The sequence below is a fragment of the Arachis hypogaea genome, chromosome 6, assembly GCF_003086295.3.
Source record: "Arachis hypogaea cultivar Tifrunner chromosome 6, arahy.Tifrunner.gnm2.J5K5, whole genome shotgun sequence".
Taxonomy (NCBI): Eukaryota; Viridiplantae; Streptophyta; class Magnoliopsida; order Fabales; family Fabaceae; genus Arachis; species Arachis hypogaea.
Window position 1 is genome coordinate 89,288,881 of NC_092041.1, and position 72,089 is coordinate 89,360,969.

General features: G+C 35.7%; 1 protein-coding gene and 2 non-coding genes across 3 annotated transcripts; 2 read left to right on the forward strand and 1 right to left on the reverse strand.

Moving 5' to 3' along the window:
- Window positions 1–9,353: 9,353 nt before the first annotated feature.
- LOC112700612 (small nucleolar RNA R71) lies at window positions 9,354–9,461 on the forward strand. The gene has a single exon (XR_003153519.1). It is a non-coding gene; the product is annotated as a small nucleolar RNA R71 (small nucleolar RNA).
- A 29,318-nt stretch (window positions 9,462–38,779) lies between these two features.
- Window positions 38,780–38,886, forward strand: LOC112699603 (small nucleolar RNA R71). The gene has a single exon (XR_003152548.1). It is a non-coding gene; the product is annotated as a small nucleolar RNA R71 (small nucleolar RNA).
- A 3,519-nt stretch (window positions 38,887–42,405) lies between these two features.
- LOC112696880 (peroxidase 44) lies at window positions 42,406–44,229 on the reverse strand. The gene is made up of 2 exons (XM_025749812.3): window positions 43,944–44,229; window positions 42,406–43,385 (listed from the first exon to the last, which is right to left on the reverse strand). Exons 1-2 carry the CDS (start codon window positions 44,142–44,144, stop codon window positions 42,636–42,638), a joined length of 951 nt encoding a protein of 316 aa, XP_025605597.1. The 5' UTR covers window positions 44,145–44,229; the 3' UTR covers window positions 42,406–42,635.
- Between the last annotated feature and the right edge of the window lie 27,860 nt (window positions 44,230–72,089).

Here is a 72,089-nt window from a genome sequence, read left to right on the forward strand (position 1 = left end):
CAAGGTTGGAACAATCAAAGATGGAAGAGCCACAAGGATTTAATCAACCCTCTTGGCAACAACCTCCACCAGCATACTATGACCAAGAGCCCTTCCAAGAGGCATACCAAGATAATGGATATGGTGAACACCCTCTTGATTATCAACAACCATCACCATATGCCTATGGACCCCCTCCGCAACATAACCCTCATCCCTACTCACAAACCCCTTTTCACCATTCACCTTTATATGACCCTAACCCTTATCCACCATACCAACCACCATATGAACCATACTTAGAACCACTACCTCAATATACACCATCTCTATATCCTTATCAAGAGGAACCACCTCCGTGTTATGAGCCCCTTTTCCCAACAAATGAACCCTCCTATCCACCCCAAACCTCCATGGAGGACACACGTACCTCTCTCATTGGTCTCACCTCTGAACTCCAAAATCTTATATCTCGTAGGGTCCAATCCTCTACCTCGAATACTCAACCCTCACGCTCTAGTGCACTTCCTTTCCAAACATATAATAATGATCTCTCCATCCCATCACCACCCTCCATGGAAGAGCACCCACTTCTATCAATCCAAGAGTAAGATGATCCCAATTACAATATGGACATGGAACAAGAGAGAAGGATCGTCTTAGGGATGCAATCGCAATGGATCGGTTACACACGGCCTTATTTCTAAAGGAGCAAGAGGAGGCCCAAATTTTGGAGGTAGGAGAGACCCTTGAAGATGAAGGAGTAGTTGAAGGGAGTTGTCATAGAAAGAAAATCATCAAGGAGGAGTACAATTTTATGCTAAAACAACTGGACGAAGCCGCAATAGTTAAAGAGGAAGTGGTTGAGAACTTAGGAGATGCGGAACCTCCCATGCCCTTGGTAAGCAATGAAAAAGAGATTGAATTGGAAGAAAGCTACCAAGAGGAAGAGGTTGATATTGAAGAAGCTTGCAAAGAGGTGGAAGTTATCCAGTGGGAACACAAGGGAATGGAACTTGCAAGATCACTAGAAATACCTCTCTCAAAGGCATCACCATTCATTCCTTCATTCAAGTGGGTAAATCTTTCATCTCTAAGCTTAATTAGCCCACTTGAATATGCTTTGCTTGAGACGGATGGGTAGCTTAGAGCTCTTTGTGGCTTTAAGAGTAAGAGAGAGATGGTTAGTGGTAGGAAACGTCATGCAAGGTTCAATATGGTTGCATGCTCCAAAGTGAAGTACAAAGGTTGGTACAATGCTCGAATGAATGGGTCTAGAAAGCTGTTTGGATGCCTTAGTGAGAATTCCAATTGCTTACCACCCGAGTGGAAAAATGGTGATACACTTCAAGACGGGTGTAGATACAAGATTTGGGATCCGGGCATAAATGAGGATCGACTTTGGGAGCTCAAAGCTTGTGAAGAACTCCATCAAAGCTTCGGGAATGTATCTGGAATTGATAGAGATTGTTGGAAGTCCAAGCGTTGGTGGAAGTTTCAGGATGAGTTCAAGCACAAGCCACCATGACAAGGAGCTCACCAAATGTCCAACTTAAGGACAATAACTAAAAGTGCTAGGTGGGAGACAACCCATCATGGTATGATCGTTCCTTTCTCTTTTCTTAGATCTATTTAGTTACTTTTCTCATTATTACTGCATATAGTCTGCATTTGCATCTGCATACTAAAAAAAAAGTGGCAGAAAGTTGCGTGGGAGCAGTGCAGAAAGTGTGCTAATCGCACAAGCATCATCACTTGTACGCGTACTCCACGCGTACACGTCACTTGGGATTTTGGCACTTCACGCGTACGCGTCAATGACGCGCACGCGTGACCCAGCCAAATCGACGTCAAAAGTGTTTTGGCCAAAAGTTATGCTGGCTTGGTGCTAGCACTGTGCCCAAGGCACAAAATGTATCACGCGTACGCGACCCTGACGCATGCTCGTCGTTTTCAAAATCTGCACTTCCACGCGTGCGTGTGCTAGTCACGCACGCGTCGTATGCGAGATTTGCCCGCATGCCAGAATGCAAAGAGAGTTGTGCGTACGCCAGGATGCCCTCGCGCACTTAGAACAACCTAAGGGCACGCGTACGCGTGCACGACGCTTCCGCGTCGCCCTCCCAATTACGCGCCCCACGCGCACGCGTCAGTTACCATATCCCTGCGCCGCCCAATTTCTTATCTTATCTTTCCAATCCTAATTTCTTTCTTTCTTCCCTCTTCTTCCCCTCTTCTTACTTTTTACCTCCTACTTCTTTCTTCCTCATTTCCTACTTTCTTCTCCTCCCCTCTCATCCTTATTCCCTTTCTATTCTTCTATTTTTTATATTTGCATACTCGCATTCATGGCATCATAACTTCATTGATTCTTCTCCCTTTCTTTTCTATATTTGTTATTTTCACATTGGTGTTACAAAAATTTCTTACTCAACTGTTGCATATTTCCTACATTATTTTAGGTGCCTCTTGACTTGTTTGCTATTTAGTTGACATGCCCTGTGCTTCTATTATTTTTCTCACTTACATGTTGTAGCTACCATGTAGTTGAGAACCTTATTATTTGGCACTGGCCCACATATGTTTTATTTCTTTTTATATCTTTGCTTGTGGGTTATTTCCCTTCCTTTTTCTCTTCTTTCAGGATGGCCACCAAGAGGGAAAAGAAAAAATTTCTAACTGAAGCAATAAACAAGTCTGCTGTATGATCTTTGGAGAAAGGCATTAGTGGAGAAACCCGTCCACTTGCACATCTTTGCATGCACCGAGGACGGTGCAATCTTTAAGTGTGGGGAGGTCGATACTGATCTCCGTGGGTTAGTCACTTTCTTCTCAACACCAATTTTTATTTCTCTTTGTTAGTTCATTGCTGCATTTTCATGATTAATTGCATATTTGTTTGATTTTGTGCATATTTTACCACAACTTGGTTGAAGTAATAATTTCTTTTTCAAGAAACCTTTTTTTAGAGCATTTCACTAAATTGAATTAAAATTTTTGTTAAACTTGTTTGAAGAAATTTTATTTTGGAACATGGTTTAGACCTCGAACACACAAAATCAGTGAGATTTTGAGCCTTTTTGATTGGTTGCATTTTACCAACTAATATTTTGTTTTGGTGTGTATTGTTCTCTCTAAAATTGTGATCTATATCTTGCTTGATTCTATATTTCCATGGCTTAATGTATGCAAATACTTATATGATTGAGGCCTTGTTTCACTTAGCTTACATACCCATACAGCCTTACCCTTTCATTATCCTTTGCAAACCAAAGTTGAGCCTCTTTTCCCATTTGTTCTTTACTTTAGCACATCATTAACTCTAAGCAAAAAACAATAATGTCCTTAATTTGAATCCTTGGTTAGCTTAGACTAGTGAGAGTGTTCATGATTTAAGTGTGGGGAAAGTGGGTTTGAAAACGTTTGGTTTGGAAATTGAGTATGTTAGACTTTTTTGTGAAAATGTGAAAAAATTTTGAGCATATATCCTTGCATGCAATACTTTAATCATATGCATTGAGAAAAACAAAAGAAAAAATAATAAAAAAATATGCAGAAAAAGAAAAGAAAAAGAGCAAATAATAAAAAGGAGACAAAATGCCCCAAAGTAAATGGTAATAGCAATGCATTAGTACTGTACTCAAATTCAAGATGCATGAATATGTGGAAAACAATAGTTAATGCGTAGTTAGATTTTGCATTTTAATTACATGGATTGCTGGTGCACGAAATTGTGATACACAATGGTGCCAACAACTTGGTACGCACAATTGTAATCTCAACTTTTTTTCACAACTTCGCATAACTAACCAGCAAGTGCACTGGGTCGTCCAAGTAATAAACCTTACATGAGTAAGGGTCGATCCCACAGAGATTGTCGGCTTGAAGCAAGCTATGGTCACCTTGTAAATCTCAGTCAGGCAGATTCAAATGGGTTATGGAGTTTTCATAATTAAAAGATAAATAAAACATAAAATAAGGATAGAGATACTTATATAATTCATTGGTGGGAATTTCAGATAAGCGTATGGAGATGCTTCATCCCTCTTGAATCTTTACTTTCCTACTGCCTTCATCCAATCCTTCATACTCCTTTCCATGGCAAGTTGTATGTTGGGCATCACCGTTGTCAATGGCTACTTCCTGTTCTCTCAGTGAAAATGGTCCAAATGCGCTGTCACTGCACGGCTAATCATCTGTCGGTTCTCGATCATGTTGGAATAGAATCCAGTGATCCTTTTGCGTCTGTCACTATGCCCAACACTCGCGAGTTTGAAGCTCGTCACAGTCATCCCTTCCCAGATCCTACTCGAAATACCACAGACAAGGTTTAGACTTTTCGGATCTCAGGAATGGCCGCCAATAATTCTTGCTTATACCATGAAGACTCCAATCTTTTGGAATGGAGGCTAAGAGATACACGCTCAATCTTAAGTAGAACGGAAATGGTTGTCAGTCACGCATTCATAAGTGAGAATGATGATGATTGTCACGGATCATCACATTCATCTGGTTGAAGTGCGAGTGAATATCTTAGAACAAGAATAAGCTTGAATTGAATAGAAAATAGTAGTACTTGCATTAAAACTCGAGGTACAGCAGAGCTCCACACCTTAATATATGGTGTGTAAAAACTCCACCGTTGAAAATACATAAGTGCAAATAGGGTAGGCATGGCCGAATGGCCAGCTTTCCAAAACATGAACAATGGTCCCAAGATTCCAAGACGAAAATACAATGGTAAAAGGTCCTATTTATAATGAAACTAGATACTAGGGTTTACAGAAATAGGTAAATGATGCAGAAATCCACTTCCGGGCCCACTTGGTGTGTTCTTGGACTGAGTATTGAGCTTTACACATGTAGAGGTCTTCCTTGGAGTTAAACACTAGCTTTGGTACCAGTTTGGGCGTTTAACTCCAACTTTTATGCCAGTTTTGGCGTTTTGACGTCAGAAAAGAGCAGAGAGCTGGCGTTAGTCATCAAAAATCGTGCAAATTATGAACTATTAGATATTTCTGGAAAGCCCTGGATGTCTGCTTTACAATGCAATTGAGAGCGCGCCATTTGGAGTTCTGTAGCTCCAGAAAATCCACTTCGAGTGCAGGGAGGTCAGAATCCAACAGCATCTGCAGTCCTTTGTCAGCCTCTGAATTAGATTTTTGCTCAAGTCCCTCAATTTCAGCAAAAAAATACCTAAAATCACAAAAAATACACAAACTCATAGTAAAGTCCAAAAATGTGAATTTTGCTTAAAAACTAATAAAAACATCCCAAAAAGTAGCTAGATCCTACTAAAAACTACCTAAAACAATGCCAAAAGCGTATAAATTATTCGCTCATCACAACACCAAACCTAAATTATTGCTTGTCCCCAAGAAACTAAAAACAAAATAGGATAAAAAGAAGAGAATATACAATGAATCCCACAGTATCAATCAAACTTAGTTCTAATTAGATGAGCGGGGTTTGTAGCTTTTTGCTTCTGAACAGTTTTGGCATCTCACTTTTTCCTTTGAAATTCAGAATAATTGGCATCTATAGGAACTTAGAATTTTAGATAGTGTTATTGATTTTCCTAGTTCAGTACGTTGATTGTTGAAAACAGCTACTTTATGAGTTTTGGCCGTGACCCTAAGCACTTTATTTTCCAGTATTACCACCGGTTACATAAATGCCACAGACATATAACTGGGTGAACCTTTTCAGATTGTGACTCAGCTTTGCTAAAGTCCCCAGTTAGAGGTGTCCAGAGTTCTTAAGAACACTCTTTTGCTTTGGATCACGACTTTAACCACTCAATCTCAAGCTTTTCACTTAGACCTTCATGACACAAGCACATGGTTAGGGACAACTTGATTTAGCCGCTTAGGCCTAGATTTTATTTCCTTGGGCCCTCCTATCCATTAATGCTCAAAGTCTTGGATCCTTTTTACCCTTGCCTTTTGGTTTAAAGGGCTATTGGCTTTTTCTGCTTGCTTTTTCTTTTTCTTTTCTCTCTCTCTTTTTTTTCACCATTTCTTCTTTTCTCTTTTTTTTTGCAAGCTTTCTCATTCATTGCTTTTTCTTGCTTCAAGAATCAATTTCATGATTTTTTTCAGATTACCAATAACATTTCTCTTTGTTCATATTTCTTTCAAGAGCCAACACTTTTAACATTCATAAACAACAAGATCAAAAATATGCACTGTTCAAGCATTCATTCAGAGAACAAAAAGTATTGCCACCACATCAAAATAATTAAACTAGTTTCAAGACAAAATTTAAAATCCAAGTACTTCTTGTTCTTTTGTAGTTAAGCACATTTTTCATTTAAGAGAGGTGAAGGATTCATGGAGTTATTCATAGCTTTAAGACATAGACACTAGAAACTAATGATCATGTAATGAAGACACAAACATAGATAGAACATACAGCATAAAGCTGAAAAACAGAAAAATAAATAGACAAGGAGATTAAGGAATGAGTCCACCTTAGTGATAGAGGCGTCTTCCTCCTCTTGAAGAACTAATGGTGCTCTTGAGCTCCTCTATGTCTCTTCCTTGCCTTTGTTGCTCCATCCTTAGTGATTTTGGTGCTCCTATCCTTAGTTGCTCCTAATAGTTATGTGGAGGAAAATGTATCCCTTGAGGTATCTCAGAGATTTCTTGATGAGGAATTTCTTCATGCTCTTATTGAGGTCTATGAGTGGGCTCTCTTATTGTGCAGTCAAATGCTCTACTATTGAGCTATAGACCCTTGAGATGAATCTCTCTATCTTCCATGTCGGAGGTGGAAGCTTTTGCCTTCCCTTTCCTCTTTTTAGAGGTTTCTCCGGCCTTAGGTGCCATAAATGGTTATGAAAAAAAAAGCAATGCTTTTACCACACCAAACTTAAAATATTTGCTCATCCCCGAGCAAAAGAAGAAAGAAAGATGTAGAAGAAGAAGAAAATGGAGGAGATAGAGGGTGTATAGGGTTCGGCCAAGAGGGGAAGAAGGTGTTTGTGATGTGTGAAAATGAAGGGGTGAAGGGGGGTATTTATAGGGAGAGTGGCCAAATGGTTTGGGTGGGAAATGGTTTTGAATTTCGAAGGTGGGTGGGGTTTTTGGGGGAGAGTTAAGGAAGTGATTGGTGAAGGGTATTTGGGGAAGAGATATGGAGGTAATTGGTGAAGGGAATTTAGGGAAGAGTGTTGTAGAAAGGTGTGAAGAGGAGAGAGAGTGAGTTGAGGTTGGTGGGGATCCTGTGGGGTCCACAGATCCTGAAGGGTCAAGGAATTCTTCATCCCTGCTCCAATTGGGCATTCAAAACGCCTTAGAGTGCAATTCTGGCGTTTAAATGCCAGTTTGCTGCCCTGTTTTGGCGTTTAAACGCCAGTTTTCCTTCCTATTTTGGCATCTAAACGCCAGTTTGTTGCCCTGTTCTGGAATTTAAATGCCAGTCTGGTGTCCTATTCTGGTATTTAAATGCCCAGAAATGTGCCAGATTAGGCGTTCAAACGCCCATTTTGCTACCCTTACTGGCGTTTAAACGCCAGTAAGTTCTTCCTCCAGGGTGTGCTGTTTTCAATGCTGTTTTTTATTTTTTTCTTTATTTTGTAATTGTCTTTGTGACTTCACATGATCATCAACCTAAAAGAAAACAAAATAATATAGATTAAAATAAAATTGGGTTGCCTCCCAATAAGCGCTTCTTTAATGTCAATAGCTTGACAGTGAGCTCTTATGGAGTCTCACAGATGATCAGAGTATGGTTGAGATCCCTCAACACCAAACTTAGAGTTTGGTTGTGACCTCCCAACACCAAACTTAGAATTTGAATGTGGGGGCTCTGTTTGACTCTGTATTGGGAGAAGCTTTTCATGCTTACTCTTCATGGTTACAGATGGAGAACCTTGAGTCTTTACTACAAGGCATTCTTCATTCACATGAAGGATCAACTATCCTCTGTCAACATCAATCACAGCTCTTGCTATGGCTAGGAAGGGTCTTCCAAGGATGATAGATTCATCCTCATCCCTCCTAGTGTCTAGGATTATGAAATCAGCAGGGAAGTAAAGGCCTTCAACTTTCACTAGCACATCCTCTACTAGTCTATAAGCCTTTTTCATAGATTTATCTGCCATCTCCAATGAGAATTTGGTAGCCTGTACCTCATAGATCCCCAGTTTCTCCATTACAGAGAGTGGCATCATGTTTATCCCTGACCCCAGGTCACACAGAGCTTTTTCAAAGGTCATGGTGCCTATGGTACATGGTATTAAGAATTTACTAGGATCATGTTTCTTTTGAGGTAAATTTTGCTGAACCAATATATTCAGTTCATTGGTGAGAAAGGGAGGCTCTTCCTCCCAAGTCTCATTACCAAACAGCTTGGCATTCAGCTTCATGATTGCTCCTAAATATTGGGCAACTTGCCCTTCAACAATGTCTTCATCCTCTTCAGAAGATGAATAGTTATTAGAGGTCATGAATGGTAAGAGGAGGTCCAAGAGAATCTCTATGGTCTCTGTATGAGCCTTAGATTCCTTTGGTTCCTCATTAGGGTATTCCTTATTGACCATTGGACATTTCCTGAGGTCTTCCTCATTGGGATTCACATTCTCCTCCTTCTTTTAAGGTTTCGGCCATGTTGATTATATCAATGGCCTTGCACTCTCCTTTGGGATTCTCTTTTGTATTGCTTGGGAGAGTGCTAGGAGGAGTTTCAATAACCCTTTTACTCAGCTGGACCACTTGTGCCTCCAAATTTCTAATGGAGGATCTTGTTTCAGTCATGAAACTAAGAGTGGCCTTAGATAGATCAGAGACTATATTTGTTAAGCTAGAAGGATTCTGCTCAGAATGCTCTGTCTATTGTTGAGATGATGATAGGAAAGGTTTGCTATTGCTAAACTTGTTTCTTCCACCATTGTTATTATTGAAGCCTTGCTTCTGTTGATCCTTCCATGAAAAATTTGGATGATTTTTCCATGAAGGATTATAGGTGTTTCCAAAGACTTCACCCATGTAATTTATATCTGCCATTGCAGGGTTCTCAGGATCATAAGCTTCTTCTTCAGAAGATGCTTCTTTAGTACTGTTGGATGCATTTTGCAATCCATTCAGACTCTGAGAGATCATATTGACTTGTTGGATCAATATTTTATTCTGAGCCAGTATGGCATTCAGAGCATCAATTTCAAGAACTTCTCTCTTTTGAGGCATCCCATTACTCACAGGATTCCTCTCAGAGGTATACATGAACTGGTTATTTGCAACCATTTCAATAAGTTCCTAAGCTTCTGGAGGCATTTTCTTTAGGTAAATGGATCCACCTGCAGAATGGTCTAGTGACATCTTGAAAAATTCAGACAGACCATCATAGAATATATCTAATGTGGTCCATTATGAAAGCATGTCAGAAGGACACTTTTTGTTCAGTTGCTTGTATCTTTCCCAAGCTTCATAGAGGGACTCACCATCTTTTTGTCTAAAGGTCTGAACATCCACTCTAAGCTTGCTCAGCTTTTAAGGAGGAAAGAACTTGGCTAAGAAAGTCGTGACCAGCTTATCCCAAGAGTCCAGGCTATCTCTGGGTTGTGAGTCCAACCATATTCTAGCTCTGTCTCTTATAGCAAAAGGGAAAAGCATAAGCTTGTAGACTTCAGGATCAACTCCATTGGCCTTAATAGTATCACAGATCTGCAAGAACTCAGTTAAAAATTGATAAGGGTCTTCTGATAGATGGAAGTCCATGAAACTTGCAATTTTGTTGCAGTAGAGAAACTAATTGAGGCTTTAGCTCAAAATTGTTTACTCCTATGGCAGGGATTGAGATGCTTCTTCCATAGAAGTTGGAAGTTGGTGTAGTAAAATCACCAAACATCTTCCTTGCATTGTTGTTTGGTTTGGCCATAATTATTTCTTTTGCTGCTTCCTTTTCGAAAATCCCAGTGAGGTCCTCTTCAGAGTTTTGTGCTTTAGCTACTCTTAGCTTCCTCTTCAGAGTCCTTTCAGGTTCAGGATCAGCTTCAACAAGTATGCCTTTATCTTTGTTTCTGCTCATATGAAAGAGAAGAAAACAAAGAAAATATGGAATCTTCTATGTCACAGTATAGAGATTCCTTGAGGTGTCAGAGGAAAACAAGGATGGAAGGATGAGGTAGGTAAGGAAGAATTCGAACACACAAAGAGAGATGGAGTTCGAATTAACAATGGAGGAGGGATGTTAGTGTTTAAATAGAAAAAGATAAGAGAAGGGGAAGAATTTTTGAAGATAAAAAGAATAAAATTTAAAATAAATTTTTGAAAAATTGGTTATGGTTTTGAAAAAGATAAGAAATAGTAAAACAAACAAAAAGTCAATTAGTTAGTTGAAAAAGATTTGAAAATCAATTTTGAGAAGATAAGAAGTTAGAAAAGATTTTGAAATTGATTTTGAAAAAGATATGATTTGAAAAAGATATGTTTGAAAAGATATGATTGAAATTTATTTTGAAAAAGATTTGAAAAGGAAATTAAAAAGATTTGATTTTTTTTTGAAAAAGATATGTTTGAAAAGATATGATTTTGAAAAAGATATGATTGAAAATATTTGATTTGAAAAAGATTTGATTTGAAAAAAAATATGAAGATTTGAAAAAGATTTTATTTGAAAACAAAATTCCTCTCCTTGTGTCATCCTGGCGTTAAACGCCCAAGAGCTGCATGTTTTGGGCATTTAACGCCCAATTGCTGCATGGTTTGGCCGTTGAAACGCCCAGCCAGGTACCCTGACTGGCGTTTAAACGCCAGTTTTTCTTCTTCACTGGGCGTTTTGAATGCCCAATTTTTTCTCTATAACTCCTCTACTTTATGTTCTTGGATCTTCTTTTAGCTAAATCCTTTATTCAAGAAGATATGTTTTCAATTTTGAAAAATAAAAAAATGAGTCAAAACATATAATTCTTGGATCAAAACACAAGACATATGCAAGAACATTATGAACGTCAAGATGAACACCAAGAACAATCTTGAAGATCAAGATGAATATCAAGAACTCAGTTTTCTTAATGAAAGAAAACATGGAGGACACCAAACTTAGAACTTTTCTCATGTTTGGGCCATATGAATGCAAGAATGCATATGTAGAACATCATGCAGTGCAAATCAATAAATCATGAAGATCAAACAAGGCAATTCATCAAGAACGACTCGAAGATCATCAAGAACACAATGCATGTGTTTCGAAAATTGCAAGACAATTAAAATCATGTAATTGACACCAAACTTAAAATTTGGCCCTAGATTCAAACAAGAACCATGAAATGTTTTTTAGTTCTTATGATTTTATGAATTTTTTTGGATTTTTTGAAAATAATTTTGGAAAAATGAAAAAGAAGAAAAATTTTTGAAAGATTTTTGAAAACTTTTTGAAAATAAAATAATGGTTAAAAAAAGAAGAAAATTACCTAATCTGAGCAACAATATGAACCATCAGTTGTCCAAACTCGAACAATCCCCGGCAACGGCGCCAAAAACATGGTGCACAAAATTGTGATACACAATGGCGCCAACAACTTGGTACGTACAATTGTAATCTCAACTCTTTTTCACAACTTCGCACAACTAACCAGCAAGTGCACTGGGTCGTCCAAGTAATAAACCTTACGTGAGTAAAGGTCGATCCCACGGAGATTGTCGGCTTGAAGCAAGCTATGGTCACCTTGTAAATCTCAGTCATGCGGATTTAAATGGTTTATGGAGTTTTCATAATTAAAAGATAAATAAAACATAAAATAAGGATAGAGATACTTGTGTAATTCTTTGGTGGAAATTTCAGATAAGCGTATGGAGATGCTTCATCCTTCTTGAATCTCTGCTTTCCTACTGCCTTCATCCAATCCTTCATACTCCTTTTCATGGCAAGCTGTATGTTGGGCATCACTGTTGTCAATGGCTACTTTCCGTCCTCTCAGTGAAGATGGTCCAAATGCGTTGTCACCGCACGGCTAATCATCTGTCGGTTCTCGATCATGTTGAAATAGAATCCAGTCCTTTTGCGTCTGTCACTACGCTCAACACTCGCGAGTTTGAAGCTCATCACAGTCATCCCTTCCCAGATCCTACTTGGAATACCACAGACAAGGTTTAGACTTTCCGGATCTCAGGAATGGCCACCAATAATTCTAGCTTATACCACAAAGACTCCGATCTTTTGGAATGGAGGCTAAGAGATACACGTTCAATCTTAAGTAGAACGGAAGTGGTTGTCAGTCACGCGCTCATAGGTGAGAATGATGATGAGTGTCACAGAACATCACATTCATCAGGTTGAAGTGTGAGTGAATATCTTAGAACAAGAATAAGCTTGAATTGAATAGAAAATAGTAGTACTTGCATTAAAACTCGAGGTACAGCAGAGCTCCACACCTTAATCTATGGTGTGTAGAAACTCCACCGTTGAAAATACATAAGTGCAAATAGGGTAGGCATGGCCGAATGGCCAGCCTCCCAAAACGTGAACAATGGTCCTAGGATTCCAAGATGAAAATACAATAGTAAAGGTCCTATTTATAATGAAACTAGCTACTAAGGTTTACAAAAATAGGTAAATGATGCAGAAATCCACTTCCGGGCCCACTTGGTGTGTGCTTGGGCTGAGCATTGAGCTTTACACGTGTAGAGGTCTTCCTTGGAGTTAAACACCAGCTTTGGCCAGTTTGGGCGTTTAACTCCAACTTTTATGCCAGTTCTGGCGTTTTGACGCCAGAAAAGGGCAGAGAGCTGGCATTTTGACGCCATTTTACATCATCAAAACTCGCACAAAGTATAAACTATTAGATATTGCTGGAAAGCCCTGGATGTCTACTTTCCATAGCAATTGAGATCTTGCTATTTTGAGTTCTGTAGTTCCAAAAAATTCACTTTGAATGCAGAGAGGTCAAAATCCAACAGCATCTGCAGTCTTTTGTCAGCATCTGAATCAGATTTTTGCTTAGGTCCCTCAATTTCAGCCAGAAAATACCTGAAATCACAGAAAAATACACAAACTCTTAGTAAAGTCCAGAAATGTGAATTTTGCTTAAAAACTAATAAAAACATCCCAAAAAGTAGCTATATCCTACTAAAAACTACCTAAAAACAATGCCAAAAAGCGTATAAATTATCTGCTCATCAATTGTCTTAAGTTGAGTGAGAAGTTGAGGTTAATTAAGGATTCAGATTTTTTTCCACTTGACCAAATACAATCCGACCTTGACCCCATTACAACCCTTAAAAGACCTCTTGATTTGTGTATTTGTGCATTAAATTTTTGTTGATTGGTAGACGAAGAGAAAGTCTTAGAAAGCAAGATTAGTAGAGAATTTAGAGAATCTAACCTTAAAAACTTGAGCGATTAGAGTGTATACACTTCCAGTGAGGGTTCGATACTCGATACTTTATTCTCGGCTTTCATGAGCTATTTTCTTCTGCAAGTTTATTTATACTTCATTTTATGATTTGAATTAGTGAAATCTAGTTCATATTTGTTCTTGGAGAATTTGATTTACCTTTAACCAAGTAGGTAGAAGCATTTTGCATCTAGCTGCATTCATACAGATAGGTTGCATCTCATACTTTCTACCATTCCTTTCACTCTTATAGCTTCTCTTGAGCTTAGTATGAGAACATGCTAATGTTTAAGTGTGGGGAGATTTGATGCACCACTATTTCGTGGCACATCTTGTGCTTAATTGAGTGGATTTTCTCCACTAATTCACACTTATTCATTGAAATTGCATGTTTCACATTTTCCTTCCTGATTTTGTGCTATGATTGAAAACATGTTTCCTTGGTCTTAATTTAGCTAATTTTAATCCTTTCTCGTTACCATTCGATGCCTTGATATGTGTGTTAATTGTTTTCAGAGATTACAGGATAGGAATGGCGTAGAGGATGGAAAGGAAGCATGCAAAAGTGGAATGAATACAAGAAATTGAAGGAATTGCTGAGCTGTCCAGCCTGACCTCTTCGCATTCAATCGATCATAACTTGAGCTACAGAGGTTCAAATGAGGCGGTTCCAGTTGTGTTGGAAAGCTAACATCCGGGGCTTCGCAACGATATATAATTTTTTATTGTTGTCTTGCTGTTAGGCGACTCTCACGCGTGAAGCACGCGTACGCGTGGATTATGCCGGAGACAAGTGACGCGTACGCGTGACAGAGCCACGTGCTGGACGTATCAGAAATCATTGGGGGCAATTTCTGGGTTGTTTTTGACCCAGTTTTCAGCCCAGAAAACACATATTAGAGGCTGCAGAGTGACATAATCATGAATTCATTCAACAACTTCTCATTCACACAATTTTAGGTTTTAGATGTAGTTTTTAGAGAGAGAGGCTCTCTCCTCTCTCTAGGTTTTAGGATTTAGGATTTCTCTTCTACTTTTATTAATTACTCATTGTTATTATTCTAGTTTGTGAACTTTTGATGTTAGATTTAATTTCCATATTAATGCAATTGATTGTTTGGATTTTATTATCTCTTATTGCTTTTCTATGTTTTTATGTTATGCCCTCCAAATACTTGACAAAATGCTTAGATGGATGTTAGAGTACGATTTTATGTTCTTGGCTTTGTTGAGTAATTGGTAACACTTGAGTTATTAAACTCCATGTTGATTGATAATTGAAAGTTGCTAATTGATTTGGATTCCACTAAAGCTAGTCTTTCCTCAGGAGTTGACTAGGACTTGAGGAATCAAATTGATTAGTCCACTTGACTTTTCTTCATTCGTTGAGGGTTAACTAAGTGGGAGCAATGAAAAATTTTCATCATGATTGATAAGGATACTAGGATAGGATTTTTCAGTTCTCATACCTTGCCAAAGGTTTTTCCAGTCATTTGATTTTCATTACCATTTACTATTCTTGAGTGAGGTTTAAATACTTCAGTTATTATTTATTAGGGGTTTGTACTTGTGACAAACAATCTTTTGTACATAAAGATTTTAGTTGGTTTAGAAGCTATACTTTCAACGAGCCTTTATTTGTGAATTCTAGACCACACTTAAGTCCGTTCGTCAAGCACCCCTTCGGATCTAATTACCCAAGCCCTATCTTTGGACAATTAACACCACAGACACATAACTAGGCTCTTTAACCATTGATGTTTAGAGCGTTGCAACTTTGCTTTTCTTTTTTATCTTTTTTCATTGTTCTTCCTTTTTTTTGCTGTTTCTTTTTCCTCTTTTTCTTTTTCTTTTCAATTCAAGCCAAGGATCTTCTTTTTCTTTGTTTAGAGATCTCATAATACTTTTCTAAGCCTCTTCTCTTAAAGAATCATTCTTCCCCTTCCTCCAAGATTATTAACCTTTAACAACAGTCCATGGAATATAATCAGACGGTTATGGACCACCACTTTTCACAAGAGGATTGTATTTATTAGATTCAACATTGTTTCCATTATAAAACTCTTTTTCATGAGGTTTAGAGGGCTCAGGAGACAAGTTTACTAACAAGTATGGATAATGCAAATAACAGAGATATGCATGATGTACAAGTAGAAGATTGAAAGGAAAAAAGAAAAAAGAAAAACTAACCACCATAAGCCACATTACTTTCTTAACTCCTTTCCCTTATTGCTCTATTCATCTTCACCCTTGGTCTTTAATTGAAACACCAAACTTAGAGTTTGGCCTATTACTGATTGGTGAACACCAAACTTAAGGTTTGGTCACATATCAAACAATGAAGAGCATGGAGGGGTATAAAATGCTAAGTATGTGTGGCATTAGGCACTTGCATGCATGAATGAATATTTTAGCAAAATTTTTGTTATTTTTATTTTTTCTTTGTATTTTATTTTTGAAATATGATGCGTGAATAAGGAAGACAATAAAAAGCTAAACATGACCTAATAGTAAGATTATGCATGCAGAGTACTAAACATGATTATTAAAATGAAAATGCATGCAGAGGAAAAAAAAGGGAGATCAGAAGAATAATGCAATGACCAACCAAATCAAATAGAAGAAAATAAGAATGACTAACCATGGTTGGGTTGCCTCCCAACACGCGCTCTTTTATCATCACTAGCTTAATGTTGCTTCCCCTAGGTTGGGGCTTAGGAAGCTTGAGGAGCTTCACGGCACAGCTCATTGCCATCCACTTTAATGCATGTATCCCTTATCCTTATGTCAATTCTCTTCTTGATGCATGTTTCCAACTCTTCTATCAAAGTCCAAGCTTCCTCTGCTATTTGTTTCTTTAATGAGCCTCCAGCCCATCCATCAAGAATTGCCTTGTAGTCCATGGAGACACCATCATAAAAGAACAAGACTTGGAATCCCTTGGGTATGTCATGCTACAGATTTTTCTGGAGTATCTTCTTTTATCTTTCCTAAGAGTTAGGAAGTCTTTCACCATCTTGTTGAATAAAGTCTATGACATTCTTCCATGTTTGCCCTTGTGACCTTCTTTTCTATGAGGTCTTCATTGTTTTCTAGCTCCATGGGTTGATGACCTTTAAGAATGTTCGTAAGTAATCCCCTTCAATGGTTTCTTTCACTAATACATCAATTAGGTCAATTTTCATACAATTCTGTATCTTACTCGGATATTGCATGGTCTTAAAAACATTGAAGCTCAATTGCACATCATGGACCCTTAGTGTCTGTTCTCCCTTTTGAACATCTATGAGTGCACGTCTAGTGGCTAGGAAAGGTCTCCCTAGAATGATAGGAGCATCATCACTCTCCTCTATTTCAAGAACAACAAAATCTGCAGGGAATATAAAATCTACTACTTTAACTAGCAAATTCTCCACAACTCCATGAGGGAGCTTTATTGACCTGTTAGTTAGTTGGAGAGATATTCTTATGGGTTTGACTTCCTCTATTTACATCTTCTTCATCATGGACAGTGGCATTAAGTTGATGCTCGCTCCTATGTCACATAATGCTTTCCCAATAGTGATGTCTCCAATAGTATATAGGATTTGAAAACTCCCTGAATCCTTCAAGATCTGAGGTAGCTTCCTTTGAATAATGGTACTATATTCCTTGGCGAGGACTATAGTTTCATCTTCTTTAAGAGTCTTCTTCTTAGTTAGCAACTCTTTCATGAATTTTGCATAAAGAGGAATTTGTTTCAAGACCTCTGTAAATGGGATGTTAATTTGTAACTTCTTGAACACCTCTAGAAACTTGGAATATTGTTGTTGTTGACCCTCCTTTTGCAACCTTTGTAGGAATGAAATTCTAGGAGCATATGTCCTCTACTTGGTGACTTCTCTTGGGACGTGAGGTGGGGGAGTGTGAATTTCTTCTTCTTGGTGCTTATTTTCATCTCCTTTGCTTTTTGCGGGTTCCTTGCCAACCACCTTTCTACTCCTTAGATTAATGGCCTTGAATTTCTCTTTAGGATTTGGGGACTTTTCTGCCATTTGATTTTCTATTTGCCCCACTTGCACTTCCAAATTTCTTATTGAAGCCTCCTGATTCTTGAAATTTGACCTTGTCTCCACCATAAACTCCTTAGTTTGTTGAACAAATTTGGATGTTAACTTAGTCAAATTTTCCAAGGCAGCTTCAACAAAAGACTTTTGGTGCCTTTGTGGTTGTGTTGAAGATGCTCCTTGTTAGTATAGAGTATTAAAGTTCCTCTGTCATTGATTTTTTCACCCAAAATTTGGAAGGTTCCTCCAACCTGGATTTTATGTTTTTTCGAAGGGATTATTTTGTGGATTCCTCCTTGAGAAGTTTCCCATGTAATTTACCTGCTCTCGAAAAGTTTGGTCATTTTTTATTAATTCACATTCTTCATCTTGATGGCCTCCTCCACACATGTTACATGTAATGGCTTGTGCCCTCACAGCTGAGACTTGCATGCTATCCATTTGCTTAGTAAGTGAACAAGTTGTTGAGACATGGCTTTGTTCTGAGCCAATAGAGTATCTAAAGTGTCTAGCTCTATGACCCATTTCTTCATTGTCCTCTCATTACCACACATATAATGGTTATTAGCCATTGTCTCTATTAATTCTAAAGCCTCTTCGGGTGTCTTCCGGTGTAAGGATCCTCAAACTGAGGAATGAATTAAAGTTCTTGAGGCTTGAGACACTTGACGAACGGAACTCTCGCGCGGTCTAGAATTTTCACAATTAAGCTCTCGTTGCAAGTATAGCTTCTAGACCGACAATAATTCCTTTCATGCAAAAGTTTTGGTTGTCACAAGTAACAAACCCCTAATAAAATTGATAACCGAAGTATTTAAATCTCGGGTCGTCTCTCAAGGAATTGCAGGAAAGTGTTCTTATTATTGGTTATGAGTTGTGTAAATTGGAGGTTTGAGGATGAGAAATGAGAAGAGTAAATTGTAGAGAAAATAGAATAATAACAATAAAAATTCTTGGCAATGTATGAGAATTGGAAGTCCCATCCTAGTTATCCTTATCAATTGTGATGAGAATTATCCGTTGCTCCCACTTGGTCAACCTCTAACTATGAAGGTAACTCAAGTGGATAAATCAATATGAATCCTCAAGTCCTAGTCAACTCCCAAGGAAAGACTAGAGTTAGTGGAATTCAAATCAACTAGCAAACATAACAATTATCCATCAACAAAGGAGTTTAATAACTCAAGTGTCACCAATTACTCAACCAAAGTCAAAAGGAGAAAAATCTGCTCTAGATCCCTCTCAAGCATTTTATCAAACACTTGGAAGGCACAACACAAAAGCATAGAAAAGCAATAGGAGATAATAACATCCAATCTCAAATATCAGTAACATAGATCAAAAGAGAGCAATCTTGAATATGAAAAACCTCAAATTATATTAAAATAGAGAATCCAATCACAAAAGGGATGTATAGATCAAAGTATTAAAGTCAATAAGAGTTGGAGAGAATTAAGTCAAGGAACATTAAACCTGGGATTGAGAAGAGATAATCCTAAATCCTAAAGAAATTCTAAATCCTAAACCCTAAGAGAGAGGAGAGAGCATCTCTCTCTAAAACTACATCTAAAACCTAAAATTATGTGAATGTGATGTATGAATGTCGTCCTCCATTTTGTCTCACTTCCAGCCTCTAATCTGTGTTTTCTGGGCCTAGAACTGGGCTAAAAGAGCCCAGAAATCACTGGGAGTGATTTCTGCAACTTCTGCACGTGGCGCACATCACGCGTGCACGTGGGTCACGCGTGCGCGTATTGGCAAAATCCCTTATCACGCGTACGCGTCAGTCACGCGTACGCGTCGCTCCTCTTTTGCGCTGGTCACTCGTACGCGTCATCTACGCCTACGCATCACGTTCCACTGGTCAGCTTCATTATTCCTTTGTGTTCCTTCCATTTTTGCAAGTTTTCTTTCCATTTTCCAAGCCATTCTTGCCCTATAAAGCCTGAAACACTTTAACACACAGATCATGGCATCAAATGGTATATAGAGGAGTTAAAATTTGACAATTTAATAGCTTTGGGAGCGAGTTTTCAATCATAGCATGAAATCAGGATGGCAACGTAGAATATGTGAATTTTATGAATAAGTGTAGGAATAATCTGATAAATTCCACTCAATTTAGCACAAAATAAATCATAAAATAGTGGTTTATCAACCTCCCCACACTTAAACATTAGCATGTCTTCATGCTAAACTCAAGAGAAGCTATTAAGGAGTGAAGGCAAAATGGTAGGATGCATGAAATGCAATGCAGTCTATCTAGATGTGAGCTGCCTATATGCATCATGATATTCTAATTACTATTTCTCTATATATATATATATATATATATATATATATATATATATATATATATATATATATAAGTAGACACATGGTCAGAATGAGTCAAATTCCCAAGAAATCATATATGTACAATTAAAGGCTAATTCATATCAAAACATTTTCACAATTGAGTTGAGTTGATCAAAAGGGTTCACAACTTGCAAGACAAGCAATGGTAAAATGTGGATATAATGGAATGAGCAGTTGAGCCCTCACTGGATTTGTATATGCATTCTAATCACTCAAGTGTTTGGGGTTAAACATCTCAAATCTCCTCTAATCGTGCTTTCTAAAACTTGTTCTTCATCTAATCAATCAACAGAAATTTAGTGTATAAATGCAAACATCATGAGGTCTTTTCAAGGTTGTAATGGGGCTAAGGTAAGGGGTGAGGATATATGTATGGACAAGTGAGCTATAATATGAATCTTTGGCTAACTCAGGCTTTTACCTAACATACATATACTCTATTTTATATGTGAAATTATTCTTAGCTACCCATAATTCCCAATCTTTCATAATTCACATACTCATGTATTGTACATCTTTTTATTTTCACCATGTATGCATTATCTTTTGTTAATTTTAATACTGGGGTTATTTTATCCCCTACTTATTGAAGTTAAAACTCTCTCTTTTTTTGCAATATACGAAAATCAATGCATATGGTATTTCTGGTTTTATATGAGTAGGCATCCCAAAATCCAAAAAACTTGTCAATAGAATTCAACATCCTCTTATCAACCCAAGTTCTCACAGTTTTTCCACACTTAGTTGACACACAATCTCTACCTTAAGCTAACCAAAGATTCAATGGGATAAATAATTTTGTTTTTCTGCTTAAGGCTAGTAATGTGGTAAAATACAGAACAAATGGGGATTAAAAGGCTCAAGGTGGCAAACAAGGGTGATTACAGTGGTAGGCTAATTGGGATAAGTGAGCTAATAATAATAATGGCCTCAATCATATGCAAGCATAAAAATACACTAAATAATGGACATATAGAATGAAACAAATTATAGATTATAATCATAGAGAAGAAAATACACAAGAATAAAATATTATGGTTAAATAATGTAACCATGTAATTAAGATCAAAACTCACGGGTTGTGTGTTCTTAGCTCATGTCCATGTTCCACTACCTAAACCTGTCATGCAAGCTACTAAGAAGTTTCAACTTCATTCAATGTGAGTCAATATATGATTGCCTGGTTTAAAAAGAGGGTATATTTCTTGAAAATTTATCAATTGACCAACATCTATTATTATATATATACTAAATGAGATGTTTGTGAATATGAAAAACTAAAATATTTTAGTTTATCCCTATTTTCAATCAAACCAACTGCTCATATGTAAAGGGGTAAACTAAGCTCAATGATCTACATTTTTTTTCATATCACAACTAGTGCAATTCAAGCTAAATATCCAAGATATATATATATATATATATATATATATATATATATATATATATATATATATATATATATATAGCTCAAAGTGAAAAATACAACAAAGTCAAGATAAATAAGAGTACAATAGAGTAGAGATGTCCAAATACCAAGAGAAAAATAAAATAAAATAAAGAAAAATAGGATAAAAAGAGAAAAGAGGTCTGAAATAGTTCACCAAAAGTATAATCAATGCCAGAGATGGCGACCTCCCCACACTTATATAATAGCATCGTCCTCGATGCTCAATCAGGTCAGATGGGAAGAGTCCTTAGCTCCGGAAGGCTCTGCTGTGGGCTCTATAGGTGCTGGTGACTGGACTGGTGCCGGAGGCTCTGTGATCTGTACAGGCTGAGACTCCTCCTGCTGGAACTCTGCCTGGGTCTCTGCCTCCTCGTCCTCGGTCTGGTCATGCTCCTCCTCAGAATGCTCGGATGGGGTGTTAGGCTCGGATGGTGTGTAAGGCTCGGAGGGGATGTCAATGTGTCCGGACCTGATCATCAGCTTCAGATGCTCATAGCGTCGCCATCTCATAACGCCACCGATTGTGGTGCTCCATCTGATCCAGCCAATCAAAGAGGCGGTGCACCAGGTGGTAGATAGGCTGAAAAGCTTGTGGTGGTGCTACGGGAGTAGATGGGGCTGTAGATGCTGAAGGTGCTGCTGAAGATGTGGTGGCGTCTGTAGGGGCAGTAATGGCAGGGACTCTGTGACCTAGAGAACCGAACCGCTTGTCGTGTAGTATAATCTTTTTGCAGTCAGCAGCCGGTGGCTTCTCATCCTCAAGCTTCCAAGGTACCTCAGCTCGGCGAGCCAGCTGGGTAATCAGATATGAAAATGAGAGGGTGCCTCAGACATGTACTCGGGCCATATACTGTCTAATGAACCGTGGAAGGTATAGTTGCTTTCCTTCCATATAACACCAGATAAGGATAATCATGGCAGCTGGCACCTCAGACTCAAGAGTACTGGGCATCACATAATTGCTCAGGATTTGCTGCCACAGTCTAGCCTCATCGTTGAGATAGATGATCTTTATACCTCTAGGAGTTATTGTAGACTTTTCCATAGCCCAGGGAGCAGCAGGATCAGTTGCTATAGTGCATCTGACAGCATCCCAATCAAAGCTCATGAACCTGATAGACTCCTCAGCCTGCTGATAACTATCTTTATCAGCTGGTTTAGGCTGAAAGTTGAGGATATCCTTAATCGCTTCCTCATTCACCAAAATTTGCTTCCCTCTAAGCTGAACAGCATCAAGGGTCGTCTTATAGTAATTGCAGTAGAATTCATGGACCCAAGATGATTTTACTTCAGTCAGATTTCTTTCCAAAAACACCCAACCCCGCTGTTTGATTTGCTCCTCAGTGTACTATTTTAATTCATCAGGGATTCTGAGGGTCCTTTCCAAATGTAGATGCCTCTTTTCTACAAAGGTCGGAAATTTGAGCTCACAATAACGGTTTGCAAACTTGATTGGGTCATTGGCTTGTACAGCCTGATCGGCCTTCTCTTGGGGGTGAAGTTCTTCTCTTTCCAAGAGTCATTAGAAAGGATATCTATCAGAGAAGCCGATGACCGGCCCCTTTTTCTCTTACCAGTAGTAGCCTTAGCCTTACCCTTTCCCTGTGGATCAGACATCCTGAAAATAGAAATTTCAGGATACAGTTTATTAGGATGAAGCAAGGAAACAGAGGAACAGATAATATGCAAGCATCATATGCAGTGGATAGGTAAAAGAGGAATAAAAGCCAAAGCAAGAAGTGAGTCATGTATATAAAGCAGATTGTTGATGATTAATCATGTAAATCAAGAGGCATAAAAGGGAAATTGATCATCAATAATGCATATCAAATGAAAAGGGAATCCAAAGGAAAGGGAATGCTAGCCCTAGCAACTCATGAAGTGGCTGTGGTGTAAACCAAATAAATCACAATTTAAAAAAAGCACCAAAGTCAATTCGTGAGTGGAAGATATGGAAAATAGGATTCAAGAAAAGTGGACAACATTCTGGCAATGAAATGGATGTTCTCGAAAAATCAAACAAGCAGCAAAACTCATACGAAATTCAGTAATTTGGCAAATAGCATGAAAAACCTAATTGACTCAGAATTCCGTCAATTAGTGCTAATAATGACGAATGAACATAAGAGGGAACCAAAATGAAGCGGAAGCTGACCAATTGACCCAGGAATTGACCTTGGTCTGAATTAAAAGAAGTTTCCAGTCAAGAAGTGCCAAGGTTAATTTCGCAGGTGCAAGTTCAATTAAAATAGATTTTCCAAAAATTTTGGCAGCATGCCGGCTAAAAATTGGACGTTCTCGAGTAAAAAATAGTAGCAGAAAGATCATGCATATGAACCAGATAGCATCGAATAAGCAAATAATCAATTAATTCATGTGGTTTAGGCATCATCAAGCAGAAAAACACAAATTGATTCAGCAAGGCAGCAGGAAAACAATGTATGTGAATCAGAATTCATCATTGCAGCAACAAGATGTATACAGAGCAACAACACAAATCATTCAGCAAAGCAATATGAAATCAACTAATTCAGAAAACAGGAACGGCGCAATTATCAGACCTAAATCTACTAACCACATCCTAGCTACCTAACCACCTAAAATCCACTATGAACATGCATCTCTAACTAACCTAAGTTGAACAGAATACAACTTAAACGAACTAACTTGAATGAACAGAAGTAGATATTGAAAGCAGAGACCGAAGTAGTGAGACCTAGGAGGCTCAGTAGCGGAATAGGGAAGGAAAGGGGATTGGTGTCACTGAAAGTGGTGGCAGCGCGGCGGCTCTACAGCGGCGATGGGAGGCGTGGCTGGTTCGGTGAATCAGGGGGGTTGAGAGGGTAGAAAGGAAAGAGGGAAGGGGGAGAGGGCGAAGGTGAAGGAGAATAAGAAGGAAGAGAAGTGGGCAATGGTCGGCGACGGTGGTGGCACGGCGGCGGCGAGGGCTGCGGTGGTGGTTAGGGCAACGGGAAGAGTGGAGAGGAGAGGAAAGAGAAGAAGAAGAGGGAATGGGGGTGGGGTAGGGGTGATCGGCGGCAGGGCCGGGTCGTCTGGGGGGCGGCGATGAGCGGCGGGGTGGTGGTGACGCTGGGCAGTGATGGGGGAGAAGGGGGGTTAACGGCGTTGGAGGGAAAGAGAGGGAGTAAGTGACGCGAGGGGTCTCGCGAAAGGGTTTTGAAGAAATTAAATTCACGTGTGCGCGTGGATCACTCGTGCGCGTGGTAAAGGCAAAAATTGTATTGGTGCGAACGTGTGAAGAGAGATAAATGAAGGTCGACTGAAATGGTGCTGAACGCACAGTTCCAGCGTCATTTTCGCACAACCCTCTGCCTGCTCTGAAGGGAACATAATTTTTTGTGTGACACGTGTGCGTCCCGCACACCTACGCGTGCTATGCTAATAATGGAGGTGACGCGTACGCGTTAGGGATGCGTACGCGTGGCTTGAATTGTGCTTCTAGCACACCAGCTGCACGATTCCATCATAACTTTCTGGTCATTGGATGGAAGCGTCGAATTGTGTTTGACGCCCACGCGTGGCTGACGCGCACGCGTGGCCACAACTTTTTTTTATGCAGTATGCAGAATGCAATGCAGGCAATGATGCATAAGTTATGATTTCTAAATTATGATGAGTAAGCATAAAGTAAAACAAAACTAGTGGTGAAAAAGGGACGATCATACCATGGTGGGTTGTCTCCCACCTAGCATTTTTAGTTATTGTCGTTAAGTTGGACATTGGATGATCTCCCTGTCATGGCGGCTTATACTTGAACTCATCCAGGAATCTCCACCAACTTTTGTACTTCCAGCAACCTCCGGGGCCCAAATCAGACGCAAAAAGTTCTCAAGCAAATTGAAGAAAGTAACACGACCCCAAGAGTGTGGAATGCCAGATTAAATTCCGGGATCCCAAACCTTGCTTTTGCACCCATCTTTGAATTGATCTTCATTATTCCAACCAGGTGGCAAGAGAGTTGAATCCTCATCAGAATGTCCAAACAGCCTTCTAAACCCATGCATTCGAGCTCTGCACCAACCCGTGTATGTCAACATGGAGCATACAACCATCCTAAACCTTGCATGATAACTCCTGCCACTGACCATCTCTCTCTTGCTCTTAAAGCCACAAAGAGCACTAAGCTGACCATCCGTTTCAAGTAATCCGTATTCAAGTAGGAAGGCAAAGGTTGAAGATAAGAACTTTACCCACTTGAATGTTGTATTAGATGGTAATAGTTTCGGGAGAGTTGTTTCTAATGGTCCTGCAAGTTCTATTCCTTTATGTTCTTCCTTGAATTCTTCCACCTCTTTGCAAACCTCTTCAACTTCAATCGCAACCTCATCAAATTCTTCTGATTCTTCCCCGTCACTCAGGTCATAAGTTGGAGGTTGAGAAAATTCTACCTCCGCATCAAATTCAAATTCACTTGGGGAAGATTCTTCAAGCTCAAAGGGTTCAATGGCGGATGCAGAGTCATAACAAGAGGGTCTAATTCGTGATCATCATCTTCAAGGGAACTAGCCTCTTGAATTATTCCGTCCAATTCTTCATAAGGAACATGCTTTGGAGGTTGTGCACAATCCTCCTTGACATTAATTTCAAGCTTATTGGAAGAATACTCTACAACTCTAGATTCCCATAGAGGTTCAGCATCTCCTAAGTCTTCAACCACCTCTTTCTCTTCAACAATTATAACTTCCTCCAGCTGCTCCAACACAAAGTCATGCTACTCACTGTCCACCGGAGTTTCTAACTTCTCCTTCATGCTGAGTTCTTCAGTGGACTCTCCACGTGATGTCGTGGGGGTACCTTAAGTGTCCGAACGTTGGAAAGCTAATCGACTTATCGCTTGCTCCAGCTGATAAAGAGTTGCATGAAATCGATCCACTGTTTTCTTGAGATGATCCCCTGATTCTTGTTCCGCTTGGATTGCACGATCAGGATCATATGGCTCGTGGGTAGGTGGATATGGATATGGTGCATATGGAAGTGGTTGTTCTTAGGAGTAATTGGGTTGAAATCGGGATGGTTCTGGATATGATTCATATGGCTCATAAGGTGGGTGGCATGGTGGGTACGGGTCAGGCTCATAGGAGGGTGTTTGATGGTAAGGGGCTTGTGAGTATGATGGTTCAAAGTTATGCTGCGGAGGAGGTTCATAGGTATATGGTGGTACATGTTGCTAACTACAAGGGGTCCACCATATCTATCGTTTCGGTGCGCACCCTGGAATGGTTATTGACTATAGTAATCTGGCGGAGGTTGGTTATCACGAAGAGGTCCACAATAACTATTGTCTTGGTATGCATCTGGTGGATGAAATTGTGATACAAGAGTTCTAGGCACTGTTAGAGAAGCTCACAACTCTGTTCAACTTAACCAGCAAGTGTACTGGGTCATCCAAGTAATACCTTACGTGAGTAAGGGTCGATCCCACAGAGATTGTTAGTATGAAGCAAGCTATGGTCACCTTGTAAATCTCATTTAAGCAGATTAAATGGTTATGGGTTTCAAAAATTAATAATAAATAGAAAATAAAAAGGGATAGAAATACTTATGTAAATCAATAGTGGAAATTTCAGATAGGCGCATGGAGATGTTGTGCTCCTCTTGAATCTCTACTTTCTTATTACATTCATCCAATCCTTCTTACTCCTTTCCATGGCAAGTTGTATGTAGGGCATCACCATCATCAATGGCTACTTTTAATCCTCTCGGGAAAATGGTCCTATGCGCTGTCACTACACGGATAATCGTCTGGAGGCATCACCCTTGACAATGGCTACATCCCATCCTCTCAGTGATAATGGTCCAAATGCTCTGTCACAGTACGGCTAATCATCTGTCGATTCTCAATCAGGTTGGAGTAGAATCCATTGATTCTTTTGCGTTTGTCATCACGCCCAGCCTTCAGGAGTTTGAAGCTCGTCACAGTCATTCAATACCGGAATTCTACTCGGAATACCACAGACAAGGTTATACTTTCCGAATTCCCAGGATCCTACTCGGAATACCACAGACAAGGTTAGACTTTCCGGATCCCCATGAATGCCGCCATCTATCTAGTTTATACCACGAAGATTCTGTTGGGGAATCTAAGAGATATGCGCCCGGCCTAAAGTAGAACGGAAGTGGTTGTCAGTCACGCGCATTCATAGGTGAGAATGATGATGAGTGTCACGGATCATCACATTCATCAAAGTGTTGTGCAACGTATATCTTGGAATAAGAATAAAAGAGAATTGAATAAAAAGTAATAGTAATTGTATTGAAACTTGAGGTACAGCAGAGCTCCACACCCTTAATCTATGGTGTGCAGAAACTCCACTGTTGAAAATACATAAGTGAAAGGTTCAGGTATGGCTGAATGGCCAGCCCCCATGGTCTAAGGACTAGGCGTCCAGAGATGTCTAATACACTAGTAAAAAGTCCTATTTATAATAAACTAGCTACTAGGGTTTACATGAGTAAGTAATTGATGCATAAATCCACTTCCGGGGCCCACTTGGTGTATGTTTGGGCTGAGCTTGGTCTATCCACAAGCTGAGGCTTTTATTGGAGTTGAACTCCAAGTTATAACGTGTTTTGGGCGTTCAACTCCGGATCATGACGTGTTTCTGGCGTTTAACTCCAGACAGCAGCATGTAATTGGCGTTCAACGCCAATTTACGTCGTCAATTTCTGAATAAAGTATGGACTATTATATATTGCTGGAAAGCTCTGGATGTCTACTTTCCAACGCCGTTGAGAACGCGCCATTTGGAGTTTGGTAGCTCCAGAAAATCCATTTCAAGTGCAGGGAGGTCAGATTCCAACAGCATCAGCAGTCCTTTTGTCAGCCTTTTTCAGAGTTTTGCTCAAGTCCCTCAATTTCAGCTAGAAATTATCTGAAATCACAAAAAAATACACAAACTCATAGTAAAGTCCAGAAATGTGAATTTAACATAAAAACTAATGAAAACATCCCTAAAAGTAGCTTGAACTTACTAAAAACTACCTAAAAATAATGCCAAAAAGCGTATAAATTATCCGCTCATCACAACACCAAACTTAAATTGTTGATTGTCCCCAAGAAACTGAAAATCAATTAGGATAAAAAGAAGAGAATATACTATAAATTCCAAAATATCAATGAATATTAATTCTAATTATATGAGCGGGACTTGTAGCTTTTTACTTCTGAACAGTTTTGGCATCTCACTTTTTCCTTTGAAGTTCAGAGTGATTGGCGTCTCTAGGAACTCAGAGTTCAGATAGTGTTATTGACTTTCCTAGTTAAGCATGTTGATTCTTGAACACAGCTACTTATGAGTCTTGGTCGTGGCCCTAAGCACTTTGTTTTCCAGTATTACCACCAGATACATGAATGCCACAGACACATAACTGGGTGAACCTTTTCAGATTGTGACTCAGCTTTGCTAGAGTCCCCAGTTAGTGGTGTCCAGAGCTCTTAAGCACACTCTTTTTGCTTTGGATCATGACTTTAACCATTCAGTCTCAAGCTTTTCACTTGGACCTTCATGACACAAGCACATGGTTAGGGACAGCTTGATTTAGCCACTTAGGCCTGGATTTTATTTCCTTGGGCCCTCCTGTCCATTGATGCTCAAAGCCTTGGATCCTTTTTATCATTTCCTTTTGGTTTTAAGGGTTATTGGCTTTTTCTGCTTGCTTTTTTCTTTTTCTTTCTATATTTTTTTTCGCTACTTTTTTTCGCAAGCTTTCACTGCTTTTTCTTGCTTCAAGAATCAATTTCATGATTTTTCAAATTGTCAATAACATTTCTCCTTGTTCATCATTCTTTCAAGAGCCAACAATTTCAACATTCATAAACAACAATATCAAAAGACATATGCACTGTTCAATCATTCATTCAGAAAACAAAAAGCATTGTCACCACATCAATATAATTAAATTAAATTCAAGGATAATTTTCGAAATTTATGTACTTCTTGTTCTTTTGAATTAAAACATTTTTCATTTAAGAGAGGTGAAGGATTTCATGGAATTTATTCATAGCTTTAAGACATAGTTACTACATACTAATGATCATGAAGTAGAGACACAAAACATAAATAGACATATTACATAAAAACCGAAAAGCAGAAAGAAATAAGAACAAGGAATGAATCCACCTTTAGTGGCATCTTCTTCTTGAAGGACCAACAATGTTCTTAAGCTCTTCTATGTCCCTTCCTTGCCTTTGTTGCTCCTCCCTCATTGCTCTTTGGTCTTCTCTTATTTAATGGAGAATGATGGAGTGCTCATGATGTTCCACCCTTAATTGTTCAACATTGTGGCTCAAATCATCTAAGGAAGTGTTGAGTTATTCCCAATAGTTGTTGGGAGGAAAGTGCATCCCTTGAGGCATCTCAGGGATTTCTTGATGATGAGCTTCCTCATGCATCTCTTGAGAACCGTGAAGGGTCTCTCTTGCTTGCTCCATCCTCTTCTTGGTGATGGGCTTATCCTCTTCAATGAGGATGTCTCCTTCTATGATAACTCCAGCTGAGTAATATAGATGGCAAATAAGGTGAGGAAAAGCTAGCCTTGCCATGGTGAAGGGCTTGTCGGCTATTTTGTAGATTTCATTGGAGATGACCTCATGAACTTCTACTTCCTCTCCAATCATGATGCTATGAATCATGATGGCCCGATCCACAGTAACTTTAGATCGGTTGCTAATGGGAATGATGGAGCACTGAATGAACTCCAACCATCCTCTAGCCATAGGCTTGAGGTCCAGTCTTCTTAGTTGAACTGGCTTGCCTTTGGAGTCTCTCTTCCATTGAGCTCCTTCCACACATATGTCCGTAAGGACTTGGTCCAACCTTTGATTAAAGTTGACCCTTCTAGTGTAGGGGCGTTCATCTCCTTGCATCATGGGCAAGTGGAATGCCAACCTCACATTTTCCGGACTAAAATCTAAGTATTTCCCTCGAACCATTGTGAGATAATTCTTTGGACTCGGGTTCATACTTTGATCATAGTTCCTAGTGATCCATGCATTGGCATAGAACTCTTAAACCATTAAGATTCCGACTTGTTGCATGGGGTTGGTTAGGACTTCCCAACTTCTTCTTCGGATTTCCTGTCGGATCTCCAGATACTCATTTTTCTTGAGCTTGAAAGGGACCTCAGGGATCACCTTCTTCTTTGCCACAACATCATAGAAGTGGTCTTGATGGCTTTTGGAGATGAATCTTTCCATCTCCCATGACTCGGAGGTGGAAGCTTTTGTCTTTCCTTTTCCTTTTCTAGAGGATTCTTCGGCCTTAGGTGCCATTGATGGTAATGGAAAAATAAAAAAGCTTATGCTTTTACCACACCAAACTTAAAATATTGCTCGCCCTCGAGCAAAAGAAGAAAGAAGAGAAGAAGAAGAAGAAGAAGAAGAAGAAGAAGAGAATATGGAGGAGAAGGGTAAGTGTAGGTTCGGCCAAGGTATAGAAGAGGGGGTTGTGTTGTGTGAAAATGAAGTAGAATGGAAGGGTATATATAGGGAAAGAGGAGAGGGTAGGTTCGGCCATTTAGGGTGGGATTGGGTGGGAAAGAAAATTTGAATTTGGAAGGTAGGTGGGGTTTGTGGGGAAGAGTGGATGGATGTGAATGGTGAAGAGGGTAATTAGAAAGAGAGATTGAGGTGATTGGTGAGGGGTTTTGGGAAGTGTGACATGGGGAAGAGTAAAATAGGATTAGGAGGTAAGGTGGGAATATAGTAGGTGGGGATCCTGTGGGGTCCACAAATCCTGAGGTGATCCTGTGGGGTCCACAGATCCTGAGGTGTCAAAGAATTCCTTCCCTGCACCAAATAAGCATGTAAAATGCCTTTGCATACCATTTTGGCATTTAAACGCCCATTGGTGCACGTTCTGGGCGTTCAACGACCACATGTAACATCTTTCTGGCGTTGAACGCCAGTTTCATGCTTGTTACTGGCGTTCAACGCCAGCTTTTCCTCTAGGCACATTCCTGGCGTTCAGCGCCAGAATGTTGCTTGTTTCTGGCATTCAGCGCCAGATTCATGCTCTATTCTGGCGTTGAACGCCAGCCAGATGCTCCTTACTGGCGTTGAACGCCAGTCTGTGCTTCCTCCAGGGTGTGATTTTTCTTCTGCTGTTTTTGATTTTGTTTTTAATTTTTATATTTTTTTCGTGACTCCACATGATTATGTACCTAATAAAACACAAAATAACAATAAAATAGAATAAAATAAAAATTAGATAAATAAAATTGGGTTGTCTCCCAACAAGCGCTTCTTTAATGTCAATAGCTTGACAGTGGGCTCTCATGGAGCTACAAAGGTGATCAGGTCAATGTTGTATAGTCCCAACACCAAACTTAGAGTTTGGATATGGGGTCTTAACACCAAACTTAAAGTTTGGTTGTGGCCTCACAACACCAAACTTAGAGTTTGACTGTGGGGGCTCTTCTTGACTCTGAACTGAGAGAAGCTATTCATGCTTACTCTCTTTTGTCACATAGGGATGGCCATGTGCCTTAAACACAAGGTAGTCCCCATTTAATTGAAGGACTAATTCACCTCTGTTGACATCTATCACAGCTCCTGCTGTGGCTAGGAAAGGTCTTCCAAGGATGATGCAATCATCCTCTTCCTTCCTAGTGTCTAAGATTATGAAATCAGCAGGGATGTAAAGGCCTTCAACCTTTACTAACACGTCCTCTACTATTCCATAAGCTTGTCTCAATGACTTGTCTGCCAATTGTAATGAGAACAAGGCAGGTTGTACCTCAATGATCCCCAGCTTCTCCATTACAGAGAGTGGCATAAGATTTATCCCTGACCCTAGATCACATAGAGCTTTTGTAAAGGTCATGGTGCCTATGGTACAAGGTATCAAAAACTTGCCAGGATCTTGTTTCTTTTGAGGTAAAATTTGCTGAATCCAGGTATCTAGTTCACTAATGAGCAAGGGAGGTTCACTTTCCAAAGTCTCATTACCAAACAACTTGGCATTCAGCTTCATGATAGCTCCTAAATATTGAGCAACTTGCTTTCCAGTCACATCTTCATCCTCTTCAGAGGAAGAATAGTCTTCAGAGCTCATGAATGGCAGAAGGAGATTTAATGGAATCTCTATGGTCTCTATATGAGCCTCAGATTCCTTTGGTTCCTTAATAGGAAACTCCTTCTTGCTTGAGGGACGTCCCAGGAGGTCTTTCTCACTAGGATTTTCGTCTTCCTCCTCCCTTGTGCATTCGGCCATATTGATTACATCAATGGCCTTGCACTCTCCTTTTGGATTCTCTTCTGTATTGCTTGGGAGAATACTGGGAGGGGTTTCAATGATTTTCTTACTTAGCTGGCCCACTTGTGCCTCCAGATTTCTGATGGAGGATCTTGTTTCACTCATGAAACTGAAAGTGGCTTTTGACAGATCAAAGACTAGATTGGCTAGATTAGAAGTGTTTTGTTCAGAATTCTCTGTCTTTTGCTGAGAAGATGATGGAAAAGGCTTGCTATTGCCCAGCCTGTTGCGTCCACCATTGTTAAAGCCTTGTTGAGGCTTTTGTTGATCCTTCCATGAGAAATTTGGATGATTTCTCCATGATGAGTTATAGGTGTTTCCATAAGGTTCACCCATGTAATTAACTTCTACGATTGTAGGGTTCTCAGGATCATAAGCTTCTTCAGAAGCTGCCTCTTTAGTACTGTTGGATGCATTTTGCCATCCATTCAGACTTTGAGAGATCATGTTGACCTGTGAGTCAACACTTTGTTCTGAGCCAATATGGCATTCAGAGCATCAATTTCAAGAACTCCTTTCTTCTGAGGTATCCCATTATTCACTGAATTCCTCTCAGAAGTGTACATGAATTGGTTGTTTGCAACCATATCAATGAGTTCTTGAGCCTCTTCAGGCATTTTCTTTAGGTGAATAGATCCACCTGCAGAATGGTCCAATGACATTTTCGAAAATTCAGATAGACCATAATAGAATATATCTAATATGGTCCATTCTGAAAACATGTCAGATGGACATCTTTTGGTCAGCTGCTTGTATCTTTCCCAAGCTTCATAGAGGGATTCATCATCTTTTTGTTTGAAGGTTTGAACATCCACTCTTAGCTTGCTCAGCTTTTGAGGAGGAAAGAATTTATCCAAGAAGGTTGTGACCAGCTAATCCCAAGAGTCCAGGCTATCCTTAGGTTGTGAATCCAACCATATTCTAGCTCTGTCTCTTACAGCAAAAGGGAAAAGCATGAGTCTGTAGACTTCAGGATCAACTCCATTCGTCTTTACAGTCTCACAGATCTGCAAGAATTCAGTTAAAAACTGATAAGGATCTTCAGATGGAAGTCCATAAAACTTGCAGTTTTGTTACATTAAGGCAACTAGCTGAGGTTTCAGCTCAAAGTTATTGGCTCCAATGGCAGGAATGGAGATGCTTCTTCCATCAAACTTGGACGTTGGCTTTGTGAAGTCACCAAGCATTCTCCTTGCATTATTATTATTTTTGGCTGCCATCTCCTTCTCTTGTTCTAATGTTTCTGAAAGGTTACCTTTAGATTGTTGTAATTTAGTTTCTCTTAGTTTCCTTTTCAGAGTCCTTTCAGGTTCAGGATCAATTTCAACAAGAGTGCCTTTATCCTTATTCCTGCTCATATGAAAGAGAAAAAAACAAGAAAAGAAAGAGGAATCCTCTATGTCACAGTATAGAGATTCCTTTATGTTAGTAGAAAAAGAAAGGGGAGAAGAATGAAGAAGAATGGGTTCGGATTTTTAGATGAAGAGAGGTGAAGAGAAGTGTTAGTAATTAAATAATTAAATAGAAGAAGAGAAGAGAAAGAGAATTTGAAAATAATTTTAAAAAGGGGTTAGTGATTTTCGAAAATTAGAGATAAGATAAGATTAAAATTAAAATTTAAAACAAAAGAATTTTTGAAAAAGAGATGAGATATTTTCGAAAATTAGAGAGGGAAAAGTAGTTAGGTGGTTTTGAAAAAGATAAGAGACAAACAAAAAGTCAAAGAGTTAGTTGAAAAAGATATTAAAATCAAATTTGAAAAGATAAGAAGATAAGAGGTTAGATAAGATATTTTGAAATCAAATTTTGAAAAAGATAAACTTTTTGAAAAAGATATGATAAAAGATAAAAAGATTTAATTCAAAAATTTTAAAATTACTTACTTCACTAACAAGAAACTGCAAGATAAGATTCTAGAACATAAAGATTGAACCTTTCTTAACAAGAAAGTAACAAACTTCAAATTTTTGAATCAATCACATTAATTGTTAGTGAGTTTTCAAAAATTTGATATAAAGATAAGAAAAAGATTTTGAAAATATTTTGAAAAAGAATTTTGAAATTTTCGAGAAATAGAAAAAAATAAAAAAGATATAATTTTTTGAAAAAGATTTTTGAAAAGATAAGATTTTTAAAATTAAAAATTTGACTTGACTTGTAAGAAACAACTAATTTTGAAAATTTTTGACTAAGTCAACTCAAATTTTTGAAAATTATGAGAAAAATAAGGAAAAGATATATATTTTTTTTATTTTTGAATTTTTAATTATGAGAGAGACAAACACAAAAATGACCCAAAACTTAAAAATTTTGGATCAAAACACAAGATGCATGCAAGAACACTATGAATGTCAAGATGAACACCAAGAACACTTTGAAGATCATGATGAACATCAAGAACATATTTTTGAAAAATTTTTGATGCAAAGAAAACATGCAAGACACCAAACTTAGAAATCTTTAATGCATGGACTCTAACAAACAAAAAATGCATATGAAAAACAACAAACAACACAAAACAAGAAATCATCAAGATCAAACAAGAAGACTTGTCAAGAACAACTTGAAGATCATGAAGGACACTATGAATGCATGAAATTTTCGAAAAATGCAAGAAAAAATTTTTAAAGCATGCAATTGACACCAAACTTAAAAATTGACTCAAGACTCAAACAAGAAACACAAAATATTTTTTATTTTTATGATTTTCTAATTTTTTTGTATTTTTATTTATTTAATTCGAAAATAAAGTTTGGAAAAATGAAAAAGAAAAGAAAAATTTTGAAAAAGATTTTTGAAAAATTTTTGAGAAGAAAATTACCTAATCTGAGCAACAAGATGAACCGTCAGTTGTCCATACTCGAACAATCCCCGGCAACGGCGTCAAAAACTTGGTGGACGAAATTGTGATACAAGAGTTCTAGGCACTGTTAGAGAAGCTCACAACTCCGTTCAACTTAACCAGCAAGTGTACTGGGTCATCTAAGTAATACCTTACGTGAGTAAGGGTCGATCCCACAGAGATTGTTGGTATGAAGCAAGCTATGGTCACCTTGTAAATCTCAGTTAAGCAGATTAAATGGTTATGGGTTTCGAAAATTAATAATAAATAGAAAATAAAAAGGGATAGAAATACTTATGTAAATCAATAGTGGAAATTTCAGATAGGCGCATGGAGATGCTGTGCTCCTCTTGAATCTCTACTTTCTTATTACATTCATCCAATCCTTCTTACTCCTTTCCATGGCAAGCTGTATGTAGGGCATCACCATCATCAATGGCTACTTTTAATCCTCTCGGAAAAATGGTCCTATGCGCTGTCACTGCACGGCTAATCGTCTGGAGGCATCACCCTTGACAATGGCTACATCCCATCCTCTCAGTGAAAATGGTCCAAATGCTCTATCACAGCACGGCTAATCATCTGTCGGTTCTCAATCAGGTTGGAGTAGAATCCATTGATTCTTTTGCGTTTGTCATCACGCCCAGCCTTCAGGAGTTTGAAGCTCGTCACAGTCATTCAATACCGGAATCCTACTCGGAATACCACAAACAAGGTTAGACTTTCCGGATCCCCATGAATGCCACCATCTATCTAGCTTATACCACGAAGATTCTATTGGGGAATCTAAGAGATATGCGCCCGGCCTAAAGTAGAACGGAAGTGGTTGTCAGTCACGCGCGTTCATAGGTGAGAATGATGATGAGTGTCACGGATCATCACATTCATCAAAGTGTTGTGCAACGTATATCTTGGAATAAGAATAAAAGAGAATTAAATAAAAAGTAATAGTAATTGTATTGAAACTTGAGGTACAGCAGAGCTCCACACCCTTAATCTATGGTGTGCAGAAACTCCACTGTTGAAAATACATAAGTGAAAGGTTCAGGCATGGCCGAATGGCCAGCCCCCATGGTCTAAGGACTAGGTGTCCAGAGATGTCTAATACACTAGTAAAAAGTCCTATTTATAATAAACTAGCTACTAGGGTTTACATGAGTAAGTAATTGATGCATAAATCCACTTTCGGGGCCCACTTGGTGTATGTTTGGGCTGAGCTTGGTCTATCCACGAGCTGAGGCTTTATTGGAGTTGAACTCCAAGTTATAACGTGTTTTGGGCGTTCAACTCCGGATCATGACGTGTTTCTGGCGTTTAACTCCAGACAGCAGCATGTAATTGGCGTTCAATGCCAATTTACGTCGTCAATTTCCGAATAAAGTATGGACTATTATATATTGCTGGAAAGCTCTGGATGTCTACTTTCCAACGCCGTTGAGAGCACCATTTGGAGTTCTGTAGCTCCAGAAAATCCATTTCGAGTGCAGGGAGGTCAGATTCCAACAGCATCAGCAGTCCTTTTGTCAGCCTTTTTCAGAGTTTTGCTCAAGTCCCTCAATTTCAGCCAGAAATTACCTGAAATCACAGAAAAACACACAAACTCATAGTAAAGTCCAGAAATGTGAATTTAACATAAAAACTAATGAAAACATCCCTAAAAGTAGCTTGAACTTACTAAAAACTACCTAAAAACAATGCCAAAAAGCGTATAAATTATCCGCTCATCAGCATCATAATATGGTTGTTGGTCATAGTGCATTGGAGGGGGTTGTTGCCAAGAGGGTTGATCAAATCCGTGTGGCTCCTTTCATCTTTGATTGTCCCTACCTCGATGCATGTTCACATTATAGCTTCCATTTCATGCAACATAATTTGAACTAAACTCGTAGCCAAAGGGATGAGAATTCATAGTAGCCAATAAAAACAAAAACTAATAAAAATAAGCAATTAAGTCCTAAAACTAACAAAAAGCAAAAAGCAGATATTTACAATAACCAATAATAAGGCACACATTTGCAACTCCCCAGTAACGGCGCCATTTTGAAGTGCGGAACTCTCGCGCGGTATAGAATTTTCACAATTAAGCTCACGTTGCAAGTATAGCTTCTAGACCGGTAAGAATTCCTTTCGTGCAAAAGTTTTGGTTGTCACAAGTAACAAACCCCTAATAAAATTGATAAGCGAAGTATTTAAGTCTCGGATCATCTCTCAAGGAATTGCAGGGAAGTGTTCTTATTATTGGTTATGAGTTGTGTAAATTGGGGTTTTGAGGATGAGAAATGAGAAGAGTAAATTGTAGAGAAAATAGAATAATAACAATAAAAATTCTTCGCAAGGTATGAGAATTGGAAGTCCTATCCTAGTTATCCTTATCAATTGTGATGAGAATTGTTCGTTGCTCCCACTTGGTCAACCTCTAACTATGAAGGTAAGTCAAGTAGATAAATCAATATGAATCCTCAAGTCCTAGTCAACTTCCAAGGAAAGACTAGAGTTAGTGAAATTCAAATCAACTAGCAAACATAACAATTATCCATCAACAAAGGAGTTTGATAAATCAAGTGTCACCAATTACTCAATCAAAGCTGAAAGGAGAAAAATCTGCTCTAGATCCCTCCCAAGCATTTTATCAAACACTTGAAAGGCACAACACAAAAGCATAGAAAAGTAATAAGAGATAATAACATCCAATCTCAAATATCAGCAACATAGATCAAAAAAGAGCAATCTTGAATATGAAATACCTCAAATTATATTAAAATGGAGAATCCAATCACAAAAGGGATGTATAGATCAAAGTATTAAAGTCAATAAGAGTATGAGAGAATTAAGCTAAGAAACATTAAACCTGGGATTGAGAAGAGATAATCCTAAATCCTAAAAAAATTATAAATCCTAAAACCTAAGAGAGAGGAGAGAGCCTCTCTCTCTAAAACTACATCTAAAACCTAAAATTATGTGAATGTGATGTATAAATGTCGTCCTCCATTCTATCTCACTTCCAGCCTCTAATATGTGTTTTCTGAGCCTGGAACTGGGCCAAAAAGAGCCCAGAAATCGCTGCAACTTCTGCACGTGGGGCACATCACGCGTGCGCGTGGGTCATGCGTGCTCGTCGTTTGGCGAAATCCCTTATCACGCGTACGCGACACGTCCCACTGGTCAGCTTCATTATTCCTTTGTGTTCCTTCCGTTTTTGCAAGCTTCCTTTCCATGGAGCCATTCTTGCCCTATAAAGCCTGAAACACTTTAACACACAGATCACGGCATCGAATGGTATAAAGAGGAGTTAAAATTTGACAATTTAAAAGCTCTGGGAGCGAGTTTTCAATCATAGCATGAAATCAGGAAGGCAACGTAGAACATGTGAATTTTATGAATAAGTGTAGGAATAATCTGATAAATTCCACTCAATTTAGCACAAAATAAACCATAAAATAGTGGTTTACCAACACTCCATCATATAATGTTTGGAGTTACAACCATTCAGGAAAGGCAGGATGTGGGCACTTCCTTAGCATCTCTTTGTATCTCTTCGATGCTTCATAGAGTGATTCTCCTTTCTTTTAAGTGAATGTATAAATCTCATTCCTCAATCTTGCTAGCTTTTGTAAATGAAAGTACTTACTTTGGAACTTGTTTACCATGTCATCCCAAGTTGTTATACTCCCCAAGGGTTGAGATTGTAGCCACTGCTTGACTCTATCCCTTAAGGAGAAGGGAAACAACCTTAATCTTATTGCCTCAGAAGACACTCTATTACTTTTAACCGTATCACATATCTGCAGAAAATTAGATATATACACATTTGAGTCCTCTTGTGGGTTGTCACTGAATTGGTCCTACTGTACCAGTTGAATGAGAGAAGATTTCAACTCAAAGTTATTGGCCTCCATAGTGGGTCTCACTATGCTACTACCATAACTATCAGTAGTGGAAGTGGTGAAATTTTCAAGAGTTTTTCTTGCATTATTTTATCCCTCAACCATCTTCTTCTTCTTTTTTTTTCCTCTTAGCTCTTACTTCTTTTCTTAATAAGAATAGAGTCGGTCAATCTCAGGATCATATTGAAAGGAGTCTTCAGAATTATCACTCCCTTTAATTTTAGAGTTGTATTGAAGAGACTCTTCACGATTCCCATTTCACTACATGCACCAGAAACAAATCAAGGCACCGGTGGGAAGAAACTTAAGGTAAAGCAATAAAAGATGAATTAAAAATACCAATGGACATACCAAACTTAATTTTAAGGTACTATGCTAAAAATGGAATACAACCAATAAAACTTTAATATGAAAAAGATAACAAAAATATTAATAGTGAAAAGGAATTAAACACAAATGAAACAAAAAAACTAATATCTAACTTAGCAGTTTAACCCAACGTATGATGTCAATCTCTGTTAATCTCCTGTAATGGTGCCAAAAGCTTGATGAGCAAAAAGTGATGCTCACGAATATTGACAAGTACATCGGATCGTTTAAGTAATACCACGATGAGTGGATATCGTTTCCACGATGATTAACAAACTGAGCATGCAAATATCGAATTAAACTACTAATTAGATCAATAAAACTTGGAATTGTTGAGTGCTGAAATCCTGAAGACTTGCTGGAAAAGTAAAAGCTTGAAGAAACTAGAAAGCTAGGGTTTGATTTGCTTGCGGCAGTACGTATGATTGTTGGAGGAAAATATATATGATGGAAAAGTCAAAGATTTTGGGGATGCTTAAGTTTTTAGAAGAATCAAACTTTGTCTTCTCTGTTCAAAGCAAGCAAGGATCGTTCATGACGAATCTTAATTAACCAATTTTCCAATGTCTTGACTCCTCGGTTTCTCCTCAATTAATCAACAGCCAATTTCTTGGTCAATCAATTAACTGAAGGGGTTAAGTACAAAAGTCGATTCAATTCCACATAAGATTTCAAGAGTAGTCCTCAGGTCAGATTATATGTCACGTATCCAAGGTAGTCCTGTCTAATTGAATCTTATGCGAAAACACAATTTTTGAAAATCGTCCTAATCCGAATTATATGTCACATATTCAAAACTAGGGTAATAAAAAATCATGTGCTGTGTCACACGCTTTGAAAATGCTATGTCTAGTCAATTTAGAAAGCCATGTAAAAGAGTTTTCAAGCACAATTCAGATATAAGCATCATAAACCTACTGTTTACAGGCAGATTTTTTGGAATAGCAAGCTGTACACTTTCAATTGCAAACTATAAACATAATCAATACACAAACTATAAACATAATCAATACAAAAATTATAATTAAACAAATAAATCAAAGTTCATATATTTAAATGAGTAAATTACAACAAACTTAGTAACATTAACAACAATCAACTCAGAAAAATTATTCAAAAAATAATTAACTTGGATAACAATAAACTCAGAAAATTAACAACAATCAACAATAAATCAATAATTAACTTAGAAAATTAACAAGTTAAAATTAACTCAGAGAATTAACAACAATCAACATTAATTAATTCAAATAATGATAAACTTAGAAAATTAACAATCATCTAAAACACCATCAACTAAAAACAAACCCTAAATTACACTCTATCTAACCTAATATTATTTAATTTCTAATTATAATAAATTAATATAACAAATCCTAATCATACACTTCACTAAAAAAATTAATCAATAATTTAATAAAATATCTAACAAAATTTTAAACAAACAAAAATGTGAAAAAAATACAAAAATTATAGAAAAATGATCTCTGATGATGGTTGTAGAATGGTGGAAGTGTGATAATGACAGGAGGCAGCAATGAAACCTACAGTGGTAGAGTTAGAATTTAGTAACATAACAAGTAACCAAAAGGAGAAATGGACAACAACAACATAACCTTCCTTGGCGTGGTGGGCCTCAATCGTGGTCATAACAACAAGGCGATGACCTCTGATCGACCAGAGACACCAACAGCGGCGGCACGGCAGAGACTTTCCACAGAAACTCCAGCAACAATAACAATGACGTGCTGATCAGCAATGATAATGTGACTTATTGACAGTGACGGCAGCTCCAGGTGGTGGCCGCGCAACCTTTTTTAATGGACTAGAGAGAGAGAGATGAAAGAGAGACGAGAGAGAGAAGAAGAGAAGAGAGAGAGAGTTTTTGTAGAAGGGAGGGGAAGAGTTTCACATCTGAATTTTATCTCAAATTTACTGTTGGATTTACCGGCAAAAAAATTCGACGGTAAGGTGTTCGTCGTTGCCTAAACGACATGTTTCACTAAATTTTGTTATCGTCGAAATTTTTCGACAGAAAATTCAACAGTAAATTTGGCGCTAATAAAATTAATTTTTGCACCTCTATTTATCGTCGGATTTAGCGGCGAAATTTTAAATCCAACGGTAACTTATTCGAGGGATAAATGTTCACTTGTAATCATCGAAAAATCTGTCACTAAATTTGTTGGTAACGTTTGTCACTAAATTCGACGATAAATTCGACGGTATTTAGCGTATTTTTTGCGGTGTGTGTATTTGTATATAAATATATTTATTGTTAAACTTATTTTTAATGTATATTTTAATACTAATAAATAATTTTAGTTGCTGATTTTAATATAAACTTGCAGTGATTGTTCTCTTAGATATAGATACAACCAATTTATTTATATAGTCAACTAGAATTTTTCATTCTGAGGCATGAAAGTCAAGATGGATATTCATTTTTAAAGAAAATATTATTCCAACGAAAGTTTCAAGTTATAGGGTTTGATTAGACTAATTTTTCTAGTTTTTCAACGTTAATTAATTACCTTGAGCTTAAGCTCCAACCAAATTTCACGAGGTACCTATAAATCAGAGAAAGTTAAACCTGTGTGCACACACATCTGAAAATGAAGTTAAAATAATTAAACAATCGTTATTTTCTACTCTCTGTGACTTAATTTATTGAATTAATTAAAGTACATAGGATTTGGCTTTTTGCCTTGAGTTTTGGTACTTTTGTATATGTTATTTATAGAACAATGAACAACTATGTATATTAAACCATTTTTATTTAACTGATAATATATTCAAAAAAATTGTAGTTTTAATTTTGAATCAGTTTATAATTCCTAAAAAGTAAATTAAACAATAACAAAGTTGAGAGAAAAAGAAAAAGATGAGTAAATAAAATACATTACAATTGTTCTCAAAACAAATTACAAGACAACAACTTTCAGTTGTCCAGCACATCAATTCAAAAGGGAAACATAAAAATCAAAATCCAAATACAATTACCATTACACTTATTATTATTTTCCCTAAAGCAACCAAATTAAAAGAAATAATGATCAAAGCAATATCAATCAATTAGTTCAAACACTAATTAATCATCTATTGAAAACCCTGCAATTTCTTCTAATCTCTCCCTCGTTACCAACCTTAACATCAATGCTTCCCATCTTTACAATGGCATTAACAAAACTCTGCTGAAAGCTCGCCGGATTGGCGGCGAAACTCGAAACCAATCCCTTAGACGAAGAATCCAAAGCCAACTGTTGGTCAATGAAAAGAACACCTTTCTTGTTAAGAATTTGTTTATAGAACTGATTGTCAAAAACCATAGAAGTATTTTGATCCAAGAACGTCCTTAGATCCTTCTTGGAAGGCTTAGATTGCGTCCCACAAAGCTTCACAAGGTTCGAATCCAAAGTAGGGTCCATTGTTGTGTCTGCACCTCCTAGCCTATTTCTGAAGAAGCTACAATGAGCGAAACCAACGGTGTGTGCTCCCAAAAGGGTAACCATTTCGTTCAGAAACATGCCTTTTGATGTGAAGATTCGTAGGGCTTGGGATACCGTTGAACCCGGCCCGGGCAGGTTTACGTCGGATGGATTCGAGACTAATCCATCACGGCGTCCTGTGGGGACGCTGTACTTTGGCCCTCCGGCCAAATCTACAGCGTCTCTTGTGGCGAGTGTTATTATATCTGCACATGAGACTGTTGAAGGACATGCTTTCTCTAGGGCCTTTTTCGCCTCGTCGATGATCTCGAAACCCCTAACGGTTCCATTTGCTCCGGCGTCTTTCTCCGATTGGTTTCCCTTTTTGGAGTCTATTAGTATGGATGCGTCACAACCCTGAAAAGTGAAAACCAATTCATCAATGGGTATGCTGACCAAACGTACATGACAATTGTAAAGATGTTACGTGATAACTAAAATGTGAATACATATTATGTTAAATAATTTATATAATCAAATATATTAAGTAATTTAATAATGTTAAATTATCATTTTTATATAAAAATATTTTTATGTAAATAATAATAAAAAAATTGAAGATAACATGTTACTTATAAAATATATAACTTAATTATGTTCTGAATAATCATTATTAAAAAAATAATTATTACTCAGAGAAATAAACACGTGAATAATTATATATTTTCTAAATACAAAATAAGAACTACTCTTGTTTATACTAAATATAATGTTGTTTTAATTTTTTTATTTATGAATCAATATTTTAAATACAATTTATATTATGATATATCAAAACAAAGTTACTATAAATCGGAAGGAAGAATGAAGAATAGTAAAAAAGCAGTAGCTACTGTATGAAACAAAACTTGTGTGTGTTCCCTATGATAAAATGAGTACTAGTGGGTAATATTGTGTTTATTAGTAGCGTCTTACATGGACAAAGCAATCATGAAAGTGCATGCGAAGCAAGCCACCGGTGATGGACTTATCCCCATTGAAGCGCTTTTGAACAACTTGGCGAACAATGGCTTCTGCTTTTGGGCAGCTAGTCCCATAGAAACCAACCGTTAGGTCAGCCATTGATGCCAAGGGAAGAATTAATAACAATACTACAAAAATTGTGAACTTCACCATATTTGAGCAAAAGAGTGTCCTATGCCTTATGCCGTTACGCGAATGTGTTTTATTTATTGAGAGTGTTGGCTAAGAGAACTCGGAGCTTATCTATATATATAGGTAGGGAATGAAGGATATGATGTGATTAGAGAGTGTGGTGTGTGTGCGATGATTGAGAGAACAATTGCAAATTTTCCTAGTCAAACTTGGGCTAATAGTGACCAACTTCTTATTTTATTAATTTTACTTTTATTTTATAATTATATAGGGAACGGAGCATATATGGATTTGAGGATGAATCTTGGTGCCATCGATAACTTGCCACCAAAAGATTAATATTTACGACTCCGTGTTTTTATTCTTGTTTTTATTCTTGTTTATATATATATATATATATATATATATATATATATATATATAGTTACGTAGGGAAAAACATGTTTTTTTTTTTTGTATATGACAACAAAACTAGAATGTTGCATATTGCCAACTAGCTTATATGAAGAATATGGTATATATGGGATAGGATGGGAGACACGAAGCTTGACGCGGTTTTACGTATAGATAAGCTTTTTTAAAAACTTTTTTTTATCTTTATATGAAATTTAAGAAATTCTGTATATGATAAAAGAAATGGAATTTTTTATTTCGATTTTTAGATAAATTTGGTTTGTAGATATCCGTGGGGATTATGCAATTGCTAATGACCTATGTATATAAAATTTATGTCAATGCCATATCCAATATAAAAATCTACCTAACCACACACCATACAGCTTTTCAGATTTGACTTTTTTTGCTCTCTCTCTAAATGATCTGATTTTATAAGGAAAGAATATTCTGGCAGATTTTTTTTTTCAAAAATGTTCTGTTGAAGAAGAACAATGGCATGCTATTATTGGATAAAATAAATCGATCAGTTCATTAGGAATCACGGAGTCAGCAATAAGCAAGTTTTTTTTTTTTTTTTAAATATTCTTGCACTCATTCGATCAAAATTTACTTTTTCACCCATTTTTTTATTTTTTTCTCTACAACCAAGCACCACACCGCTATCACCAGCAATGCCACCTAACTCCTCGCCGGCAGCCACTCATCAATTGTCATTCTTCAACCACCAATAGCATTGCCGAAACCAAAATTATCGAAACAGAACAAAAGAAGAGAAAAAAGTGAATAATCAAATTTGTGGCAAGAGAAAAAAGGGAAGAGATTTAAAATACGTCAAACATTTGAAAATTCATGTTTCAGAATATGAAAAATCATGATATGAGCAAATGTGAATCAAGCAAATTGAAGTAAAAATGAAGATTGAGAGAAGAGGGATGAACTTCTCATTTCACAAATTAAAAATGAACAACTGAACTCTCATAAAGCTGGATCTTGAAGCTTATGTGTGTGCTCCACAAGCAATCTCAGCAATACACTTAATTAACAATTTCTAACAGACTATTATATTTATGAAAACTCCAACTAACTCTAACTAACTTGTCTTAACTAGTCATAACAGAATAGAGTTAAAAGTTCTAAAAACCCATAAATAACAGTGCTACCGCTGTATTGAAATATAAGCTAAGTTACACCCTCCATTAAGTTTGGATGGTAAAAGTTCAGCAATCCAAGCTTGATGTTGGTAGAGAAGGGCCCAAGAGACAATGCCTTGATGAGAAAATTTGCAAGCTGCTCTTTTGAGGTCACTGGCATAAAATGAATCAGACTCAAAAGTAACTTTTTCCTCACAATATGATAATCAACTTCGATATATTTTGTTCTTTCCTAAAAGATGGGACTGATAGAAATATGAATTATTAATTGATTATTACAGAAGATTATGATTGGTTTTTAGAGTGAAAAACCAATGAAGGACATCAGAAAGAACAACCAACGAGCTTCACATGTTGCAGCAGCAAAAGCTCTATATTCTACTTCAGTAGAAGACCTTATAATAGTGGTTTTTGTTTCTTACTTTTCCAACTTATCAATGAGGTACCAAGCATAAAGTAGTAGCCAGAAATAGCTTTTTTTGTGTCTACACATGTCGCCCAATCAGCATCTGCAAAGTTAGAGATATGCATAGATAAATAAGAAGGAAAGAATAAACTAGTACTGAGATTGCCCTTTAAGTATTTAAGAATTTTGAACATAGCCTGCAAGTGGACAAAGATAGCACAGTCTAAGAACTAACTTAGTTGACCTACTGCATAGGAGAGATAAGGTCTTGTGTTGGTAAGGTAAAGCAGGCGACGAATGAGCTCCCTATACAATGCAATCAAAGAGTGCAGTGCCAAATTCCTTAGTTAACTTCTAAGTGTAATTGGTGTGCAGCAGTCAAGATAGCCAAAGTCCCTAAGCAAGTCCATGGCATATTTCCTTTGGTAAATGTGAACTCCAGCCTTTGACCATGCAACCTCCATCCCTAAAGAGTACTTGAGATCCCCTGAGATTTTGAACTTTTAATGTAAGATTGATTTGATGGAATTGATTTCATCTAAATCATCACCTGTGAGTACAAGATCATCAACATAAACTAGAATCGCAGTGAATTCCTGTTGTCTTCTCTTGATGAAAAGAGAGTGATCATTCACACATTAAACATATCCTGCCTCACACAAGGTTTATGACAGCTTGATGTTCCACTGCCTGCTGACTTGCTTCAAGCCATATAGTGATTTTTGTAACTTGCACACAAGGCATGTCCTTGCCACTTCCAAGCCTGGTGGTATCTTTATATAGACCTTTTTATCAAGAGATTCCCATGGAAAAAGCTGTATTTACATCTAACTGTTTTAAATGCCAATTTCTTGCTACTACTATTGCCAATGTCAATCTCAGTATGATGATTAGTCTAACCTCGCACTTGTGTGAATCCTTTTGTAACTAAACATGCCTTGTGCCTCTCAATTGAACCATCAGGATTGAATTTTACTCGAAAGACCTACTTGTAACCTACAACCTTCTTATCAATTGAGAGTTCAGTTAAAAACAAGTTTGATTTTGATTAAGAGCTTGCAATTATACTTGAATAGCCTCCTCATAAGTGCTAGGTTTTGAGTTATGTAAAATGGTTAGGGATAGGGATTTGTAGTTCAAATTCAATTTGTCATATGATAATTGTGATGAGAAAGGATACTTAATGGTGGAATCACTAGTGTGGGATGTCCTTGTAGTCATGCAGTGATAATCTTGTAAATAGGTGAGGTCTTTTTACTCATGTTGACTTTCTAATAACTTTATCATGTTAAAAATGTGATTATAGTTGATATGGTGTTTTGTGTGCTTGTGGTGTGAGTGATGAATGTTGTTGGTCGAGTTCAGTGACACAATCCTCAATAATTGGATTAAATTGAGGGCTGTCTAATTCTATGCCCTGGAACGAATTAGTGACATTTTTCAAATTTAAACTTGAATTTAGTGCAATGTTGAGATTGTTTTCTGAAATTAAAATTAAAGGTGTTTTTGTATTTGTTGTTGTGTGATGGTGATTATAGGCTTGTGAGCCATAATTGAAAGTGTCATAAAATTTAGATGAACGAATGTTTGAGTGCAATGGAGCTTCATTTTGTTGTACATAATTTGAAAATGGAAACTCTTTTTCATAAAACATAACATGTCTTGAAACAAAAATTTGTTTTTTGTGAAGATCAATCAATCTAAAACTTGTGGTGCCATTGAAAAGAGCAAAACCGTCGGCTAAGAATTTCTTCTCGGTTAGAGGAAATAACTTCTTTGCAAGTATAGTTCCCAACCGACAAGTAATGCTCAATCAAAGTTTTAATGTTGGTTATCACAAGTACAAACCCCAATGAAAATTACCCGAAGTATTCAAATCTCGAGTCGTCTCACAAGAAATTGCAATGAAGTGATCAATTATTGGCTATGAAGGAACAAAGGGGTTTGATTTGGTAAAAGGGCAAGAAAATAAAGCAAGCAACTAAAGAAAGCAATTAATAAAGAGAGACATTCATGGCAAGGATTGAAAATATAGGCCTTCTATCCCAGTCACTAATCATAACAATAATTATCAAGAGCTTATCCTATTTAGTCATCTCCAACAATGGAAGAAGGTATAATGTTATCTTCACACGAGAGAAAGTCAAATAAGACTAGTTAATCTCAATCCAAAAGTCCTAATCAAGTTACTAATTGAATTAGCAAAAGATTAGCATTAATGAAAACAATATTAACTAACAACTCTAGATTACCAACATAAGTTGGGTATTCATGATTCAATATTGCCTAATTTCTCTTTCCAAACCAAGAATGCTAAAAAATCTACTCTAACATCCAACCAAGCAATTTGACAAACACTTGGAAGGCATAAAAGGAAAGAATAATAAATTGCAAGAAAGAATAAAATCTACAACTACCCAATTGTAAGGAAATAACAATAGCAACTCAATTAAACAAGGAAGAAACATGAAACATAAAATTGCATTAAAGGAAATCCAAATCCAATAAGGGTTTATAAACATAAAAAGAGACAAAATAAAAGAAATAGCAAGAGAAACTAAGAGAATTAAAGTACAAGAACAAGAAATTGTAAAGAAAACAAGATAAGAATAAGAAATTAAACCTAGATCAAAGATGAAAAGTAACCTAAGAACCCTAATTCTAGAGAGAAGAGGCAGCTTCTCTCTCTAGAAAACTAACCTACATGATGCTAACCTAAAACTAATTGCCCCCCTTTTGTCCAATCTTCAATTATGCATGAATTAGCCTCAAGAATCAGTTGGATTTGGGCCTGGGAAGTTCAGAAATCGCCCCCAGCATTTTCACTTTAATGAGGTCATGTGCATGTTGTAACACGTACGCAAGAGCCACGCGTACGCATCGTCTGGCGTTTTCCTTGTCACGTGTACGCGTCATGTCACGCGTACGCATCGCCTTCGACGATGCACCTCTTTACGCGTACGCGTCTGTCACGCGTGCGCGTCGCTCTAAGCACTCCAAATCTTTATTTTCCCATCAATTCTCCACTTTGCATGCTTTTCTCTTCACTTCTTCCATCCAATAATTTCCTTATGAATCTGAAATCACTCAACAAACATATCAAGGCATCGAATGAGATTAAGGTGAATTAAATTTAGCTATTTTAAGGCTTAAAAATCATGTTTTCACACTTAAGCACAAATTTAGGGAGAATCACAAAACCATGCTATTTCATTGAATAAATGTGAGAAAAATTGATAAAATTTCCTAAATTAAACACAAGATAAACCACAAAATTGGGGTTTATCAGCCATTTTTAAAACCTAAAAAGGCACACTTTCTAGATCAGGGGTCTAATTTTGATCTGGAATGTGTTTGGGTGGAAGTAAAGGCTAAGCATCCAAACACTTTTGGACTTGGAAGATCTGGTAGTTTGTCATGAAGGAGTTTATAAAGGCTGATATCTTTTAAAGTGGTGTTAGGAAGTCTATTTATTAGGTGTACAACATGAGCAACTACAAATTGCCAAAAATAATGAGGAATATTTGATTCACAAAGCAGTGCTCTAGTTACTCCCAATATATGTTTTCTTTCTACGATGCCATTTTCATTATAAGAAATACGCTGAATACCGTCAAATTTTTCGTTGGATTTAGCGTCGGACATTAGTGTCGACTTTACTGACAAATTTATTGATGGTTTTAGTATGTAATTCGTTAGGTCAAATCGTTACCAACAGATTTTCATTTCCGACGGTAAATTTGCCGATAATAACTGGCGGAAAAATGGAAAAAATAGGTGCGAAATGAAATGTGGGATTTACCGAAAGATTTTTGGTGACCCGCAATGTGTTACCAACGGATTTATTTGTTGGTTAATCTGACGGTAACGAGCCCTAATTTAAGTTAATTTATCATCCATGACTCCACTGCCGCGGCGCTCCACCAACAATGGTTGTCGCTGCCACTGCATCTTCCTCCCATGAGTTGTTCTTCCTCTGTTCGTAGCTCGGGTTCCATGGTGACTCTTTTTTTTGTTTAAGTTAATTTAGGATTTAGTTTTATGTTAATTTAGGATTTAGAATTTGGTTATTATATGCTAATTGCATGCCTTAGAAAAATGGAATTTTAATTAGGGTAGAGATTTCATGTTTAGTGTTGGGTGGGTTTAGGCCATTAAAGATAAATTCCCTTGTTAAAGCCTAAATAATTAATAATTAGTATTTTTTATGTGATTATATCAAATATTATTTCAGCTATTAAGTTTAATTTACTTGCTTATGATATTTGAAGATATAAAATTAATATTATATAAATCGTATCAATTATACATTGTAACTAAATCATCATATGTTGTCTATGCTAGTACTTGTGTCTTAGAATTTATGAAATGTAATACCTTCTATGAATTAATGAGAACGTAAAGGATTAGTTCTAATTGAGTATTCATTATGTTAATCTATATGAATGCATAGGAATTATGAAACTGTTATAAATAAATATGAAGTAATATATTATGAAGTCATTATTTGGTGAAATTTCTTAGCGTAACTCAAACAAAAATGTTGCCGTTTAAATGTATAAACAAGTTAATATATTCTGCTGAAAATGTTGTGAATTTAACTGAGTTTTGACTGATGCTGTGGATTGAGGTTGGTTGGATTTGTGGAAACCGTAAAGGTAGATATATGTCCAATTTTAGAGAAGGATATGTCAAAATTTTTTGAAATCATATAGACATTGAAGGACTTGTGTCGTATATATGCTGATTAATGTTAATAATATATTCTCTTTTCAGACATGATGACAGGTATTAGAGGTAGATTGAGTGGGTCTCGTGGTCGTGGTAGAGGAAGGGTTTCCACCGGATTCCCAGGGACTACTTAGTCATCGCCCTCTACCTCAACTACCCCATTAACCCCTGTGACGTCACAGGCGGGTCTAACAGACCAGCAGTTCAACACGGTCCCAAATCCAAATTACGTGGCTCCTTCTACTACACCCCCTCCTCCCTTTACAACTCTAGCGACAGAGCCCGCGGTGGGTGATTCCTTTAATGCGTCCCAGCCAGATGCCCCTCCACCATCACCCATCATACAGATGAGGATTTAGCCTGATGGCATGCAGGCATGAGTACATACTATTTTAATGTCTTTTATCTGCAATCTATTTTGAATTTGTTAAGTTTTATGTGTTTTTATGTGTTTGCTAATCTTAAGTTTTCTACTGATAGGTTTACACCAAACAACAATGCATGTACACAAGAGATCTTTAATGTGATAAAGTCTATGTACGATAACCAATGGCTGAGCTATACAAAGATCTCTGTTGAGACCAAAGAACAATGGTTTCAGAAGTGGGTGGTAAAAACCCAATGTCATTGTATTAACTATATTTTATTTCGACTATTACTTTGTGCATGAGAAATTTATATGGGATTGGAAACATGATATCTTGATCAGGAAAATCTATGACCACCAGATAGCTAGGCGACTTTAGTAGATGATGTAGGACGTTTGTCAGGGGTGTGACTACCTCACAATTTGGCTCCGTCTAGATCTTAAGAAGGAAATGGACGTCCGTTTTTGTACTAATGAGGGGTTTAAGCATTGTCATCTAACGAACAGAGGTCTTCACTGAGGTCATTGAAGTATCCGATGGATCGACGACTTTCATGAAAATGAAGAGCAAGCTGGTATGTAGTTTATTTTCTAATCTTTGTTAATTATTACTTGAATTCATGGTTACTTAATTTATTTTCTTAGTTGGTTTCAAAACATGTAGTATAAATCATTGGATCGTGAGGTAATACTGGCAGAGTTCTTAAAGTATACCCATCTATTGAAGGTCAACAAGGAGACAGTTGCTGATGAGCGGTCTGCGACTCATTATGTGAGTTTCAATTAATTCTAACTTTGAAATTTATTCGGTTTAAAGTCAATTAACTGGCATCCTAATCTCAACGTGTGCTACACATGAGGACTACACACAGAGATTGGAAGCCGCAACACAATAATCTCAACCGCCTAGTGAGGACAATCCAGGCTCCAATTCTTTAGTGGTAGATCCTGATAGGGTTTAGCATGAGACTACCTCTGAGCCCTACAAGAATCGCGTCTTCGGGTTGGGATAACTCTTTGCCAGCGGCTTCCGTACCTCTGCATTGGCAGCTTCATTTGCCTCTGCCTCTGGCACTAGCTCTACAAATCCTGAAGAAGTTGTCGACTTAAGGAGGAAGGTGCAGAAGCTCACACAGGAGCTTTACCAACAAGCTCATCAGTTTGAGTAGAGCTACAATAAGCTTCTTGCATATGTGGGAGACATTGTTGCTTATAGCTCAAAGCTGACGGAGAAAATGGAATGGCTAAAGCGTTTGCGAGAGCAGATGGAGGTGTACAATGAGTAGATGCGCCTTGGAGGTAGTAGCGCTACTGGTACCAACGACAACACTGCTGGCGGGGCACCAACATCAGCACCTACTCCGCCGCTTCAACAGGGGGAAGACAACGACGACGACAACAATGACGATAATTGGGATCTGTAAGGTTTAGGTATTTAATTTATTTTATACCTATTTCATTGTATTCTACTTCTTTGACTTTTTATTATATTCATACTATTGATATTTAATAAAATTATTTGTTAATTTCTGGTAATTTTGAATTTATGCCTGAATTTTATAAACAAAAATTTTAATTTGACTACTAATTGTGCACCAAAAAAGAAAGAAAAAAAGCAACTACTGTGGGATTTACCGGCAAAAAAATCTGACAATAATTAGGCGCTACAAAACATAATATGGCGCCAAAGTTACCGTCGAATTTTTTCGACGGTAATCAACTACTTAGTTTTGTCGTATTAATTAAAAAAACTGACGCAAAATCTGTTGGTAATTAGCGTCAGACGGAATAATCCTTTGATAAAAATTTTTCGATGCCGTTTATACCGTCAAAGTCAATCCAACGATAAATCCAATGGTAAACTAATTACCAGTGGATTCATTTGATAAATACGCTGGTAATTTACGGTAATCAGTGAATTTCTTGTAGTGTTTGCTCTGGTGTTTCAATACATGATGCTTAATATACGATTCCACTTGAAGCAAAATAGCATTTAAGAAGAAATTTTGGTCCATTGTCAATCCTTATACACTTTACTTGTTTGTTAAACTGAAGTTTAGCAAAATTGACCAAGTTTGAAATTAAGTGAGACACTTTTGATTTTGCTTTCATGAAGAAAATTCAATTGTATCTACTTTTTCCATCTACCACTATTAAAAATATTTGTGTCCTTCAGCAGATGGTATGGAAAATAGACTCCAAATATCCATGTAAATCAAATAAAAATATTCTTTTATTTTTAAAGAGCTGTACTTGAAAGACAATTTCTTATGCTTTGCCAAGTGACAGGCGTCACAAGGCATTTTATTTATAGTGTAGTCTATGAAAGCATAATCCCTTTTGAGAATACCTAGTCTATGCCAAGGTAAATGTCCTAACATATAATGCCAAATGTTTTTATGCTGTGATGTTATTCACTACTACGAAAGACAATTCTTTGTTTCAAACTGGTTGCTTATGCATGGTATATAAGCCATCCCCACACTTAGCTATACCAATCTTCTTCAATGTTGACTGATCCCGAATCTCACAATTTTTATCATTGATTAACAGTTGACATTTTAATTTTGAGGTCAATTTTGATACAAAAATTAGCTTAAAATCCAAAATTTGGTATGTATAAAACATTTGTGAGAAAAAAATTTTTTGAGAACACAACAGTGCCAACAACACTACTGACCGTGTTGGTTCCATCTAGTAATTTTACAATAATAGGTGCAATTTGTTAAAAGTCTTGAAAATCATTTAAGCTGAAAGTCATATGATCAGTTGTACCTAAGTCAATGACCCAAAATACTTATTTTGGTGTGATAAGATTCATAATTCTTGTATTGAAATGTATAGGAATTGTTTTACCTTGGGATGGAAATTGAATTGATTGAGGTGTCAGAACCTGAATTGCACTTTGATTTGGTTGCTGCACATTCTTTCCTTTAATGAGATCTAGTAACGCTGATTTTTGCTCTATGGTAAAATCAGACCTGAATGCATTGTTGTTCTTTTGATGGTAATTGGGCCAAAGCTACTTCTCATTGAGTTCTTCATCATTCGCTTCAGTGAATACATGGTTAATGGAGGAATTGTATTCCTGCTATCTTTGTCTTAAATATAGAGGGTAACCATGCTTTTTGTAACAAATTTCTTCAATGTGTCCTTGCTTGCCGCAGAAGAAACACATCATCTTTACTCCTCTTCCCTTACTAGCTTGGGATATTCATCCACGTCCCTTTCCTCTACCTCTCATGGCTCAAAATTCTTGGTATTATTGAGGAACACTTTCATTTGCTACATTCAACAGAAATCTTGAATTTCCGATGTTGAACTGCCACTCTTGTTGAGTGCACATTGAAAATACCTGATTCACATTAGGTACTAGAGTCATCAGTATGATTTAGGATCGCACGATAAAGTACTGATCATTTAGCCCTCTTAAGAGCCTTATCACTTGATCTTCATCTCAAAATTTCCTCATCTTTGACTAGCCACATGAACATGCATCTGATCAGTTTACATACTTAGGGATAATTATAAAATTGTTGAGTTCTTCCCACAGCTATTTCAACTTAGAAAAATAGGCCGTCATATTTAGATCACATTGTTTGGCAGCAAATAACTCTTTTTGGAGCTTAGTAACTCTAAATCTGTCTCCATCTCTCCATAGATCAGCAGCAACATTGTTCCACAGTACACTTCCTAAAATCTCAGGGCCAATGAAAGATTTATCCAAGAAATGAGAAATGTATTACATCTCTCCCATGCCTCAAATTTTGGACTATCCTTCTCAAGCTTACTGATTGTTCCATCAATGAACTTCATTTCGTTCTTAGATTTTAGAGCCAAGAACATAGAATGATTCTAATTACCACAGTTACTAGGAGTAAGGATTACTGTGGTAATTGGAGCACCTAGATTTTCTCCAGGATGAATGAAGTAAGGACTTGCAAGATCCTACATCAGATTCACATTGTTCTTCACAATTTGTGATTGCAAATTCACAAGTTGATTCGGAAGGCTCGCTAATGCACTTACATCCATTTGTATTACATTGTTTTGATTGTGTGAGCTATTTTCTGAAGTCTTGATTGATTATCAATGAATCTTAAAGCAAAGATTCATAACTTTCTCTTTTAATCTCGTTGATTGTAACACTATCACTTTCACCGATTTAGTTTAGTGAAGTGGATCAGCTCTTATCAGACTTTGTTATATGAGTTTAAGATAAAAGGGAAAAATTAAGATGAAGATGAAGTAGAAAACAGAAGAAGGTTGAATTAAAAGAAAGGTTGTGAAGAAAAATTAAGAAAAAAATTAACCTTGATCATTTGCTCTCCACACTCACTGCACCATGTGAAAAATCATGATCTGAGGAAACCTGAATTAAGCAATTTGAAGTGAAGAATGAAGATTAAGAGAAGAAGGATGAACTTCTCATTTCGCAAATTGAAACATGAACAACTGAACTCTTATGAAGCCAGGGGTTGGAGCTTATATATGCGCCGCAAAAGCAATCTCAGCCACACACTTAATTAACAACTAATAACAGACTATTCTACTTATGGAAACTTCAACTAACTGTAACTAACTTGTCCTAACTCGTCATAATAGAACATAATTGAAAGTTCTAGAAGCTAACTAACTTTTACACATGCATAAATAACAGTGCAACTGCTGTATTGAAATATAAGCTAGGTTACATAGAACATAAAAAAAGATTTATAATCTAATAGTAATGAATGAACTATTAGTGTCGAATAGAAAAAATCCAATAATAATATATTTCCATCGAAGATTTTTTTTTCCCGGATATAGTTCAACGTAAATTATATAATTGTCAAATTTGTATACAAAATCCAATAGTAAATAACGAATTTTCTTGCATTTAAAGGAAAAAACAAATTTTTAATAAGAGAGCGAGAAATTTAAAACCTATATTTCAAACTTCAATTCCAAAAATTATTATATTTAAATGTCTAAAATTATTATGACAAAACATTAAAAACTAAAATTTCAAATTTAGCAACACACAAATTCAAGGTTACTCCAATTCCAAAATCATTACCAACCACTAGCCAAATTTTGGAACATCCAAAAATTTATATGTTCGATAATATCCAAAATGATATTTTAAAACATCCAAAAGTATAAAAATAAAACATGTGCCAAAATTGTAATTATTTAAAAGATATATTCATTTCTGCAATCTAGTATATTTGTAAAAAGAAAGAAGAATTTACAACCATCACTGGCAGTGTTACAAACACGAAGAAAATACATAGGATAGTGCAAACCAAATCCTAAACCTAGAACCTGACTCTGCTGTCAAATTTTTGGTGAACCAAACAATAATAAAGGAATGGAAAGGCAGCGTGGTGAATGAATCATGGAGTGGGGAAGGCAGTGATAATAGAGAAGAAGATAACGGTGACAACAACAATAACAATAACAACAAAATCAGAATATGTGCTTTCACATTTCTTGAGTTCAGTTCAATCAAACAATGACTTCATTCATGACAGACATAGTCATAAGCTTTATACTCGCTAAAAAGGATTCACAATTCCGTCAGTTAAGTGATTCAAAGAACCCTCGTGTTACAAACTATGACGCATAGACAGACATAGACACGGAATACTGACATGACACGACATGAAATATACGAATAAACTAATTTCGATTTTTCGTAAGATACGGAGACACGACATGTGTATAAAATATATATATTTCAGATAAATTGTACTAATATCTTAATATTTCACAGATATCAAAGTATAAACTAATATTTTTAAATATTAACAATATATATCCTTTTTAATAATATAAAATATTTAAAATAATATTCTGTTTTAGTGAATAATAATATATATTGTTTCTAAATTTATTTCAAGAATATATAGATCAAGAATAAAGTTGGACATGCTGATACGTGATGGTATTTGAATGTGCCTAAGCATGTCTAAAAAAATGTTTTGAATTTTTTATTAGGGTTAACCACCAAAAACACTCTCGAATTATTCAAAGGTTGACAATAATGATCCCCATTTTTATTATCGATAAAAATAACCTTTAACAATTTAAAAATGTGCATGAAATACCCATCCGTCAAGAGAGATATACTCAGTTGACGATCCTTACATCTTACATTACCCCGCTATAGCCCCAAAGCCCACCCCACCTAAATCGTTACCTACATCCTCACCCTTGCCACCATAAACCCTCTCACTCCCATCCGAAACCCATCCTATAACCTCCACCCATCTTGCTGCCACGGGCATTACCAACGAAAAGATACTCACGAACAAAAAATAGTGGCAAATGTATATAATCGTTGTAATCACATGAAACGTCTTGTATTTCTGTGGTCAAAATCTGTGGAGCTTTCAAACGGTTTTGTTTGTTCATGGCTAACTTAAAGATGAGTTTTCTCAATCACCACAGACCCAATGATCACCGTGGTGAAATTGAACGATTTTCACTTCTAAATTATGTGCTTAATTTGGTGTTTTTTTTTCCATTCCTCTCAAAATATATTTATACAGTTTATACCTTTTTCAAATTTAAACCCTAAACCAAGATAAATTCAATTTATCAGCAGGCTTTTTCAATTCTTCAATTGTTGGTTTTTTCTCCCTCCTTTAAGTGCTGCCATTGAAAAATTAATAAAGTATGCTAATGGTTTGATTTTAGATGTTGTTCGTATAATTCTTAAACTCTGCCATATCTCTGAATCATGTGTTTTTTTTACTTATGCAATGATTTGGTTAATTTTTTCTTTTTGATTTAACAGTAATTTTTTAACGTGGTTGTCTTATTTATTATTTGTATAAAAATCAAATTGTAATGTAACTATATATACATACAATTTCACTATTTATATTTTTTAGTTATTATATTTTTTTTGTTCGTGTTCTTTTTGGTCAAATACAATTTTGGTGCCCAATTTTATCGTATGCATTAATTTAGAGACTTTGATGATGGAATAAAATATTTCAATTAAAAATGAATCTTAAAATTATTAAAAGAGTACCAAAACAGTATAAAAAAAGTACATGTTTATCTTTGATAAAATAGCTCTACCTAATTTTAGAAAATAAAAAATACTAACTATGATTGATTGGAATAATAACTAATTTAATTACTTATTATTTAATTACTCATTATTAATTTATGGCAACGTTAATGAACAGAATCCTAACTTTTAAAATTCAGAATATTAGTTTTACATCTATATTTTATTAATTTAATAAAAAATTAAATTAAAATTAATTTCATGAAAATTTATTTTTTAACTATATACAAAGTTTTTATTCTTTTTCAATCCAAAGGTATTAAATTCTTAAATTTTAAGTTTATCTATTTTAATTTGTAGTGATGCCATTTTTTTTAAATTTAACGAGTTAAAATTCTAAATTCTAACTAGTATCATAGTATGTGAAATTTTAGAAATATAATTTAAAGTTATAAATTTTACAATTTGATATCTTTTATTAAAATTAAATTTTACTCTGAATTAAAATGTTATAGTTACTTCACTGAACAAAATTCAAATTAAAATCTATAATAAGATGAATAAAAGTTTTAGCGGCAATGTTAAGCGCAACTTTTATTTAGTAGCCCACTCACCCAATTTTAACAATAACTCCCTCCCATTATTTCCCAAATCCCCTATTTGTAAGTTCCTGCAATTGATTCAAGTTTGATAACATGCGGCCAACCCCTTTCGCTAATAACATTCTCTTCGGTTTCTCTATATCGTAATTTCTTAGCTCCTGCACATCTGTTTCGCTTGATCCATTTCTGTTTAGATTTTGGGTACGATCACACCGGACGCTTTGTGGAAGAGCAGGGGACCACGATTTGCAGTTCGAGTACCGTCAATTCGAGTCGCCGAAGAAGCAGGCAAAATCGGCGGAATCTAATTCTACCAGCAAACCCGAATCGCGAAGAAGACTTAAAAGAACCCTAAGTTGCTCCATTGCACCTCCCTCACCCTTATTCTCTCTAGAGGTAGTTCTCTGAATCTTGCCTCTCTAAAACACTGTAATACGAGTCTCCTGGTCGATTTAAATTTCCTCTTCATGGTCGATATTTGAGCAACTATTTTGATAGTATGCTTATTAACTGTTTTTCCCAATATTCCTTACGTTAAAACTTGATTTGCATGTATCAATGTTGAAACTTTGACTCTTGTCGGTGCTGGAATCCCCATGCATGATCTTATAACTTCAATGCTGGATACCTTAATCGCACACCTTTGCTTGGTATGCATCTATTTTACTTGACTTTTCAATTGGCTAAATTTAAGTTTGTATTTTTTTTAAACTACTCAACTTTTGATTTAACTTTGTGGTTTTATAATTATTGAAACTTGTACGAATATAGATAGATTTAAATTATGTAGAAGAGAGTCCTAGAGACACTGATGTTACCGTTGGAATTCTGCCACCAAAATTGGATAGTGACATTTCTTCAAGTTATTTTTCATGAGATCATTTTGTTTTTTATTTTTTCTTTTAGTCAACAATAAAAATTAATTTTAGACCTTTCTTTTTTGTTATTCAAATATGCATTCTTTCTTTTGTTGCTGGCTGTAGATAGATTCTAAATTACCAATTGACATTTTGAAAAATGTTATGCAACTGACAATTGAAGACTGCAAAGTAGCTGCAAATTACATCTGAGAAGTAAGTGTTGTACCTTAATTTTTCAAATCATCTTCGAAGGAGTAAAATCATGGACTATTAATTTCTTAGCTTACTTCCTCATCTCTATCTTGCTTAGCAGATTTTATTGGAGCACACAAAGCAACTAGAGTATCAACAGGGTGTATAATTCAGTGGCTAAAGTTATGTGTCTTTTTTGCTATTTACCTGAAAATATTTTTGCATGTGGATTATCTGTGTAACAAGAAATGCAGAGTTTGATAAATTTATTGTCTTAGTACTTTCAAGCTTTCAGTTTTCTGTATCATTTTAGCCAAATTTGATATTTATTTTGTAATAATTTTATTTGTATATTTTTTTTAACATTAATTTCAAGCTTTAAGTATTTGTTAATTGTATATTTTTATACTATGAATAATACGTATAGGAATGTGATTATTTTTTTTAATATTATATGATGTAATTTTATATTAAGGAGAATTTTTATTTTGATATTTTTTAATTTAACTTTTATCGTTAGCCACAGAAAAAAGTGTGGCGAAAAAGCTCGACTTGGTCAATTTTGTCACGGGTAAAGTGTGGCAGAAATAATTATTTTGTTGTGCATCCTTTTATTTTGCCATGGAAAAAGTGTGTCTAAACGTGTCAAAATTGTAGCTAACAAAATGTCTCTACGGGTGTTAAACTATTGGAATAAAAAGAGTGGCTAATTAAAAACGCGTCGTCCTCTTTAACTACGGTTGTTCATTTGTTGCGAAAATGTAATTGCTACAGTTTTGTTGGAGTTTAACCACAAATTTTTTCATGGCTAAACCCCTTATTTTTGGTAGTGACTATCACTCCTTACTCATCGTCACCCCTTTGTAAATTATTATTATTAGCATTTGAATAATTCAGAGTGTTTTTAGTGGTTAACCCTTCTTATTAACAAACAGTTAGACATAACAAATATATATGTCAAATGAGTGTTGAATGCATGGATGGAGCCTTATTAGGAAAAAGGGGACATCCCTCCCCCCTAAATTCTTTTTATTATATGTAATTCTCAATTTAACTCCTCTAAAATTTTTATTTTAATCTCCCTTTATTTGTGAAATAATTATCATCCTTCTTCTAAAATTCAATCTAGCTTTATCCTTAATCGAATGAGAATTGTGTTAAAAATATATTTGACACATGAATAAGACAATTAAACAAAGTGTCTATGCTTCATAAATTACTTGCAAATGTGATTCTAAATATGATAAATAAGAAAGAAAAATTTTCATATTCCAAAAAAGTGAAAGTGTGCATACACATAGCTTGAGTGAGGTTGTATTCTTCGATGCCGTTGAAGACAAAGGAGGTGGCTAGTAACATTGTTTTGCAAGACGGTACAATGGTGAAGAGGGAGAGAGAAAAAAAGAAAAAAGAGATGTCCTAGAGAATGAACAATGATCGATGAAAGAGAGAAAAGTAATTTCTTAAAAAATAAAAGATCAAAAATTACTTAAAAATTAGTTGAAAAATAGTTGGTCTTCTATACTTTTTCAAAATAAATAACCATGATTAATTTATTTATCCACTTATTGAAAGAAAATACAATAATAATATTATTTCAACTATTCAAAAGTAGACAAGCAACTTTTTCGAAAATAACAAAAATGTGAATTCCACTTATTTTTCCTTAACTTTTATTTTCTTTTCTTTCCTATATATCTAAAAAAGTTATAAATATTTTCGTAAATTAGAAACAAATTTTTTTGTTAATTGCAAATATTTGTTAATATATACTAATTTGAAGTTGATGATATAATAGATAAAGGACGTATTTTACGGATGTCGAAAAATAGAAAATTTAGTAGAAAAGACAATAAAAATAACAAACGAAGAATGAAGCAAGGAGATTTGGGAGAGAGAAAAGTTGAAAGTGACAAACTGAGAGGCCCCACGGATTTATATAGTATGGCGAATTTAATATAAAATTTACCTGGGGGTGTGGTGAACTCTATATAAATTATGAAATTTGGCAGAGGTGCGGACAAACTCTATGAAAATCATGGAGTTCGCCAGAAGTGCAGTGAGGTTGCCCTAAACTTAAAAAAAAAAGAGCATATCTTAATATTTAAAGTTGGAATAATTTGATCTTGAAAATAATATTTTTTTAATTTATTTTAGAAAAAAAAATCCTTATTAGGTTGGATAATATGTAGGTCATATAGTAAAAAAAAAAATTATGTATGTCACATCATTTTAATAAATAAATAGCTTCAGTTAGACCATTTCTAGTAGAGAACTCATCCCAATTCCTATTTATGGCCCACCTGTCATAAAAAGTAACTCCACATCAACTTTTGCATCATAAACAGTAAATAGGAACTCAAAGCATCTCTCTCTTCTCCATTAGGAGGAACTAACTTTAGTCCCTGTTGTGGTCCCATTTAATTAATTAATTAAAATACTTAAAATTAATGTAACTAATTTTTTTCAATTATATAAATTAAATTTATAAATTTAAAATTAATTCACTATTAAAAGATATTAATATTAAATAAATTCATATATAACAATAATACACAATATATAATTCGGGATTACACTAATTTGTAAAATTACTTAATACAAAAAAAAAACATAATTAAGCTCTATAGTTGACGACAAGCATTGTGAAATTGCTCTATGTGTTCAATCAAGTCCTCTTTCAATTGTCTATGTTGCTGCCTATTTTGAAGTTGGGCATTTCTTTGGAGAAATTGATAGTATGGTGCAAAATCTTCTTCTCCAAGCTGAGGTTGTGATAAGCCATTTTCGACATCATCATACACTAAGTCTTGAGTAAAATTTCTGCATAAGTGTCTCTTTCATCCTCAACAATCATATTATGCAATATAATATAAGCTCTCATTATGTTGGCAAGCTTCTTCTTTTCCCAAAAGCGAGCTGGACCACGTATAATTGCAAAGTGTGCTTGCAACACTCCGAATGCTCGCTCCACATCTTTTCTTTGCCCTTCTTGGTATTGTGCAAATAACTTGCATTTCTCCCTTGTGGCTCTGAGATTGATTTGACAAATGTGGCCCATTCAAGATAAATATCATCTATTAAATAGTATCCCATAGTATAATTATTACCATTAATAGTATAATTTACCTCCGGAGCACGGTCATTTAGAATATCATCGAACACTGGAGAACGATCTAACACGTTGATATCGTTATTTGAACTAGAAACTCCAAAGAACGTATGCCATATCCAAAGGTCTGAAGATGCTACAACCTCAAGTACTATGGTTGCAACCCCACGATAACCACTCATGTACATACCTTTCCACACTTTTGGACAATTTTTCCATTGCCAATGCATGCAGTCAATGCTACCCAACATGCCAAAAAAGCCACGACCCTCCGCCATTTGTAGCAGGCGTTGTACGTCATTTGGATTTGGTTTTCGCAAGTATTCATCCTCGAACACCGAAATGGCACCTTCAACAAATTTTTCCAAGCATTCAATTGTAGTGCTCTCGCCTATGCGCACATAATCATCAACAGCATTAGCTGCTACGCCATATGCTAACATCCGTATCGCAGTGGTACATTTTTTGAGTGGTGACAAGTCTCTTCTTCCAGTTGCATCAACCCTCTGTTGGAAATACGGATAGACATTTGAGAGAGCGTCTACTATCCGAAGAAACACATGCATTCTCATTCGAAATCTCTATTGAAAAATGTAAGCATTATACACCAGTTCATTTGCAAAGTAATCTTGGAAAAGGCTATCATGTCCTGCTTCTCGATCTCTGTTGATCCATCTATGAGGAGTTGAGATAGAGCTTTTATCGATATCTTATTCTTCTGAATCTTCGAGTAAACACTCATCGATCTAATTATCTATGAGTGTGTTATCTTGCCGTCTTCTTTTGCCATACAAAGCTTCATTAAACATATTATCAAAATTTTTAGCCATATCTAGAAATGTAATTTTTAGCTCTCTTTTTAGGTGAGAAACAAGAGTTGAAGTGGAGTTGCAGAGTCATTGATAGTTGATATTTATAAGTGTGTCTGCAATAAGTACCTACTCCTCAACGGCTACTTAACGGCTAGTTTTGTAACAGCTAGTTTTGCAATGGCTACTTAACGGCTAGTTTTGCAACGGACACTTTCATGAACAATAACGGTACAATAATATTGACTAATTTAAAATATTACATCAGAAATAAATAAAACAAACTACATCACATACCAGTAATATGCAATAAAAATAAGAACAAACTACATAACTCTACGAATACAATGAACCATTAAGTAAACTACTTGGCGATTATTTTCTCACATGCAATCTCGTGAAGAGCTCGTCGTTTTTCACTCATTGTAGACGTGTCAGCATTAAGTATTTGCATATCCATTTCCCTTTTCCTTTCCTTGGCCATCATTTCCATTTCCCTTTCTTTTGCATTTATCTCCATTTCTTTAATATACCTCTGAATTTGTAATTCTTGTTCTTTCATTGCCGCTTGAGCTTGTAATTCTTGTTCTTTCATTGCCGCTTAAATTTGTAACTCCTTCTCTTTGATTTCCATAATCTTTGCTCTATGTTCCCTCTCCTCTTCTCTTTCTTTTTCCCTATCCATTAGTTCCTTTTCTCTAACATTCTTAATATCTTTCATGAGAGATAATTTTTTAATAACCGATGATTTCTTTTCGCTAAAATCTTCAGACATTTGTGCTTTTCCCTTACCTTTTCACTTGCTCTTCTTTGATCCTTGTGGGCGAACGGGAGAGTCCACACCGGGTTCGTCAGCCAACGGTGTTTCTAAGTTTGATGAGGATGAGTATGCTCCAGTTGCACTAACTTTGGTTCTTTTTGAGCCGCCACTCTGTGTAGGTAGTTGGTTTCTCCATTTTTGCTCCAACCGAAGCATGTTCCAATGCCTCTCAAAAGTGAATTTTTTACCATAATTTGTGGAATAAATTTTATAGGCCAACTCCTTTATATCATCAGCGTTCGAACCACTCTTAATGTTTCGACTAGCTTGATCGTAGCAACCAGCAAATTGTGCAACAGCCTTGTTGATCTTATACCATTGTTTCTTACATGCAACTACATACCTCCCTTGTCATGTCGAAGCAAAATTCTACACATTAGCTTTGAATTCGACTCCAAAATATTTTTCCCTTTTGATCAGTACCAACTATAGAGTCAGTTGAAATATTTAACCATGCACTGATCAGCATCTTATCCTCTTTTCAATGCCAGTGTTGAATACTATCTTGCCTCTGATCTTCAATATCATCATCATTGAGGTCGATAGCTTCTAATCCATGAGGGTTGGCAAAATCTGAATATTACAAATTTGGACTAGATTGTATAGGAGTCTGAGAGGATGGGTAAGAAGAGCCACCAACACCAGATGAGTTATGTCTTGATGCACTGAATTGAGTTGGAAATGGCAAAGAAGTTGGAGTAACATTTCTGATAGAGGGGTTAAATATGGATGAAAATGGAAAATGTGTGTTTGTGAATTTTGATTTTGCGGTTGGAATATAGGAAATTGATTATTATAAGGAGTTTGAAAATTGAAATTAGAAAGTTATGGATTTGGATTTTGAAATGTATTCGATAGTGTGAAGTTTTGATTGGGAACTTGAGAGTTAGAAGTTTGAGATTGCTGGGTATTTGAAATTTGAGAAAAGTTTTGTAAGTAATTGAAGAAAGAGTTGAGTTGGTTTGGATCTATTTTTTCGAACAAAAAATAATATTAGCAGAACTTTGATTTCGTAAACTTGGAAGAAGATGAAGAGTAGTAGAAGATGTGAGACTAGAAATATATCTAAGTGGTATATATAGAGTAACAAAATATTAATTTATTAATAATAACGGTAATATAGTAATGGCTAGTTTCTAACGGCTAGTTTTGCAACAGCTAATTTAATATAATAATATAAATAATATTCAATATTAATTATGACATAAATGATTAATATAAATTATTAATTAAATAAAAATTTAATTATGTAATCTAATTAATTATTATAATTATTAATAAATTAATTATGATTTAATTATTATTTAAATAATTAATATAAATTATTAATTAAATAAAAATATAATTATTTAATATAATTAATTATTATAATTATTACTAAATTAATTATTATTTAAAATAATCAATCTAACAAAAAATTATTTTGTAAAATGTAAAAATTAAATTTATTTTTTGATGCAAGTCAATTTAATTAATTATAATTTAATATAATAATATAAATAATATTAAATATTAATTATGATATAAAAAATTAATATAAATCATTAATTAAATAAAAATTTAATTATTTAATCTAATTAATTATTATAATTATTAATAAATTAATTATAATTTAATTACTTAATTAATTATTATTTAAATAATTAATATAAATTATTAATCAAATAAAACCATAATAATTATTAAATTAATTATTATTTAATTATTTAATATAATAATTTAATTAATTAATATTTTATATAATTATTTATTTTTTAACTAGCCAAATAACAAATGTTGATTGGATAACAAGAGTCCCTGTTTAAAAGAACCCCTCTTTTTTAAAATTAATGTAGACACTTACTTTCTTTTCACTTCAACGCTTAAATTCTTTTTTCCTTCGGACACATCAGTAACCGGCTCTAATTTTTCTCCCGTTGAAAATGCTGTTAGGATCGATTTTTTTTTTTCACTATTCCAAAGCTCTCTGATCTACTGCTCTAACAAATCACTCATAATATATAATAGTTTAAGTTATCCTTTAAATATAATAAATAATAATATATAATCACTACCACAAACAATTTGATATTAATAATAAATAATTAAACCAACAGTTGTTCAGAATCTGAAAAAATACTCATGAAATCTCTTATACACAAAAAGCAAATGTCTGTCAAAACATAAATTAACAACAATTATTAGAAAATAAAGCTAGAGTCAATCACGGATGCTACAAACTGCAGACAATTTTAATTTATATATGTTTCTGTTAAATGTCAGGCAATATTCGACATGCTTAAGGGTCCAGCTGCATATGAGTAATGCATTGATCATATGACGAAATACAAAATAAATAATAAGAAATTAGAGTTTTTTGTTTGTTTGCATTATTACATGTGATTTGGTTATATAGTCAAATATGGGATGCCCGTATATCAAGCACTCTTGAAATGAATAATTTAGCCCGCACATTTTTTTCCAAATAAAAACAAAACCCTTTTAACTAGTTTTTTGTATATTTTCTTGCCACTAGCACATTATAAAAATGTTTATATTGTGCTGCGTAGTTCAAGATTTATCGTTATATATTATTTTATATATTTTATAACAAACTATAAAAAATAATAATCTAAATCAGTTTCCAAAAATTTTAAAAGTGAATGTTTTAGTCTAAAAAAATTATACAAAAATATTTTTAAAGTTGTATTCCAACAGACAAATCAGTCTCTAATCTATTTTCTGGCAGAATAATTATCCAGATCAATTCCCAAAAATTTTAAAACCAGATATTTTAATCCCAAAAAAAAAATTAATACACAGATTAATTTTCAACGTTTTTTTCCGTCAAACATAACAATTCTCCATTTAAAAAAATAAACTAAAATTATTATTATTATTATTATTATTATTATTATTATTATTATTATTATTATTATTATTATTATTATTATTAATTACACAATAATACTGTGAGTTAAGACTCAATGTAATCCCTGAAGTTGCACTCGAGCCCCATAGTAGTCCCTGAACTTAAAAGTTACCCATATTCATCCCTGAAGTTGCACTCCGGGACTCAAACTTGTCCTTCCGGCAATTTCTGCCCACCTGACACTACCGGAAAGCTGAGATGGCAGGCTTCGTGACACGTGGGCATTACAACGGCTAGCTGATGTGGCAGAGTAAACTGTTCGGAACCAATTTGGTCCCTCAAATCAAGTTAAAACCCTAATCCCCAATTTTGAAGCCCACAGCGCTCTGTCTTCTCTTCTCTTTAGTTCTCTGTTCTTGTCTTCCCCATCTTTGAAGCCCGACTGTTATGGCAAGCGCGAGCAATGCAGCTGGGAGCTCGAACAACCCACGATCATTTGGAAGCATCATGAGAAGAATGAATAGAAACAGAGAATTGCGTTTGCCATGGCTGCGGGTCGAAACCAGTGCTGCGGTGGTCAGGGACGGATTCTAATCCAGGGAGACCGTTATTGGGTTGCCCAAACTACAATGTAAGTATTATTGTTGTTGATTGCTGTATTTATGTATATAAAATTTGCTGACTGGATTTTCTTTGCTGTGCAGACTCTGGGTAAGAAATGGTGTGGATTGTTTTTGTGGGTTGATAAAATTTTGGAAGAAGATGTCATAGCATGTGATGATAGACCAAGGCATTTAGTTGACAATGAAGAATGGAAAATGAAGATTGCTTGAAGATTTGGTAGATTAGAGGCTGAAATTAGGGTTCTAAAAATGCGGGGGGGGGGGGATTTTGATGTTTGTGTTCATGCTACTGATTGTAGTTGGTGTTCTTATATTAAAGTTGGATAGACAATAGGGTCAACTGTATCTAGCCAAAAACAAATGACATGCATGCTATATGCATATGTTGTTCATGTACTTGTTCCTGTCCTTTTGTTTGAAAGAAATGCAAATTAAAGTGTTTGATTTTATGCATACTTCTGTTCAATGAAATGGAAATGGACAGGGTCTGAATTACTCTTAATTCTATAACACAGGACAAAATATAACCAAAAAGCTGACAAAACTCAATTCAAGAAAGTCATAATTCATATTGGTAATGTTTCATCCAAAAAAGGTATTATAGAACTAAAACACCAAGTATATTAAAGTTGTTAACATTTTGACCTCATAAGTTTTAGATACTAAAATTCCCAACACTAAGACAACGTTTAAGAAAGCATACATGGTAAAAGACTTCAGCAAAATAGATACACAAAGACACCATGTGTCCCCTGTCCCTAAACATAATCATCCTAATCTTCATTTTTTGTGCTTGGGTGACTTGAATCCAGAGGTGGACACAAACTTCATGAAATTTGCAAGCCTTGTAACATTTTTATGTGTTGCACCTTGCACAGGGTTAGGTGGGGGATTCCTTGCTGGTTGACAGCTTACTAGTGGATTGCTACTCTCTGAAGTTATTTTTTCATCATGCTTGGAGAACTTTCTTTTTAGAGGAACCACATCATGAACTTCGACAACCATGTTGGTTGGCCAGTCATGAACTTTGAACTTCTCATAGTCTGGGTCACCAGATCACATCGGGACCCAACTTTTTTATTCCTTCACTTTTATAAAAAGCTGTCAGGCACTTGTTTTTGAGCACTAAAATAGTCCCTACACTTTTATAAGTGACATCAAACTAGTCCCTAAATTTATGTAAGTGACATCAGATTAGTCCCTAAACAACATTGTTACATACAAACAGGAGGACATTATGCAGCATGTATAACTACCATCAGTCCAGGAATAATTCAGCATATATAAACAGCAGTCTATTGGATGCAATTGAATTTGGAACCATTTGCATAAAAGAAACAGGACTATCATGTCTGGAAACCACGTCACGTACATTGTTTGATTCATCAACATGCCAAACCTGGAAGCCAGAACGATAGCCTAGAAGAAGTACCTACTACAAGATTCCACCCTTACTCTCCAACTTGTCAAATCCCGCCTAGATTACCTATGCGAATTTAGAATTGAAATAAGACATCACTGCTAGTAATAGATTGGAAATGTGAAAGGATAGAATAATCAATTATTGTCCACTAATAAAAAAGGAATAAACATTATTGATGTCACATCAAGAAATCAAATCCAGCTGTGCTGAGAAAGTGTTACATCAAGAATATTATTTTGATGTAATTAAGGATAGTAGTTCTCTAAACACTCACTTAAATCTTGATGGATCAAACCATTAAAATTTACATTCCTTTTCCAACAACTAATCCACTAGTCCAAACGAAATACATCAAACAGCTTGACTATTTCAATAACTAAGTTAACTTGATTGGCAATTGCAAAACTTACTTTATAATTAAAGTTAACACAAAAATATTTGAATGTAATTTTATTGTACCATATGTATGCAAGACATCAACGACATATTACATTCAGTTTAACTAAACCAACCCAATATAAAAAAAAGGAGTTAGGTAAATCAGTCAAATTCAGAATCCATTATCATGACACATTAAGTTCGTTTAAGAAGATTAATATGGATATCTCGAATGAGATACAAAAAATTGGTGAGCTACAAGAAATTTCAAATCTCAAAAGATCTTTAGTTCTAGTGTGATCGTGCAAGGTCAAAGTTCAACAAAAACAGGCAAGCTATACAACCACAAAGGATGCCTTAAAATTAAGATAACTATGTCCTTAAAATTAAGATAACTGTCTATCCAAATTGCAAAAATTCGTTGCACTACTCTCTTAAATAGTCCCTGCATCAACATGTTCAAAATTCTATCCTACAAAGTATCATTGCAGAATAAACACACGAATAAACAAGGTACATGCTCACCCACAACTTTATAAAATAGCAACAGCAAAACTTCATCAGCAAGTGCACTAGTGAGCCTAATTTCCACAGAATAAAATCTTCACCCTGGACAAGCCCAAAATGAAGAGTTGCAGTTGCACACAATATACTACAAACTCTCTTTAAAAATATGTACCATAACTCCTTATTCAAGCACAAAACAGTACTAAAAAGCTAAATTACTAATTAAAAGGAACTGAAATGCCAACAGAGTAAAGCAACTACATTCAAATATGCAATTGGGTTTCTAAGTTCTAACCAAATATCCATCCTCTTATATCCATAAATACAGCAATCAACAACAATAATACTTACATTGTAGTTTGGGCAACCCAAGAATGGTCTTCCTGGATTAGAATCCATCCCAGACCACCGTAGCACTGGTCTCGACCCGCAGCCATGACAAACGTGATTCTCTGTTTCTATTCATTCTTCTCATGATGCTTCCAAATGATCGTGGGTTATTTGAGCTCCCAGGTGCATTGTTCGCGCTTGCCATAACAGTCGGGCTTCAAAGATGGGGAAGACAAGAACAGAGAACTAAAGAGAAGAGAAGACAGAGCGCTGTGGGCTTCAAAATTGGGGATTAGGGTTTTAACTTGATTTGAGGGACCAAATTGATTCCGAACAGTTTACTCTGCCACATCAGCTAGCCGTTGTAATGCCACGTGTCACGAAGCCTGCCAACTCAGCTTTTTGGTAGCGCCAGATAGGCAGAAATTGTCGGAAGGACAAGTTTGAGTCTTGGAGTGCAACTTCAGAGATGAATATGGGTAACTTTTAAGTTTAGGGACTATTATGAAGTTCGAGTGCAACTTCAGGGACTACATTAAAACTTAACTCATAATACTGTACTATACTTTTTTATATTTTTTGGATAAAAATAATAATAATAAATTTATTTATTAGATTCTTACGTATATATTTATAATATTAAAAGTATATAATAATAATAATAATAATAATAATAATAATAATAATAATAATAATATTTAATAAAATTATTAAAAATTATTCTATAAAAAATATAAGATTAGAATTATTTGATATTTTTGTATTTAATATAATTAAAATATATCTTATTTTAAAATATATGTTTGTATTAAAAGATATTTAATTTAAATTTTAAAATATTATTATTTATTTTGTTTATTTTTAACGAAAAAATGTATTAATATATATAAAGTTAAGTTAATAATAATAAAGATTGATATATAATAAAATGGATAAAAAAACTGTTATGTCTAATAAAATATACTAAATAATAATCTGTTTATTATTTTTTTAAAATAATTAAAATATTTATTTTTAAAATTTTTTAGACTAGTTTAAATAATTACTTAAATATACAAGAAGGAAGGTACGTAGAATTGTTTCTCTTAGAGTTTATAGAGATATGATTGATGAATGATGATAGGGACAAGGCGCGTTTAGATAACTCATAACAGGCTCCACCGGAATATGTCAATTCAAATGGCATTATCTACCTCCACTGGATTTAATCTATATGATTGATGAATACATTGCTTTAATTAAGCACCATTTACTTTCATTATTATATGTGCTGCTTCGTGGAAAATTATAAATGAGAGTATATCTGTTTGTTAAAAATATAATAATTTATGTATTTTTTTATCAGTTTAAATTAAAAGAATGATATTATAACAAAGATTAAAAAGTTCTGGGTTTTACCATC

Bases quoted from the DNA above. Each gene is read 5' to 3' on its own strand.
- LOC112696880 (XM_025749812.3), bottom strand. From the start codon at position 44,144: ATGGTGAAGTTCACAATTTTTGTAGTATTGTTATTAATTCTTCCCTTG. The intron at 43,386-43,943 runs GTAAGACGCTAC...TTCACTTTTCAG, and splicing joins TTCATGATTGCTTTGTCCAT to GGTTGTGACGCATCCATACT.